This window comes from Sylvia atricapilla, chromosome 9 (genome assembly GCF_009819655.1).
Source record: "Sylvia atricapilla isolate bSylAtr1 chromosome 9, bSylAtr1.pri, whole genome shotgun sequence".
NCBI classification, from domain to species: domain Eukaryota; kingdom Metazoa; phylum Chordata; class Aves; order Passeriformes; family Sylviidae; genus Sylvia; species Sylvia atricapilla.
Genome location: NC_089148.1, coordinates 23,110,353 through 23,179,050, shown reverse-complemented (window position 1 = coordinate 23,179,050; position 68,698 = coordinate 23,110,353). Strand labels below are relative to the sequence as shown.

General features: G+C 38.9%; 1 protein-coding gene across 1 annotated transcript; it reads right to left on the bottom strand.

The window, feature by feature from the left end:
• Positions 1–8,737: 8,737 nt before the first annotated feature.
• Positions 8,738–38,059, bottom strand: PLPPR4 (phospholipid phosphatase related 4). The gene is made up of 7 exons (XM_066324555.1): positions 37,991–38,059; positions 26,717–26,902; positions 22,213–22,342; positions 20,306–20,501; positions 16,976–17,033; positions 15,538–15,711; positions 8,738–13,519 (listed from the first exon to the last, which is right to left on the bottom strand). Exons 1-7 carry the CDS (start codon positions 38,057–38,059, stop codon positions 12,182–12,184), a joined length of 2,151 nt encoding a protein of 716 aa, XP_066180652.1. The 3' UTR covers positions 8,738–12,181.
• Positions 38,060–68,698: the final 30,639 nt, after the last annotated feature.

Below are 68,698 nucleotides of genomic sequence, written 5' to 3'. Positions count from 1 at the left end.
AAATTGTCCAGACAGAAGTAAAAACCTGTGGAGATTGTATCTGTTTCCACTTTTAGGTTCTGTTTAAGGACATGTACTTGTACAGTTACCTGAGTGCCTTGCCTAGAAATTTCTTCAACCTCTGTTAGGAGTGTTAGGCTGACATTCTTGGTTTGGAGTCTCCAGCAGTGATTGCATAATGGGATTTTAGTTGGAGATAGCAGGGGTGTTTTTTTCCCTTTTTCCTCTAGTATTACCTGCTTGTCCTTTTGAAACAAAATGACTCTGACTGAAAGAACAAATGTAGCAGTTGGCAAGAAATTTTGTATATTTGTTTAGGTAACTTTTATTCATTTTAACCCTGAGACATTGGCCAACCACCCTGACAAAAAGCGCTGACTAGGGCTTAGCTGAAGTTAGTGGAAATGAAAATAACCTGTCAAACATTAATTGAGTGAAAAATTATTAAAAACCATACAACCAAACTACAACACCCCCAGTACAATATCAATATATGCATAGAGTTCAGTGATACTACTTCACTGAAAAAGGAAAAATTGTAAAATAAGATTGTAAAGCTGTCAATATTTTCTCAAGGTAGTTTGGATTTAGAGTGTTATTAGCCCATTAACAGATCAAGGACTTTCTGATTATGTGTTTCACTCAAGCTGCATAGGAAAGATGATCTGTCAGAATTTATCAGCAGATGAATAATTATTTATCCTCTTATAGAGGCTCCCATTTATAGTATTTGTCAAGCAAGTTCTCTCCTGGGGATGGATTATAATATGAGCACTCCATGGTGTGATGAAAGCCTTCCCATACCTCAGGCTCTGTAATTTCCTTTTAGCCAAAATAATTGCCATAATGGGACATAAGGTCTAAAAACCTTTAACTGAAGGTCTTGTGCTATTCAGAAGATGCCTTGGTTACAAGCAGATGCTCCTATTTTCTGGCAATCCTGAAATCAGGGCTCTTCTATAAGTGAAAAAGAACCCAAAATTTTCATGGTTGCTAGGAAAAAGGGAAGAGAGAAATAATTCTTCCTTGCAGAAATGACCAATTCACATCATAAAGTATGTCATTCTCAGTATTTTTTAGCTCTATATCTTCATCTGTCCAAACAATCTCGACTTAATCTGATCTAAAATCATCTGACAGGAGATGTTAATTGGGCCAGTAAGATCTCATCACTAGCTCTTGAGAGCCGAAGCAAAACAATGGGAGAGCTGCCAGTCATGGCCTTTGGTCCCTCTCAGCTTCCATACCTAAAAGTCGTGCTAATGGGAGTTGGTACATTCCTTTCTGACAAATTTGCTTGTTTTCTTCACACAGACACGTTTTTTCACATCTTGCAGTGAGCAGGAATGGAAAGGCTTTTAAAAGAAGGAATTGCTGGAGCTTTCATAGCACAAAGGCTCATACAAATTGCTTGTCAGTCAATTGGATTTGATAGGCAGGAAAGACAGATTGGTGAGAAATGGGGTTAGGATATTTGTGAGGTTCTAGCTAGAACATTTCTCATTTCACAGTTTGGAATTTTTACACTGAGGGGAAAGCTGAAATGCTGCTGATTTTGTTTGTTGCTGTGAGTTAATAATTAGCCACTGATTGATTTGATGGTTTTGTTAGTGCTGATTATTTGATCTGTTTTGGAAGACACTCCTATTTTGAAAGCTAAATGTGATGGTACTGCACTTTATTTGCACTTTGCTCCTTTAGAATATTTTTGCTCTTTCTTAGAAGGGGGAGGAGGAATGAAGAACAATAAAAATTGGTACCTTGAAGCAGTATCAGCCTCCTAAAAGTGTGTGTCTGTCAGCTTTTGTTTCTGTAGACAAAGGGGCACAATGCTGCCAGTGATTCATGCTGCCAATACAGTAGGACCCGGGAGTGTCTCCATGGACTGTGGTGCAGCAGTTTGTGTTGGCTGATGCAGTACCTTTGATGGAGTCACCTTTGAACATACATATTTTGGCATCTATACAGCTTACTGTCATCATGTTTCACAATGGCAAACACAGGAGATTGTGCTTCCCAGGACATGCAACCTAAAGAGAAAGGAAAGTAATGTGGCAAAAAGGAAGAAGTGGATAAACACAACCTGTTGTATTGAGCTGTAGTTTTTGTATGGAGAAAACAAGGTAGGGTACTGGGACATGGCATTAGTACTACAGTGAGGAGTAACAGGTGTTATAAAATCTAAAAATACCTGGATTTTCACTTTTCTAAGAGTGTTAAAGGAGAGTAGAAGAAACTGGAGACAGCAAAGATTTCCATAACTCATTGTCTTTCCCCCTTGTTCATATTCTGTCCGTATTCTTGTCCATGCTGTGAATCACTGACCCTGCTGCTATTACTACTCTAGGTTTATCATTTCCCAGGCTCTTACTGCTAACAATTTCCTAAGTCCAAAGCCTCACACAGGCTACTTATGTTGCACTAAGGACAGTCAGGGCTGCATTCTATGCATGAAGTCATGCTAAGGATAGTGCAACAGGTTTCCTCCTGGCAGTTATCAAGTGATTCTGGCAATTTCAAGGGAATATTTCTTTCTAGTTTTTAAAATTGTTTAGAAATTAATTTTATCCCTCCATCAATAATATATATGTCCATGTGTGTTCCATATTTTGACATTATGATTACTTTCCTGGGCAGAGCTGTAAGTTGTAGTAACAGCTAGAAGATTTCCTGCTAGTTTTCAAACATACCAGGTTATTTAATCTTGACAGTATACATTTTCTCAAGACTGATTTAGTTCCAGTGGACTTCAGATGCTGAAAAGACTGAGTGATTATGTTAGCTAACACACAGAGTTCAAGAAAATTTTAACATTCACTATGATAGCTAAAGGATCTTGTTTATTGTAACTGACTCTTCACTGTCCCAAGAACAACCAGGTTTTAGTTTTTTTAAGATGATGTAGATTACAGTTTGAAAAGAAGCAGCATACAATATATAAATCTTCTGTCCTTTTGTCTCCTCTTCTTAATAAGCACTCATTACTCTGATATATACCAAGCACTCTCAAGCAGTAAAAACCAGGCCAATCTGAATGAAAGAGGTATTTTCCTTAAGGCTCCTTTCAGGCACTTGGTAGTAGAAGACATAGATTTGAACTTTGTGTTCAGTGAGGAGACAATATAATCTATTAGATGCTCAGCAAAACATCTAAAAATATGTATTTGGAAAGTATATGCTAAAAACACATAAAGTACTTTCAACACTTTCATGCTGAAGTGAGAAATCTGTGATGTTCATATCCAGAAGATTCTGCTGCATAGGTTGTTCTATGGTATTGGCACCAGAGACATGTAAATATTGCAAATATCTGAACTTCTGGATTCATAGCACCTCAATTCAATTGAATTTCCTCTTCTGGAAAAATGAAGGATCTTTCCATTAATGCAGGAAACAATTATTGCAGTTTACATGAGGTCAATTCATACTTTTTAGTAGAAAGCAGCATTACTGTGCTGCCACCGAGTACCATTATGCAGTGAAAACCATGTAGGAGTGCATTTAAATGGAGTACTTTATTTTTGTCTCACAGAAGAGAGAAAAACGGGATAATTTTTCAACATACAATTTTTTTTTCCTTTTTAAATGATAACATCAGAATTCTACCAGGAACTGGCAGCACTCAGTAAAGATTAATACAGTTGCAGCAGATTATGGCATCTACCAAATGTCATCATTGTGCCCTAAATATAATACACATAACAGATATTACATCTCTGCTAATAATTTATTATATGACTACTTTGTTTTATGTAGTCCAGTCTTTTAAGAAGTGCGAATCAGGTGGACTCAGAATTCAATTTATCAGCTATATATCAGTGCTAAACTCTCCCTGGATAATCCAAAGCTCCATGTTTCCGTAATTTAAAAGCAGAAATACATTTGCACTTTCCTAGAGAATTATGAATAATGCGATAGTGACTACAGAGAAATAAAATTTCAGCCTTGAACTGTTGTCATTATAATTTTTTTCTAAAAGTAATCTCTAAAGTCCTGTTTTTTCAGTTATTTAGACAGTATCTATTTCTATTTGTTAAAATTGTTCCTTGATTCCCCATAAAGGGGTTGCACTGTATGTGAGAGAGACTTGTTAATTCTCTACAAAGCTGGAACAAGACTGGGTGTAATAGAGCATGGAATGGACACCCCTGTAGTGTATGGCTCTGGCAGCTGGATTCCTTATGTACAAGAAAGTATCATCAACTGGAATAGGAGAGATGGATTAGAAATATAGAATTTCAACTTCATTTTCTAGCAAATAGGAACAAACACTGCAAAAGTAAAGCACTCTTCCACTGCTATGGGAGCAATGTCTGGATAAGAAATTAACAATCAGGCACTATAGCTTTTTTCATTTTTCTGAGAATGCAAAGCACTATGAACATCAGATTAAAGCTTCTGAATGACATTTATTCCATAATTTTTTAGTTTTTCATCTCCAGTTTTCCACTGAGTTATTGAGTCCTGGTAGAAAGTATGCTAAGCCTGTGCAGCTACTTTACATTATAATTGAATTTATATTTACATTATAAATAATAACTGATCATCATTTATCTGTTTCAAATTTTAAATTGTGATTGAACAAAAAAAGCTAGATGCAGTGTATGGTATACTGCTGATCCATGGTTTTTCCTCAGTGTAGCAATGATGCAGCACATCTAGCTACTACATCTGTTTCTATGGAAGCAGATCTTTTGCTGTGTCTCTCTACACGCTTTCCTTTGGAACAACAGACTGTACAGTCTGACATGGCTTAGTGGCATACAGCTGACACTGTCCAACTCACCAGTCTTTCTACAAATCCACTCAGTGAGTTTCTCTGGTAATATGTTCCTTCAGAGGTTCTAAAGTATTTTGGTTGTGTTAGCTGTATGTCTAGTGCTAGGTTAGCTACTCTTGTAGTTTTCAAAAATTTTGATCTTGAATATCAAAGCTGCTGTGTAGCTTCTGTATCACTCCACAGATTAAGATATACTCTCACCAGTTCCTTTGGTTCCTCTCCTAACCCTTCTTAATGTCAAGAGCTCAGGGCTTTGCACATTTTGTATCTTAAGTATGGAGGAAATTATTCTATCGCAGTGACCCAGTATTCATTTATTTGATTAATAACTGAAGAGGAATTAAGAAAGCACTGATTGTACTAATTAGCTGCCTACACTGCTTGATAAAAATCACACGTAAATTAAAAATTATGATTTTGTTCTTTCAGTGCTGCTTACTCTTTCATATTCTGTAGCATCTTCAACTTGCTCTGGGCTCACTTTTTTTCTTGGGTGATGTATAAGTTTTGGGGCTTTTGGACCTATATCTGAATTCTTCCACTTGCATCATAAAAGAAGTTGGTGAATGGAGAACTCTTTCATAAATCTCATTAAAAATAGAAGCGTTTAAAGAAACTTCTTGCCACGGTCTGCCTTGGTTTAGCAGGTTAGACAAGTCTGCAATCTGTTAGGCATACAGAGCTCACAGCACATTTGTTTTGTGTTACCAGCCAGAATGTGCTAAATGAAGCTGTCCTGATCATCTAAACTGCATACTTCCCTTCAGTTTTCCTGCTCATCTTTGGTAGTAAACCAAGGCATTAGTTTGTCATCATATCCGTAGCAGTTCTCAGGAAACTAAAGCCTAAAAGTGGCCAAAACCTGCAACTATTCCCTGCCAGGCTGGTTCATAATCAGTGTTGGGAATCACTTCTGTGAAAACTCTCCTCTTTTATAAGAGCAAAAATAATTGTCTCAAATGCTACAGGAAGACAAGAAGTATCAGAGGAGACTGCACAAGTTTTCAGCCCCTGCTGATGCTCTATGAACAAAGTGTACACCTGGACTCTGGTAAGTATCCACGCATCTCCTTGACTAAAGCAAACAAATTTCAGAATGACTGGCCCACAGGATCAGTTATATAGCTCAGCCAAAGACTATCTCATCAATATGCACATGAAAGAACACCGAAAGAGTGCATACTTAAAACTTTGATAAACCTAGCATGTACTAACTGAAAACATTATAGCTAGTTTTAGAGAAAATTCAAATATTGGCTATTCTTTACAAAGTATAGTCACATAGTTTACAGGTGAAAATGAGCAAAGCTCTTGCTCCCAGTTGTGTGATGTTGTTCACACAGCAGAGATAGTCTTCTGGCCTCAGCATGGGGTAGGAACAGACATCATAATCCACAAACTTTGAAGCAGGAGCAGAAACAGGATCACATTGCACTCAGATATGCTCCAGTCTCCTGTGAATGATTTGGTGAGAGAGCAGAGCTTTTCCTTATGCATCATTTAGTAGCTGCAGAGATTTGACAGATCCACAAATCCCCAGGACTCCCATTTCTTGCTGAGCAGCACTGGAAATGTAATAGAGTAAGAAAAAGCTGCATGGCACCTGGCCTTTGAAGGTAGGCAGAGGTTTGGAGGGGGGAATTTTTTTTTCCCTCTTAAGCATGAGAAATGCTTTCTAGGACCGAGCAGACTTGCTTTAGTTATAGGTAGGTTGTTTTCTGTTTTGGGGTTTTTGGGGAGTTTTGTTTGTTTGTTTGTTTGGGGGGGTTTTGTTTTACTTTTTTTTCAGGAGTATGCCAGTAAAGCCATTGAATGTGAAGATTTGTGTTATCCTATATGGCAAAATCACAGATTTTGTATATGGCAGGTATAATTAAATGATGTCTATATGCATATTTGGAATGACTGAAGAGATTACTGCAGGCAAAGCAGAAAAAATTTTAGATAGAGTATTTGTGGCCTTGCCACAATTTGTTCCTTGATTAAAATTGTAGATTTAGCTTTTTCCTTCTAAACCCTGACTTGAACATGTTAACTTTGTGTTGTGAGTTTGTATGCACATGCATGCAGCTGGAGTTCCCTTACTTTCATTTTGAGTGTGGAGTATGGAGACACTTGGAAGTTTTATCTCACGTTTGATACATTCTGTGCTTTAAGGATTGTGAAAAGACTTTATTCATGACTTTATAAAAAAGGGTTCTAATGCCTTTAAAATGTTCCTGCCAAATTAGGTATGCACTGATCTGTCACACAAAAGGTCTGCATAAATCTATACCAAACTGATTCTGGTACAGTCTTGGCTTTTGTGACTTCTTATATCAAGGCCTCTGAAGCTCTTATAAAATCCAGCACAAAATAGATTTAAGTTTCAGTTTAATCAATCATATCTTTGTAAACCCTTTTGCATGAGCACATTTAGTCATCAATCTGGAGCTCTCTTAAATTATTGACACTCTTACTGTAGCCAGAATGGCCTAAGAGAATGTGACAAGGTTTGTCAGTAGAGGTACTTTCTCATCTTAGATGAAATTTTATATTATAATCTCTACATCAAAGATACCCTTGAGAGGGGGACTCTGTTTGTAGCCTAAATTCGTATGTTTAAAATGTGCCCTTTAAAATGTTTGAACTAATTGTTTAGGCCCCTTAGTGATCCATGGAAGGGGATATTCCCAGGGGAGAACTCATCAGATTTGCATTACATGTCAGCTTTCAGCAGTCTTACCCTAGTCTGTTCTTCTCTCTTGCATCCTTCACCAAGTGTCTCACTCAAGGCATATAATGCACTGCCACAGCATCTGCTGCTGGCCAAAGGAGAGGCCTCTCCTGAAACTGGCTACTCATGCCATGGGGGCAGAACATTCTTCAGCCCCAGCCACAAGAAGAAAGCGCCTTCTGTCACCACAGAAGGAACAGTATCACAGCTGTACGCACACCCCTTTCATCGAGACAACATACTGGTCTTAGATTCTGTTTTGCTCGAGGGATCCCATCTTAACTTATAGAAGTCATGGGACAGGGGCTGCCGAGTGAGGCAGATTTGCAGCACAGCTTGTGGCAGTGTCAGCGCACCCCACCTGCCTGATGTGGAGCACGGCACGTGTGGCATCGCACCGTTCAGCCTGGCTGGAGCCAGCAGGGACTGCAGCTGCCCACTGCCCCAGCCACAGCAGGTTACCCACCCTAAGGACACACAAGCACAAAGAGGCAGCCTGCACAAAGGCCCAGGAACACTTGGGAAAGCCTCTGCTACTCCCTGTGGTCCTTATTAGGCCATTAGCAATGGCAGTGCATGCCTCAGCCATAGCTGTCTTCCACCCCAGGCACATGGGCCCTGCTGTTGCCATTTGAGGGAGTTTCGAGACAGACTTGGAGACAGTCTTTGCTGTTTGCTCACCACACTACTTTGTGTGCCTTCTGGTAAGACTGCTTTTCACAGTGTGCTGTTACACATAAGGTTTTTCACTGTTGCCAGCAAAGGATGTACGACACCTGCTGACTCCTGCAGCCTAACTTCTGCCCCTGGGGAGAGCCTGTCCTCTCTGCCCTGTTCTCATTCACAAATCCAAGGCTGGCCTCACCATGTCTGGCAGCTGGAGAGCCTGTCCTCTCTGCCCTGTTCTCATTCACAAATCCAAGGCTGGCCTCACCATGTCTGGCAGCTCTACCCAACATTAGCAAGGTGGCTGAGGGGCATAGCAATGTAGCTGGTGCTGTGGAATGATTGAGCAGACACATCCTCACATGGCTTGAAGTTCCCAATTCACTTGGGGTTTTTTTGTAAAATCTTTTTTGGTTAGAGAAAAGCTTGTTTGGACACTGCTCCTTAGAAATTCCTACCACTGTGCAAGGTCTCGAGGTTTCTCACTGATGACCACTTTTACACACTATGAGATACCTAACACTGAAAAATAATTCTGGGCGGGAATCGATACTGCTTCACCACAGAGATAAACATCAATGAGGAATTTAATCTTTATTTCATGATGTTAGCACAATAAACTCACACAGTAGCATTGATCTGTACTTATTTAACAAAATACATTTATAGCAATTTACAAATTATTTTCCATTTGAAAACATGGCATAACATTTTATTAAACACAATACTTTATATAGAGAATTCTCATTTAAAAACATATTTTATTTTTAAGTATTTTCTCAGTAAAGCACAGCCTAACAAAGAAATTCGTGCCTGTTAGCAAGTAAGAAAATCAGAACACTAAGAAGATGTCACCTGTCAATTTATTTGATTAATTTTAAATTAAGGTACCAGTGGAATGTAAACAAAGAGTAATTTTACAAAAGGCTCCTTATCAAATATACATGCAGAGGTCTGAGTTCCAATGTATATATTATTACATTTCTGCTTTCTAATGTAATATAATTTGATAAGCCATTATTAAAAACAGTAGCCTTTGGCACTTTGAGTAAAAAAGAATATATCAATATTTATGTATAGAACATAATTTCAATGATTACACAAGAGCTTTAAAATCTTTTCTTAAGAAATAGGAAACTTTAGGAAAAATATCACACTGCACTTGAAATAGTGCAGCAAGTTTTAGAGTAATAAAAGCAACATATATGCCAATATATATCTGACTAAAACCAAGGAATAAAGAACAAACACTCCCACCAGGAATCCTGCTGTTTCCAAAACAGCTAAATTGCCAGAGGGAACATTTTCTAATCTTTGCTTTATTGCCATTATTCTCCATTTCAATTTTCCTTTATTTCCAGGTTCATCTACTTATGTTCTTTTCCCCTGCACTTACAAACTAACAAATGATTGCGTCTTATTTCCCTGCATTGATAGGCCAACAGTGTTTGTGTCTTACCCATTCCTTTAAAGCTAATCCTACCTGCTTTATCCTGTACCTAGACTAAACTAAATCCAAAGGGTTTTGTTCATGACACTCCAAGTGTTTGTAATTCCTAGGAATCTTGTACAAAATTTCATATTAAATACCAAGGACTAAAGGTACATCTTTTTGAAAAGAAAAAACAAATCCTGACTTGTAAATACTAGCATCTGAGAACTTATTACTAAAAAAAATAATTTTTTTTCTTTTTCTCCTGGTATCTATGATTATTTTTCCCAGCTGATGTGCCATAAAGTGTGTCTTCAACATACAGTGCCTTTGACAAACACAATATGCTGCAACCCTACTGGGTAGCTTCTTACATGCAACCTGCAAAGTACTTTCTCCCAATCATCCTAAGTATGATGGGATCATCTTGTATCAATAGCAGAAAGAGTGTGGTCATTTCCTCAAGGACTGACTCTCTTCCACAGCACTGGGTGATGGGCAGGTGAGGGAAGCATTGCTTGGCACAGTTGGCTTGACAGTAAGCATTCAGCTAAGCTTGGAGCACCTGTAAAACTGGGAAATACATATAAAGCTTTCCATTGACTCGCAAACACCATCCTCATACTTATGAAATTACTTAGGTTTGGGGTTGGGATTTTGTTTTGGCTTGGAGATCTTTTTTTGGGTTTCTGTTTTGTTGTTTGGTTTGGTTTGTTTTTTTTTTTGTTTGGTTGGTTGGTTGGGTTTTTTTTGGTCTATGTTTTTGTTGTGCTGTTTATCTTCTTGAAAAGGATGATTCTTCTTTCTACCTCTTACTTGGCTGGGGTAGGGTGGGCTTTTGCTTAGAGTTCTGTGGGGTAGGGTCTGTAGACAGGTTCTGACTATAGAGGATATATCTGGTTCTCTGATACCCTAAATAAGGAGAGGACTTCGATCAAAACACTTTTCTCAAAAAGCAGAGAACAGACCTGGTCTGCTACTTATTCAGTGAGAGGACTGCTAAGCCATTCCCTTCCCCTCCTAGCAGGGGAGCTGGTAGGTGTCTGGGAGTGCCTGCCCTTTTTCAGGTAGAAATAGGAGAGAATGAACAGCTGCAGTGAGTGAGCACTGCCCGGGGCTTCAGGGTTTAAGTCAGAGCCAAATGAAATGAGGCATTTCTTCTAGCAGGCCCACTGTAGGACATGCCATGTTTATCCCTTTCAGAGCTTATCCTTCCAGTAATTTTTGGCAATGGAGATTTTTATCAGGCAAGTTTTATCATTATATCCAAAGCTCAGTTTACTAAAATAATTCATGTTCTCTCAGGTGCAGAGACCTTTTATATTCTTAAGTGGCAGTGGTGGGAAAATTATCATGCTTAAGAAGGCTCTGGAGGGTGTCTCAAGGGAGGTGAACTATAGTAGTGGCAAAATGCGACACTTGTTCAGTGATTCTGCAATACCAAGGCATTCAATTCTTTAAAGCGAAGCACAAATCCCCTAAGTGATGGTGATTGGGGTGAAACTTGTGATTGTTCTTCTGGCGTACTAAGCAAGTGAGGTGAATGACTGCTTCTAAGTGTGAGCTATGATATTAATTCCTGTCCTCTTGGAAGCTGGTCAGGAGAGTTGTCTTCTATTTTTATTTATTCATGGCTCACCTTTCACATTTGCACATCCTGCAGTTATTGGTGTCTTGCATTATTTGTTTAAAAACTAATAGAAAAATGGAAGGGTCACTGAAGGACTGAATAAGAAGTTTAAAAATGTAACATCTGAATTATTTGTAGTACTTGATAAGACCCCTAAAAAACTGTAATTTAAAACAATTCTACAAGTTAGCCCAATAAGAAGCAGCCTCTTCATTAGTAACACCTGTTCTTAAACAAAAGTTGAGCAGTAGCAGCAAAACTATTCAAAATAGAGTAATTCCATTCTAATGGAATGTCACCCACACATTTTTTGTTGCAGTAGACATCTTAAAGAACTACACAAAACCTTTGCAATCTCTGAATGTGACAGATCCACTATAACAAAGCTGTAAATATTTCCTACGCTAAATGAATGCAGCCAGCATCATCATAGTATTAGCAATATTACTTGTAAAGTAACTGCACATCAATATGTCATGTTTGCAGAGTCTAATAATTATGCAATTTTTCAAAACATGTAAAGTTATCATCAGCACCATCCTGTATTAAAGATTTGGTGCAAATTCTGCAAAGATGAATATATACCACTGATACAGCCTTTGCTGTGAAAAAGTCAGTCGGTTTTGGACACAAATATAAAATAAAAAGTTGGCACATTCAGGAAATACAGTGTCTGTGTTCAAGACCATTCTTTTAATTGACATCATCACCCTCAGATAAATGTTTTGAATCTGAAGAAACAAGTTGCATGAAAATGTTTCACATTAGTTCTGGCATTGTGCTTTTCCCCCCACCACATGCTGTTCACAGGCTCATGCACATTGCACATCAGCAATGCAGGGCTGCTGGTCAATAATTTGGCACATAAAGGTAAATATGAGCTCAAAACAAAGGGAGCAGAACCTGTGTCAAGATGTGTTTACTTGTGGTGGTATGGACCAGCTGATATGTCTCCTTTCAGTCCTTGTACGCTCGGGTGGGGGATGTGCCTTTATAGAAGATGTTTCTGGTGTTCTCTGGACTGCTCCCTCTCTCAGGGATTAAAATGATGTTACCCTTTCTTCGAAGTGTTGAGTCCCGGCTGGAAGAAATGGACAGAGTCTCTGAGCCAATCTCACTTCCTTCCACTGGCGTGACTCTTATTGTAGTGATTCCATGATGGTGATGCTCAGTGTTATCTATGTTGCTTCTTTTCCTGTCACCGGACCCATAACTGTCTTTTAAGGAGTCACAGCTCTCAGAGTCTCTGTTAAGATCATTTAGCTCATATGTTTGACGAAGAGTGACTTTTTCAGGACCTTTCCATTTCCATGACCCACTTCCTTCACCTTCTGATGGCATTTGAATTACAGGTCTGTTATTTTCTGGATGGGCCTCAACTCTAACAATGCTACTTGGCTCATGGTCTGTCAAGGTTTTGTATCTGATAGCTCCTGTACAGGTCACTGTGCTTCCCTCTGAACTCTTTGGACTGCCCTGAAGCACTCCTTGCTGCTTGGACATGGCTATTACTTGCATGATTCTTGGCTGGCTATTACTCCTGCACGCAACACTCTTCTCAGCAGCTTTCAGCCACTTAGCTCTAGCTGAACTAGTTTTGGGTGATGTGTTCACATTCTCCTGAGTCTCTTCAGGAATGTGTACTAGCTGGGATGAACCAGGACGGGACTGAATAGAGACCCTTGGCCCACCAGTAAGCCCCGAGTTGTTACAACCTGGTACACTGCCAGGCTGGATTTTCAGGTATTGGCTAGTTGGGCCATGATGATCACCATTTACACCCACTCTGGAGGGTTCTGAGCTTGACCTCATTTCGATAGCCCTAGGTGGTGACTGGCCAGATTCAGTCTCTATTACCTGCAGTGACAACTTTCGACTTTCATTCTTGTTCTTCCACTGGGAGAGCAGCTGTTTGGAACGGGCAGAATCCATTGATGCGTGTATTGTTGCATTTCGTCTTGCTGGATCTTCCAAGGATGGTGTGTTGACTCTCGGCAAAGTGTTGCTGAAAGTAACCATGTTTTCCTTTCCCATTGGGCTTCGTGGTGTTATTATTTCAACATCAGCATTTGCTCTCTTGAGATTAGTCAGAGAGCCTGAATCTCTGTGGTTTCTATTCAGGATACTTTCCGTACGGTGAGAGACAATGCCATCGCTGCTGCCACCATTTTTACCTGGCAGGATTCTGTTGGCATCTTGACTGAGGTCTGTCAATGACCTTAGAGGTTCTCTGTGAAAATTTGGGTGAAACATGTTCTCGTCACTTGGTAAGAAGTTCCCCACAGCATACAGGCCCTGATATTTGGACAGAAGCATCAACAATTGGTTAAGAAAGTTTAAAAAGACACCTTGTAAGGTACTTGAATTACATTCTTTTGCTTTTAAGTAGAATTCAGTGACATAATTACTCCAGCTAAACTGATGGGTATGCTTATTTGCATTTCCTCACTAGTATAGCCTTAGTCCAAATTCTGTCCTCATACATACCTCTAGGTATGTATGTATGTGTTATCACTAGGGTAACCAGGGCATATTATTCATGGTAATAAACAGCTGAGGTAAGGATTTAGGCTCCATGACCTTTCCTCTTTTTACCAAGCAACAGATACAGGTAGAGAAATAATATTTTGTTAGAAAAACAGATGTTATGTTTGTCATCTCTTAGGCAAAGCTATTTTACAAATATACTACTGTCTCCCCTGATGTACTGAATCTAGTTACAGCTTGAGCTGTTCTCTGCCATTAGCAGATTCTGCCCTTTCTACTGTACAATAACCATGTAATACAATATCTACATCATAGAAAAATTTACCAACTTTAAATCAATTGCTTTCCAAGCTCTGCAGAACTTTAATAAGATTTAGTTATAAAACATTTTCCTAATCAGTAGACTCACTATAAAATGCTGTCATTTTAAAAAGACTCCACTGAGGGTATTCTGAGAGGGTCAAATATCTGACTCAGTCATTTGAGTTACTCGTTCTTTACACTCCTTTCAGAAATATTTGTAGTTTCACATTATTTCCCCCCCCACATCCTCCCATTGGTGTGTAGTTTTGAGGGCAGATTTACTGAGCACTGGGTATCCAGGACAACATACTCTGCTGTATGATGTCACACAAAAGTATATGAAGACCTAACAAAGCATACTTGTTTGTGTATTTTAAACATGAGGACAACAGCTCCATTTAGGTTAATCTACAACAGAGAATAATTTGAAGTAATATTCTCAATGGAGTTCCTTTCTGCTGATAGTGCAATCACAGAAGCTGATTTTAGTAGCTCATGGGGTTTCTATTATTACCCTGACTACTGTTTCTTCTGCCACTGTGAAAGCAATTTTTCCCTGGTCACCTCTGCAGACCATCTGCAGGTACCTCAGATTTTGTTATCACAGAAAAAAGGGGGTCAGGAAAATGAACTTATTTTAGTATTATACTGAAACTCATCATTGACTTCTTGAGGGTAAAACCATCCCACTGGCTCTTAAGACTCTTCTGTTCCCCTGCCTACACTCAAGCAGTGGTGTCAGCAGAAGCTCTGATTGTTCCCAGGCACCAGGGTTGCTCTCTGAGCAGCCAGGGCAGCGAATTCCTGTTGGAGACATGCTGAGAGCAGCAAGCAAAAGCAAGTGCTTGATGAGCTTCCTACTGACAGATACAATCAGGCCTGACCTACATGCTTCCTTACAGGACCCTTCCAAAAGGTGCTCCATCTCTTTTGACACAATACAAAGAAAAAACACAGTAATAACCCCATTTGACCATCCCTTTCCCCCTGCATGGTTTCCCTAAGAACTCAAAAGAATCACAAGTGTATAATATTGCCTTTTATTTCTTGCAGATTCATTCAGCTGAGATTCATTCAATTCACTCAGCTGAGTTGCTCACACTAATTCAGTAACTTTTTGAGATCATAAAGAGAACACTGTCAGTACCCACTCAGGTCAGCAACAAATACCAACTAATCAAATATTTTTCTTGTGTTACGCTTTTAAGTGTGGATTAGAAAAGATGAGTATTTTTAAGTATTTAATAAAGCACATAAAGTCAGAACTGTTTCTGTATACTGTGCCAGATGATTATATTCCACTTTATGCACTGTTATGGAACTTCACACTGAAATACTTGTTTGCTTTTTCCTGTTTGCTTTTAAAGTCATTATCCCTAATTCATCATCCTCAACACATGTTAACTTTATTTATAGTTATGGCATGTAGACATGATGAAAAGTTTTCATAAAAATAACCAGTACTCTTATTCCAGCCTTATAATTTTAATTTGCTAGAACTTAACCATGAATATTATATTTACCAAATAGAGAGCAATTCCTCCTCCTATGAGAAAGCCACAGTAAACATCAACTGGATGATTCTTATACTGGGTGATACGAGTCAGACCGCATATAATTCCACAGATGATAAAGGCAAAGACCAAAAGGGGTTTAAGAAGTTTTGAGGAGTCTGTTAACGTAGAATTGAAGTACATCTTGAAAAAGAAAGAAATAAAGAGGCAGTTGAAGAAACTTAAGTATACCTAAGAGGATTTTAACTTCTCACATTCAGTCTCTGTTTTATATATATAAATCACTAGTACACATTAATATTACAAGTAATCGATTTAATTTTATTGTACAGCCCTGTTAAAATTTGCTCACTTACTGCAGAAAGATCTTGAATCACAAGGAATGGATTTCCAAAAACATAGGCAGTGTTGCTTATTGACATCAATTAGGAAGAGTATTTTATGCCTAAATACTGTTCCTAATCAGCACCTAAATGTTCTGTAAATGTGACTAAGGAGCCACCGCTTCTGAAATACAGAAGCCAGATGTCATGCCAAATGAATGCAATAACCTGTTCCAACAAAAGCTACCACCAGATGCTTTAGAGAGCCATTTCTCAGCTGAGGGCCATAATATCAGGGAGGTCACAAAAATTAAGTGGAGGTGGTTCACTGGTGTTATTCCAAATTCTGGCCGTTCTCTGGGCAGAATAAATACTGGCAAACCCCCAGTACATGCACAATACTATTACCTAATGTCATTAACTGGTCCTTACTGTTGTTTTCCTCTGATTTTTACAGCATGAGTGATGGAATTTTTAAACTTCAAGTAAGTTGTCTGTAGCACAAACATTGTGGGCCTTGCTTAAGAAATGTTACTGCTCAGAAGGGCAAAATCAGCTGTGACTGCTGCAGCATGTCCCACAATTCTCTGCTAGCAACTGATGAGTTTTATTTACTTGCTTTGCAGTAACACCTTGAAGGCCTCTGGGAGTGATTGTGCCGTTTCATCCATGCTGCAAATCTCTGGAGGTGAAATCAAACTACATCACACAAAGGTCTGGCGCTTAATGCCTCAAGTTTAAATGCAGAAAATCAAGTGAAGACAGCAACAAAGAAAAGCCAGCACATAACAGTTAATTTGACTGGTAAGTTAAAATATCTCTGTGTAAGACAGATAAACACTGCATTTTATATGAGGATAATATGAGGTATCAAATATACTTTAACATAACACTTTTCTTTGCCTCTTAACAAAGGATATGAAGCAGTTGAATCTTTTCCTTATTGACAGCTACAATAAAACCAGCTTTATTAGTAGTTTTATTTTGCTTTCAAATTAGTAGGATAAAAATATCCATCCATCCATCCAAGATATCCAGGCAACACATAATTTTGTAATATACAGCACATTACCTTCTGACTTTTGTCTCTTATAAATGAAACTTAACGGAGTTAAGTTACTCACCGAAATGTACACTGCTGCAAAGGCTGCCAGGGTGGCATGTTGAGAAGGGAATGACTTTCTGCCAAGGAAGGACACTAAAATTATACTTCTCAGTTCAAATGCACAGTGCTAGTGCTCACTGAAAAAAACACTGGGTGGTACAGCTATCTTATACTTCCTAAGCAATATGTGATGCATCAGAAACATTTGTCATCATGTGACATTTTTCTCAGAGACAGGCAAACTACATCTTTATTTGCTATGTCTATAGGTTAAAAAAAAAAAAATCAGCACTTTACATCATGACAGAAGGTAATGGAGCACAACAACATGGGGGAAGTATTTTAAGAATTAATGGGCCGCTTCTTATTAATTACTGGGCCAGAGAAAGAGAATAAAGGAAAACATGTCCAATCACAGAGACAGTAGGCGGTATCAGATCTGCTCTTGAAATTGCTGGGGGCCTTCTGCTCCCATTCTAAACCTGGAGACTTGAATGGTGTGGACTGGGTCTTGACTTACAAATTTCAGATATGAAATTTAAGTGACAGCTTAGTTTCTACTTCTTTGACAAGAAAAGGAGGTTTTGTGCAAGTAGGAGCAACATAAGAACCATCACATGAGGCTTTCTAACATTTTAGTATTATTATTCTTCTAGACCCATTTCAATTCTCTAAAGACAACTAAAGAAAGTGATGTGAATGCGAAAGAGGCTTTTACATAGTAGAGAGAAAAAAAGCTGGGTTTGAATTCAGTAATACCTGTTCTACAGTGGACATTTAGATCACAGAAGCTCTAAAAAAATCTATGACCTGTGAGCTCTGGGAATGAGTCAGATACACTGAGGATTTCTCTGTTTACAGTGGTATAGATATGTAATGTAACATGCTGCATGTCTTGGTGAAGAGTACATCTACCTCACAGTCACAACAGCAACATTCAGCTGAGAAAGCTCAGCTTGGGAAAAATACTTAAACTATAATTTGGCTTCACAGATGGGTCTTGCCACCCTAACTGGGCTTCACATACAGCCAATTTCCTAGCAACACCTGAGTGAGCTAGTTTAAAACAGCTAGTTTAAAACACAGTCCTTTAACTTTAGACAGACATTTGTTCTGCAAAGCAGCAGCGTCTGCTTTCTAACTTTCTTTCCTACTCATTTCACCTTGTCTGTTCTACATAATTAATTGGCAGTTAAAATGTGCATGTAGTTCAGTGTGAATGCCACACTGCTGACCTGAATTTGAGCCTATGGCGCCAGAAGGTTCATGGCTTTGACCAAGATGAAATCTGCATGGTTCCTTTTGCATTTCTAAAGACAGACTTAAATTCTTAATCTTATTTTATTTTTAACCTCCCTGAACAAACCTTTCACAAATAGTATTCCTGCGGAACAAACTCTGGGTTGAAGACAGGGGAATTGAAGACAGGTGAATGTTTATAGTAGTTAATCAGCTCCTTTACTCTGTGCAGGTTTTAATGAAGCATAAATCTACTTAGAGCCTCTGTGGAGCTAATGTGTATATTTGAGTCTATGAACTTTTCTACCACTTAACCTTAATTTGATGGCATTTTTATAGAATGTAAGTTGTGTCACAATGGCAGTCAATTTTCTCTTTATTTTCTATTCACATGCTTTCAGGGCAAACACAGACTAAATTCACTCTCTGTACTCTCTAATGGTGTCACTGCTTTTGTTTCTCTATTTGTTATCTTTTAATCGAAAATGAAAGTAACTCCAGCTAAAAATATGCAGCCTTTTTGTATGGCTCTGTATTGAAAAGGTGAACAAAGGTCTCAAAGAAAACATGTCCTGAACTCCGGTGACCGTGTATAATTCTAAATGCTCATGAATGAGAATGTGTAGGGGGGGAACAACAGTGAGAGAGTCCTACTGAGAGAGAGAATCATACTGAGTCAGAACATCAGAGATGACAGAGGACAGACACCTCACTGGACAGCTGAACAAAAGTGCCTGAAAAGACTCTTTGAAGATAATAGAGGAAACGATGGACAATAAGAACCACTGGATATTTGGGGATGTTGCAGAAAAATTATTTGATGTAATCAGTTGGATAATTATGTGCTCCTCTCTATACTTTTCATACAGGAGTCCAGAGGCAAATTTCTGGAGCCAAGGTTTCTGGGAAGTACAAATAAAAAATGAAGGCCATCAGCAAACTCAGAACAAGTTCCTTCCCAATGGAAATTATTGAAGTCAAATTAACCTCCTGTACTGTAGAAGTTATACCATAGTTTCTAGATAGGGGACTGAAGGAAGTAGCTAGTGCTACTGAAGTTCTGTTTGCTGTGGTAAAGTTGAGACTGGCATAACGAAATAACATAATAAAGGAAAAATGCAATAAAATTGAATTAAGGAGAAATTGTGGATGGTGCCAGAATGTTATAGATTGCCAAATGTATCCTCTGTGATGGGAATAACTTCAAAATATCAGTATATGGTTGTTTTTCTAGGGAAACAGAAACACCCAAAACCTGATTGCTTAGTCTTAATGTGTTACAACTAATTTAACTGTTTTATTAGAGGTGATGGTATTTAAACTTAGGAGTGATTGGTGGTTTTGGAATAGCTACAGGCAGTCAATTCAAAGCAGCAGACATCATATTTGAGGTAATGAAATGAATGAGATGTATTTATGAAATTTTTTCTGCCTGCTCCTGTGTAATCATGTCCTGATTTCCCTGGAACACCATGCAGTTGCAAGACACTGCTTTGCAAGCATCAGGCTTCACTGGCAATATCCCAGTAACAGCAAATGGTTATGGGGAAAGAGACAAAAAAACAGTTAGAAATACCATGCAAGAAGACAGATTTGGGAACACACAGCTTTGTACTATTGTGGTATTTCCTCTAAAAAAGATTTTTTCAATGCTGTTAATATAAAAAAAAATATTTAGAGAAACAGAAAATAAACTTGTCCAACAACTCCCAAACGCCTGAACTGTAATGTACGTTATACAGAGGTCTCAGACCAAGCACTTGGGAGACTTCTTCCCCTGCCTGTTACAGGGAACTTAGCCACAGACCACTTGGAAAAGCAGTAAAGCTCTACACAGTAACAACTGAGTAGGAAATTGCCTCCTTTGAGGGGGCAGAACAGCTGCCAACAACTGTGCTTTGGAACCTGACAAAGTCTTCCAAAGCCCACTGCTAGACTAATATCTCTATAGAGAAAACTGAACATCACTAAAAAGAAATTTATGCATTCACCTTTAACTCATTCAGACTTTAACTAGGAGAAAAAAAAATCTTGAAATTGGTACCGAAAATCAAAAATAACTTGAATACTTCAAATGAAGAATGAAAGAACAATGAAGAATAGAACCAACCTTCCAGCATTGATAATACTGAGATCAGCTCCTGAGCAAATATCTTCCACAACATATGAATTCTCTGAGCAAGATACGTTTAAGGATGTATAGTTAGGCTTGCAAACAGTCAGGAAATATGGTGCCTGATATCCTGTTGATAGCTGTATAATGTCAGTAACAAGAGCAGTTGCACAAAGACCAAACACATGAACACCTAGGAAAGAAATCAATAGAGCTTGTTAATTTTATTATATGCATTAATTAGGCTGATTAATTGTGCAAACTACATTCAACAGAGCTCTGATGGCTTTTGTTATTGGACTTGAGAGAATTTAAATGCAGAATAAGAGAATTTAAATTCAGAACAAAAGCTTATTGCAAAGCTGAATTCTTTAATATAAAAATTAAGATGGTTTATGCTTGTTTTCTTCCTGTTGATACTGAGAATTTTGTTTTAATGGTTTGATGTCCTCCAACATCTTTTCACAAAAGATAGCTACACTGGAGCTGCTTCAGTTTAGAAAGAAGCTTTCTGAATTGGCTGAAGAGTAGCCAACCTTGAGGAGAGCACATGTGCTTATTCAGTCCTTGGAGTTTCCCACCAGAAGACAGGCTTTTAGTAGTGTGGACAACTGCCCATTAGATCACTGGTCTGAAGACCTGTTCTCTTTTTGTCAGCACAGAATCACCAGCTGGTGATAACTTTGGCTACCTTCATACATCTGATGTTTCTTGGGTATTGTGTTCTTGTCACTAATCCAAATATTTAAGTCTATTTCATTAGGGATCAATGGTTCAGACTGATTAATAATGTCAAATTCAAGGCAACTGAAGTAAAGCAATTGCTTTACTGAACATTTCCAACTCCTCTTCTCCTAAGGATTTACCTATAATTCCCAACTTTTATTCATAAATTTGTTTTTGATCCTAAAATTGAAAGAATGTTAAAGCCATTAAAATCTGAAAAACCTTCATATTCAGAGTGGGAATTGGGGATGAAATTCATGTGTCTTTGAGCTTGTGTTTTTGGTGATGGAATACCAAATAGGAGAAGAAGTGGACTCAGGGTACGTTTACAGTCCTCATTGCTAATGGTGTAATCTACGAAGCCTCTTGCTTTCTTCTCACTGCTGCTCTTATGAAGCATTACTGGTCACAGATGGCATAACCCTGCTTGTCACTACCTCCCTGTTTGCCAGACTACCAAAACCCTGGGAATGGTTGTGCTACCAGGTTTTCAGTCTGCTATCCTGCTAGTTGTCTTTGCCTAGGCTGCCTTGTCTAATGAAAGATTTCTGAATCAGAGGAAATTTTTCCTTTAGCCAGTCTTTGGGAGAAGATATTAACTACAAGAATGGGATCATCAAGGTGCAGTTGCCTTTCAAAGTAGAGTTTTTCATAAATGACAAATAAAACAAAGTAAAACGAAAGAATTCAACATGTTCCTCTTGTCACTTAAGTTGCCAGATTCTAGCCCTTTTTGAAAGGCAGATAAACACATTCCAGAAAAAGAATGTCAAACCTACTGAGAGTTTCTGTCAAGTTTTCACTGTCATGCTGAATACTGTGACAGGTGGGTTGAATCCTTATGATGCACTGAAGACAGGCAGGGGAAGCTATACACTGAAATAATTAAAAAGCAGCCAGCTCAAGGTGGGCAGGGAAGGAAAAACAAATGACTCTTTTAGAAATACTGACAGGATTTAGTATGGGAGAGGAAAGGGAAAATGGAGTGTAGATGCTGCATTACTGAGTATGGGGCTGCTCTGTTGCAGTCTGAGTTTCTTCTCACATTTTCTAGAAGCAGATCTATGATAGTGACAGCTCTGCACTGTTCTGAAAGGCTGTTTCAGAGAAGAAAACCTGCATGGTGAAAACTGAATGTATATGGAAAGCTCTTTTTTTAAGTAACAGTTGAAACCCACCAACAAATCTGACAGCTCTTCTAAGAAAAGAATTGAAGTTGCATCCTCCTGCATTAATATTGGCCTCTGTTCCAATCCCATTTCTTCTTTTGGACAGGCAACAGTAGAGAATTCCTTCTCCTATCATTATCTGCAATGACAAAGGAGCCATTAAATTGAATGTAGCACTTACTCAGAAGATCCTGATTGAATTTAAAGGGCTGTAATATAACTGTAACACAACCAATGTCATCCACTGACATGCACTCAACTTTATAAGATCTATATCAATATGTAAACACAAAGTAATGCAACTTAGCCTAAATGAGGGCAGGCAAGAAGATGGCCCAGAAATTAAATGCAAATGGCATACAGTATACAGTGCTCAGTGGTATCCAGGCCTTGATCTACAGCTGAAACTTAATGCTTCTACAATAAAAAACCAGTAATTATAAAATAGTGCCTCTAAAATAATCCAGAGGCACTGCAATATCTTAGTGCTCCTGAAGTGATTTCAACATTCAGTCTTGGCCACAGGCCTAGCAATCCTGAGCAGCTTCTAATTATGTGGCAGCCTGTTCTTCTGTATTTGTTTAATTTGGCTTGGGTTTTAACCAGATCCACAGCAGCAGAAAAAGTTCCGTCCTTATGGTCCCACACAACACAGCAAGCAAAACAGATTATGATGAAAACCCTAGACAAGAGTCTGTAAAAGGAAGAATATAAATAAAAAAATGGTGTCACTTGCTGGAAAATCCAGACACATTTATACATTTGCAGTCTCAGATTTTATTGTTTTCCTTGTTCAATAGTGCAACTATTTGGAATTCTACACATGGTTTGTACAGAGTTCAGAGTAAGGCCTGGATTGAAATATTGCAATTAATGAGGCAGTTCTCACCAGCAAAAGAAGATTCACTTTGCCTATCCACAGGTGCACTGAAAAGTAATCCATGCAATGCACAAAGCTAATAATGCAACAAGATGCCAAAGCATCTGAATTATGCTGAATCTGTAATTACCAGTGGTGTTTGTCTATACTAACACCTCCACCCTAGGAAAAGGGAGGTAAAGTGGAAAAGCTTGGTCTAACTTTTTATTAGCTAAACTTTTAATAAATTGAAATTTCTTGATCTAGAAGACCAAAGTAATGAAGGTTCTCTTATGACATGGAAAAGCCACTGGGAAGGGTTTTTTAAGGAATTCTAATTAGCTGAGAACTGTGGCCACTATTATCTGTCTACGTTTGATCAATTTATTGCTGAAGTTTCCCAGAGAAATCAGTAGTATTCAAAACTTAGAACTCAGAAAAAATCTAACATTTTTTAGCCAAGTTCTAGGGAATGTCTGGTACAGGGAAAACACCAGACAGATGGATTAGCTTGTGTGATAGAGCAAAAAACAACAAAGCCTATGTCAAGGAAAATTCAGAGGCTGGCATTTCCACAGGAAAAAACTCCCAGAGTAGAGCAAGCAGTAGGAATGAAACCGCCAGCAGTGAATTTCTCTTCTTGAGAACTGATTTCCCAAATCACTGTGATCTAATGTCCTAGTGATCTCTGATGGAAAGGACATTGGTGCCTCTAAGCAGGTTTTTAGTAAGACTTTCAACCTTGACAGATATGACTGAGTAACTGGTCCTAACATTTCTGAATGAGTAACTAGAGAGAAATCTATCAGAGGATCAGAGTTCTTTGAAGCAAATCGAAATCATGCTGTAATTCAGGTGTATCTATATTCCAGACATAAAGTATCTATCTTGATAATTTCTTCAAGTCTAGGTGTTCCACACTGAAGTCTACTGAAGTTTTTGAATACATACACAAAATTTGATCTATGCCACAAGCAATAAGACATATGTCAATAATACAGGCAGTTATTTTCTGTAACTCTTCAGGGCTACAGAACAGACCTGGTTAAATGCATTTGCTACTTAACTAATTATGAGAAAAAAAGCCCAAAGAAAAAAACCAAAATGCAAACCCCCAAAGCCAAACAGATCCTTGTGTAATGAAGGCTTGGGAAAATAAGTCATAAAATGTTAGTTTTTTTTTTTTTTTTTTTTTTTTTGTTTTGTTTTGTTTTGTTTTGTCTTGTTTTGTTTTTTTTTTTTTTTTAATAAAAAATACTCTAAAGTGAATAGATTTATATATGCTCCCCAATCTTGGGAAAATTAATATACTAACAAAAATAACATAGAAAAGGATCCTATTCTAATATTTATATAAGGTTTGAAAGAGGGATTGACACTAGAATTTGCTTGTCTTCTTACCCATGCACACTCTTTTTTTTTTCTCTTTACATATACTCTTTGGTAGTATTTAAAATGTGGCTTAATCACACCTGTATTTAATTGAATGATGATGACCTTCTGCCTCATATTGCAGTAAGTCCCTGAAGACTGGACTGAGGCCAGGATACACAACTTTACTGGAGACCCTTAATTCCTCACATAGCTCATGCTTTCTTTTCTATCTTTTACAGGTTTTAATCAAGTGGATTAAAATTTGATTAAGTGGATAATCAATTGAAACATCTATGAAAACTAACTTACAAAATGCTAAACTCTACAAAATAACGATGGCACAATTATAATCTTTTTACACTGAGTTTCAAGGGCCTTTTTTTCCAAAGAAAAAGGGAAGGTTTGGACAAAAATGTCCCCTAGTTCCTTACTTCCACAGTGGTACTAAATAATAATGAGACAATGCCTTCAGCACTTTCACTGAAGGAGGTTGTGTATTTTGCACTGTCACTGCCCAGCCTCAGACTAAAACAGGCATCACATTCATGGTCATACAAATACAAATGAACTACACCTTCCTGAGGCTTGCAGCTTTTAGCCAGCTGTACTTTGAAGCTCTGGGATTTACTTTCTTTATCAAACTTTCTTTTTTATGGACATACTCAAGTATGGGGTTGAGTTCCTCACATAGCATGCTTCTGATTAATTTTCGGTACTACTGATAAAATTATTCAGGCAAGAATAACATTTTCTATTGCAAAATTTCATGCAATGATGAAATAACTGAGTTATAATCAAAGCCCTTAACAAATAGTATATAACAAAAGAAGCATCTTTTATCCTGACTTTAGGTGTTTGATGTTATCTAGGCTTAATATAAACTCTGAAATAAAAGCCAGATTTTACCACCTACCACAGCCCAAGTGGGCCTAAATAGGTTCCTTCTATAGCTGTTTCAAGAAGTCCAGTCTTTTGTCAGCAGAAACACTTAAGAAACCCAGCCAAACCCCAATACTGAAGTCTTGCATTATCACAGTATTTGGTGTTTGCAACAATCATTTGCACCAGGATCACTGAGAATCTTAGCTTAGTTCCTAAATGTATAATTTTTAGCCTGATGCTTGTGCAAAATCCTTCAAAAATGGTTTCTACAGCCACAAAACCCAAATGCAGTAAGAACGGTTCAGTTAAAAAAAAATAAAAAGAGAAATAAAGAAAAAACATTCTGGAAAGCAAAGAGAGAACAGCCCTTGATAATTTTTAAACAAGCATCACATCTTACAGATTTTGTAACTGTAAATTGTATAGTATTATAAAATTAACTGGTTGAAATTAAGGGAATTAAGAGCATCTGGAAGCAGAAGTATATTTGCAGCTAGCCTTCAAGAAGTGCCTAACAGATGTGTAGTCATTGCTGTCAGGGGGAGAAAAGATAATTTCACAAGGTTGATCATGTCTTTTAAGTGCGTAAAATCATCCACTCAACGTGAATTTTTCTCTCCATTTGGCCAGACAAATGGCAAATTTGCCTGGCAAATGAAGAGAGAGTGGTGTGGAAATAACACTCCTATCTGAACTGCTAAAATCAGAAAAAATTAATTCTCTCCTATATCTATATATCTATATATTATATCTGTATATATCAATTTCTACTTTTCTTTTCTGTAAAATAGTGACCCAACTGCTCATTCTGACAGGATATTTCTGTTCTGTTGAAATCATCTACTCCCTTTGGGTGAATGATTAAACCAGCCCACTTTTGCCTTCTCTCAATGACTAACTTGTAATTTAGAGGTGTTTCAGTGCTATTTAGGAAAATGTAATTGAGTTCACTGACAAGACTGATGTACCTTCTCTCCAAATAAAGCTAGTTCTAACAAAAGTGGCAAGTTCATGGCTGTGAAAGACTTGCATTAAAAAAAAAATCTTGCATTTTTGATGTATCTGAGAGTATGGAGGTGCCCTGTCTGTACAAGTTCAAATATTTGTACAGCGTAACAGAATGATTCAAATTATTCTCATCCAACTGTAGATGCTGTTTCTTAACATTAAAGAAAGACACCATCAAGACAGGGAGAGTAGATGAAGTGCTACAGGTAATGTGCTAAGGAGTATTATCTCCTTTTGTTAGAAGGAAGAATGAAATATGAATTTTAAATTCTAAGGAAACCAGCCTGGATGACACTCTAAACCTAACTGAAACCAAAGGAACTGTTCTCTTCATATCAACTGAAACTCTGTTCAAAATATTTATTAAGTGACAGCAGCACTCAAACTTACCGTAATTGATGGTCCAGCAAAAACCAGACTAAGCAACATCAAGAAGGGAACAGACTCTTGTGTAGGCTCAATGTATGGCATACTCAGACTCTTGTCATAGCAATTAAATCCAGAGTGAACTGGCTTGAAGACATCAGTGAGTTCAAGAAAATAAAGGCTAACAACAGAGGATGCCAATATGGGCAACTAGAAGAGAAGAAAGCAACAAATTACTGTTTGGAAATGGAATAGCAATGCTTTTGCAAAGACAACACAGTCTGTTAACAAATCTCTTTGATGTTTGCTGTTTATATCTAACTGCTCCTTGTAATGCCTATTTTACTATCTCTAAATAATGAATTCTCTAGAGATACAGTACTGTTCAGTTGGTATCAATAACCCTGCTGTCTACCAAGCTAGTCAAAACAACCAGTCCAATCTTTAGCACATATAATTTAGCCTTTTTCATCTAGGAATCATTAGAGAAAAAACTTAGATTTTTTTTTTTTTTTTTTTTTTTTGTAAGGAAAATATCAGGACTGCAGTCTCCCATGTGGTGCCTCAGCTCTCTGCTGTTCTCTTCAATCACCCTTTTTGGTCCTTTAGCAACTCTGTCATGTATGACAGTCTTTACATCAAAGCCATTTGGCATTAAGTTTCAAAGTGATTGTTAATGAAAACCAGTATTCAGTCCTTCCGTAGAATCTAAATATGTGATAATGCACATCCATTTTGCAATTCTATCAAAAAAGCAATTAACTTTGGCAAGACTCAGTCTATTTAGAACCTTAGTGACTATGGTTCACAATTCTTTTATCCTCTAGCTATTTAATTATGTAACCCTTTGCAATTACTTCCACTAATTTATTAAGAGCAGAGTTGGCCTTTCTGGGAGCCCAAATGCTCACCACGAACTCCTTAAAGCACAGGATCAACCACTAAATCTCTGTGGAAGGAAGGAATTCAAGAGAAGATACAGCAAAAAGGCATTTTAAAGCTACTGAACAAAGAGAGCAGCCCTGCCCCCAAGATGGGCGTTAGGGCATTCAGAGGTGACCAGCCTCTGGATGTGATTTTTGTCTGCATCCTCATTAGTAAACACTCAGAAACACTTTTTGTTTGTTCTCTTCCAGAGTCCTCCACAAACAACGCAATACTAGAACAACTTTCCTGCTCTGCCACTGAGCTGCAGAGTCCTTCCTGCTGTCTGTACTGCAATGAGGGTACCTATGGTTAACAGAACCTGAGATTATGAGAAACAGTAATTGCCCTAAAATAATTTTGAGCATATTTATATTATTCTTGCAACGCTCAGTTCACATTTACAAAAACAACTGATTGTTTAAAACCAATGTCATTCATCCCATTCTACATTGCAATATAAAAGCACAGGTAAAATAGGATCCATACGTATTTGGGGAAAATAAAGAATGAAATCTACTCTGCATGGCAGAGGAATAATGATTTCTTGCATTAACAGGCAATTTTCTGATTTGTAAGTATTGAGCTTATAAAATTCACGCGTTTTGTGCATCAAATACAATTCTGTATGATTAAAGAAGGAGGGTTCTAGCTACATTTAATCAAAACATCTTTTAATATGACTGTTTGCATAAAAATAACCGCTTATCTTTGATGTGCTGATTTGAAAACAGTGAGTTTTTGTCTTCAAAGTGTCCCAAGCAAAATCTCAAGAGGGTAGTGAATGGAAGAATGTAGCTTGTCTGGTTCTGTCTGTGTTCAAGTTGATTGCATTGTAATGTCACATAGCATAGAGGCTGTGATTGTGTACAAAGGGAGGAAATGTGGATTGGCATCCTTAAGTGCTGTGAGCATTACAGAAGTAAGACCAGGCATCTAGGAAGTTTGCTTCAGTAAACAGTGTGCATATGTGTATCTATATATATGTATAACCCAAACACATCCATATTTGCACTCACATACTACCACACATACATATTATGAACAGCAAATAACATACACAGTATGCAACATGTATTATGTGAATACATTATATATAACTATTATATAATCTGACAGATATATGGATGGATTAATTACATACAATATCACTAAATTAAGCCTTGCCTTTTTGCCCATCACAGGAAGAAGTCCAGTTCTTTAGCAGGATTCATTACATAATACATATTACACACACACACACATATATATAATAAAAAATATAGTATCTATAATCTTCACTTTGTGCTGGATGCAGCCTGATGGACCATAATGCAAACATACATGACTAGTCAAAATGAGCTAGACTGTTTCCAGTCATTACATAGATGTGCAGGATGAAATAAGACTTCCCTGAACTCTTCATACTGTGGGAATAATTCAGATTGTTGTGGAACTGGTGCCCTTCTGTCAACACTTGCCTGCACAGAGACCCTGCTGATTGGGGTAAGGGACCTCTGGACCCAAAGGCTGCCACAGTGCACCCTGTCCTGGTGTGCAGGGAGCTCGCAGTGTCTCTGTGGTGCTCTTGCTAGGACATCAAAATTCTGCACAGCATTTGAGCTCTCAACTTCCATTCTGCTCTACATTTAACTCTTGAAACATTTGCAATGTCTTTTATTATTAACTATTTGAAAGTCATACTTAATATCTTAGTAAGGATTCATGTCCCACTGGGCAAAGCACCTCACAACAGGACACAAATGTATTCCAAAATCTATTATTAATGTAATTCTATTCTAGTAATTTTTAATAGTTATATATTAATGGTTAATATATATATTAACCATGTATACATTTATATATGGTTAATATATATACTATTAATCAAGGAATTTGGAAATTGCATTTACTGTCTTATGACTTCAGTAGAGGACTCCCATGTTATTTCTGACTGTAATTATCCATTCTGCTAAAGAAAAGATAAAATTCTAAAGGATTATGAATCTCTGACATAACTGCTAACAATACTAATGAACAGGTCTGTAGTCAATTTGCTATATACAGTATGTCAGATCCCAAAGGAACATTTTTATTCCCATCTTTTAAAAAATACAAATATAAAATGTCACTTCTAGAAGTCTAACATTTCTAAAAAGGAAAAGGCAAATGTTTCTGAAGTCTTCTAAACAGTGTAACTGGGTATTTAATATATGAATATTTATGGAGTGCTCTGCTTAAGGCAGCAGCATTACTGTAATTATAGACTTTGGCGCCCAACACCTTGAAAATGTCAAATATAATTAGGTGGTAGAATGTGTATTGTTTTAATTACAAAAAGGAATAGGAATTTTCCTGTGCCTAATTAGAATAATAAAATCCCCAACGTCAATTCTTGACTAATCCTGACTAATAAGTCTTTATACTCTTACTATGGATAATGGGAGAAAGATGCCTGTTTAGCTTTTAATTTAGACCTGTAAATTTAAAGTTTGACCCAAATGGTCAAACCCTGTTTGGCTTAGACTCTTAAAGTCAGGTTAATCAGCATAGATACTGAAAAAGTTTGATTTGTAGTCTATTTATTTTTTAAAAAGAGATTTTTTTTGTCTTTTCCCTCCTTGCTATTTTCTTAAACTGTTAAAAGCCTCCATTAAGCCACAGAACTTTGCTATTAATAATAATTAACATTATTAATACTTTAAAAGCTTTTGCTGTATTAAATGAGGAATAGTCCAAGCATCAGAAAAGATGTTCTCTGTTCCCAGGAGTTTAACAAGGATGCAAATATCCAGAGATGTTTTAAGGAGAAAACTTCCTGTGTTACACAGCCAAACCAAAGAACAACAGTACCATAGAACAAACCAGAGCAGCATTCAGCAGCACAACAACAACTTCTCTGAACTGATGAGGCATGTAAAAAATCTTTCATCTGGCCAAGAGCTGCAGGACAGCTATCACAATGACAGATGACACAGGACTGAAAGAAGAGATGGCTGAGAGAGGAGTTCAGAGGTGGGGGATAACAGTTCTTCAGGTTTTTCATATCTCTTCTGTGGGACATGCTCTGGGGATCATTTTGGGATGCTTCTGGTTTACTTGTGAGGATTAAGATTGTCCAGGATGCACAGTGCAAGCACAATTTGCTCCAGGTCATATGATACAGCCCCTGCATGGAAGCTGTGCTGGTGCTGCCCAAAACTCAGAAGTTGGTTACTGCTTAACCTCTGGGCCCAAAATTGCTGCGGCACCCCCAAGTACGTGGAAATGCTTCTGTTAAAACTTGCCTAAGATTAGTTTTCCATTACTTTGAAACCAAAGAACCTGTAGAGCTGTCGCCCACTAAATACAGTATCATCACCCCTACTAACAAGTTACAGGTTTTGCATTGAGTTTACAAGGATTCAGGCTCATCCAACAGGCTTTGTTCTTAAATCTTAGAAATCAGGCTAGGGATAATTTGTTTTACTTTCATATCTTTCTATGGTACATCTCTGCATGATTTTTGTATTTATATCTAGCAATAATAAGTAGTTATTTTGTATAAAATGAGCTGTAGTGTAGAGCATCCCAAATCCTTTCTCAGGAGCACTGTAATGTTGAAGGGGATTCTTCCTCACTTTAGGAACTACTTTGGTTCATTTTTATGTTTGCTAATGCACTTTTACACCTTCCTCTCTCTTGGTCTGTCTTTTCACATTACATCCCAATTTACTATATGTGGCATGGTTCACATATGTTGGATTCTTGGGTTTGACCTGTTACCCCTCTGTTTTGCCAGCTGCAGTTCTGCATTTCTTTATCTGACCATTGGGTCAGTTGTTTGTAACTTTGAGGTCCCCAGGACCAATACATGCCCCATCTCCTATCCTACACCTGCAACTCCACCACTGCATTGTCTGTAATGCAGGAATACAGGCCTGGTGTGGCAGCAGCAGTCCTGCAAATAGGTCAGTAGAAGGTCAAGGCCTAGTAGGGAAGTCTTCTCCCTTCTCCCACTCCTGAAGAGTGGACAGAACCTGGGAATCTCTGTCTTCTATAAATTCTCTAAAATTGTAGACTGCTAGTTTTATATTTTAATCTCATATTCATAAGCACTTAAGCAGAAAGTCCTTATTTATCTTCAGGAAAATAACGTCTTAAAATTCATGGGCTTTGTGAGCATTCAGCCACAGAATGTCACATACTCAGATGTCTGAACTTGTTTTGTAGGTTGCAGTTATGTGACTTTTCCTTTGCTGAATTGCATTGTCTGGGTGTCCTCTCTTACCATGAACTCGTACCCAAATCCTGTGGTGATGCTGCCTGTATTAAAGGTGGGCAGAAAAGAGAGAAGCAGCATGGATGTAGCTTTCAGAGAAAGCCAAGACATGATTTGCCATCTGAAGATGGTATGACTAACCCAGCTGTCAAAAGAAAGGGTTATGGGATGCCTGATACAGTGTCTGGATATTTTTATATTTGGTAAATAATTTTTAGACTTGGATGGCCAAGAACTTCTCAGATTCTTGGGTTGTTCTGCAACCCTTCCACAGCAAGGAAGGAGTTCCTGAGTATAGAAGCTGCCTCCTGATGTTTCTCTTGTTTTCTGAGAATTGGGAATCTTTGTAAGCAATCAAGTAAATAAACAGGATTGCCTCAAAGAGATAGTAAATGAGTGCCATTGGTTTCCCAGCAAGAAAAAAATATCAGCCAAATCCTTGAGAGACGGATGGTCTAATTAATAACTATGTTTAGTTCCCATGACAAGGCTGTGGCATTGTGGAAGATTTTATTAAATTTATCATAAATGTGGATCCTTGTGCCAAGGAATTCATGGTCTAAATGACAAGGCACACCAGATGGATGAGACAAGAAAGATGCCTGTTGTGGGTTGGAGGAGACAAGGTGTTCCTTAGCCAACTACTGACAGTGACTACAGCTTTCAACCACCCTGGCTGTTGTCCTGTTGCACTTTGCTGTGAGATTCACAATGGATAGGAGAAAATGGAAAGAGCATAGGTTTCTCTTATCCTGACAGGGTGAATACTGAGCTCATTACTGAGGTCCTTACTCATTGAGCACCTTCCAGAATAGGTCAGTATTAAGAAATGGCATCAGCCAAATTCTGCCATTTTCTCACTTTTGAGAACGCACGACTCTGAAGACTGTACTAAGCAGGGGATGCCTTATAGAGCAGGAGACTGACTTGACAGAAAAGTGAAATTTTTAGATTTATTTTTATGTTCTAAACTTAATTCTTAAATGTCTCAGGCTTATAAAAGCAGGCATTCAGTCTTTTCAGAAATTTAAGGCTTCCATCTGTATAAAGGCTTTTTGCTTTTCTGCCTGAATTTGAGTTTCTGCTGTTCCTTGTCCCTTTTCTGGATGCAGGTTTCATCTGGCCTGAAGCTATAAGGAGTTAGCCTCACCATTGTCTAACTTTTTGTGGAAATTATGTACAGATACATGATATAACAGTCTTTCTTCTCCTAGACTTAATGCTATTTGATTTAGTTTCAATTGAAAGCTAAATTTCAAATCCCAGATGTCTTTGAAACCTATTAAAATTACCATTTTGGAAAATTAAGTTATCTATATTTCCAGCATTGGTTTTAGAATTTAACTTAATTGTTTTGTGACTGCCAATTACAGTCTAGCTTTGGAAATACAACAGCCATCTTCATGAAAATCTTCAAACTCTTAGCTTTTACCAGATCTTAATAGAAAGTCTCAGTATGTGTAAGATCAAAACCACAGCTGATATATCAGTGATACAATTCCTGTTTCTTTCAGAAATCTCCGTCATGCTGAATGCACAGTAACCCTGAAAGTGCCTTATTATTTTTCTTTTTTATACATATATGTGAAGCAGCAATTACGCAGGGAGAAACTAACAAAATAAAAATTGTTTAACAAAAATATTTGGGGGAGGAATAATCTAAAAGTACTTTAGAAAATTTCTATATTATATATTTAATATATATTATAGATGCTTAAAGTAAATAATATAATATAGATGTATATTATACATCTATAATAATATAGATAATAGATCTATAATAATATAGATAATAGATCTATAATAATATAGATAATATAATATATAGATAATATATAATATAATATAGATGCTTAAAGTAAATTCTCAGGCAGAAATTTAAAACACAAAACCACCAGTAATGCATTTCTTTTCAGTGTGACTTCAAACATAATTGACAACTCCTTATCTTAATTATTACTGTTTGATTACATCAATTATAATTACAATCAATTAATAATTGATTGTTATAATCAATTAATAACTACATACAATTGGATTTAGTATATTACATGTACTCTTGATTTCATAATTTATTTTATGCTCCTGCTGCAATATTGTGGTAAATCAAGAACAGCAGCACTTCAACAAAAGGCAGTTGTTTTCAGGTCAGTGTCACCAAATTTTAGCTTCTTCAAAAACTCCACCTCTAAGAGACAGAGCTGCCAGTCTCACACAATGGTACCATTTATTGCACTGTCTAAAGCATGCTGATTTCCATATATACAAAAAAAAATTAATCCTGTAGGTGCCAGCCCTTCTCCAGTGGCTTTCTCCCATGCTGTTTAGCCACTTCTGAATTCCCTACAAACTGCATTTTTAAGTGACAGGACCATCAGACCAGATCAGATGTTTGTAATAGCTCAGTTCCTGTGCATGTTCAGGTTCCACAATGTACTGGCTTTTATTAACTTTGGCTCCAAAGTAATAGATTTTTAACAACTATAAAAGAAGATCACAGATGGTAGGATTATAAATTTTTGGAAGAGGTAGCAATTTGGAAAAATGTATCTCCATTAATTTCTGACATATTCAGGCGTTCTTTTACTGCTGGAATTATTAGGTCAAGAGGATGTTGCTGTACTGAAAAGGATGCACAGCCTTCTTTCACTGAGAACTGCTCAAACTCCACCCTTGCCAAGCAGATAGCCAAAACCAGAAGGGACATTTAGCTTGTGGCATTTGCATTTGTTTTCCAAAGACAGCCTTGGCCCAGGTGTGACACCTCCCTTTTCACTCGCCTTTTACAGTCATCTGCTGAAAGCTGGTACTCTTTAGGCTGTACAGCTCTTCCATAAGCACAGAAGTGACAGGGAGGGTGCAACACTGACGACTTGGCCAATGAATTATACAGCTTCTCTGAATGCACAGCAGCCTCCTCAGGTCTCACCCCCTAACATTTTGGGGATACTGGTCTGTAATGCAGCTTTATAAACACATCTGACATCTTTACATCGTTCATCTGAGAGTCAGTCACATGAGCAGGTCAGCTTAATGAGCAGAGAGCTCAGTGTATTTCTCCTTCTCCTCTCACAAGTGGTTGACCCTTTTGAAAGAAAAAGACATATTTGGAAAATACTGTGCTACTTCAACAGTAGAAAGGGATAATTTTTGCCATTGGGGAATCTCTGTTGGGTGCAGCCCCCAGTTAATTTAAGTATAACAGAAAGTCAATCTATATTATGACTACATAGAGAAACATGACTACACTGTGCCTCCAAGGCACAGCATTACGATTTAATTCTTACATTAAATCCAAACATCCTGTTCTTAGGAAAAAAATATATTCTTACAGCCTATTCTCTGTCTCATTCTAATCACTGCATTCCCCTGTTGTTTTTTGTTGTTGTTGTTGTTTGCTTGTTTGTTTTCTTTTGCAGTCACACCTATACATGACTTGCAAGTCATTGTAATTTAAATATTATGGGTCATGAATGGCTGGACAGCTGAAAAGCATTCCAGATGTGAAGTGCTACTGAGTATCAAGCAATGTTTCAAGCCCAACTCTCTCAGTGTATGTTAGAAACAAAAGGAAGTAAAGCATCTGTAACTGAGACACAGTGCCCCTTCTCTGCATGCACTTATTTCAGTGGGGTCTCATGACCTCCTGAGTTCTGCAGCCTGGAGTTCTACAATGATAACAGATTTTTGTGCTTCTGGTGAGAATTCCAACTGCTTTGGGGAACAAGGAAAATAAGTGGTCTTCTCCTCCTGGAAGAGCTGTTTCCAAACTGGTTGAGGCCTGGCTGACCTCTGGAAAATGTAGAAAAAGCAGCATATCCTTATGCATTTCTATGCACTCCTATGCATACACAGAGTCTAAAAGACAACATAAGGAAGAACATTTAACTGTGCAAGGGACAGTGTCTAAAATACGTTCAGTTTTAATCCCTGGAAGTTACACGACCAGCAGATGAAGGCTGCACTACAGCAACACAATTTAGCTGGAGAATAAATGCATTGATTCATGCAGATTGACAACACCTTGACCTTTTGCATTCCCACATGAGGCACTGGATGAAGCAGTAATGCCACTGAAGTCAAAGGCAAAATTTATGCAACTTCCATGAGAGCAGGATTTAAACTGGGAGTTTTTGAAATGGGAGAGCATGAGTAAAGGCAATCTATTTCCTTCACCGATAGAAATCTGTCTGTTCTGACTCCAAAGTGTGACAACTCTGCCAGGAATGGAAACTACATAACTCTGGAAGTTTTCCAGATCGATATTAAAATTCAAGACGTCAATATTTCTTCTCTAAGTGAATATAATAATGATATACTCCAAATATGCTGAAAATTAAGTCAGGTAACAAAACGCAAAACTTATTCCAGGAATCCTCATTTTGAAGATCTCCTAGAGGTATGTAGACTTTCTACCGTGAAAACTAATTCCCACTAGGCCAGAGGGACTGTGAATTTTCATGAAAAGCTTTGTCTTTCTCAGCTATACAAATGAAATTCAGATAACCCAGTCAGTCTACAGAACCCTAAAATGCCGTAAGCATAATTAGGAATAAAAGAGGCCTAACTGCCTGATGGTGATGATTACCATGTCCTTCAGGTAACTGTGCACAAGGCAGTCTAAAATTATTCCACTCTCAGGAGTGTGTGCTAATCACAGGTTCTGCTAAGCAGAACTATTGCAAATCCTTCAAAATAACCTTCAAAACATTTATATGAGACACAGGATAAGTCATCAAGTTATGTTATTTCATGAATCATGAAACTTGAAAACATGTAATTGAAAATGTGTTGAGATTTACTTTATGTTTATTTGCCTCTAATGCTTTTAGAGAATGACCCATTCACATTTTTCAGAAGCTGTCTCTTTATTTTCTTTCCATTTTCCTGTCTTTCAAAGCTGTAGCCTGATTCTCCTTTTGCTTTTCCTGTGTAAATGAAGAATAGCTCTAATGATCTTAAGAGGAGCATGTTAGTTTTAGGTTTTAACTCTTTTGTTGGAAACACCTGCCGGTTTGAATTATCCATCAGTTCATAGAATATGTCCTGAGTTGGAAGGGACCCACAAAGACCACTGAAGACCAACGCCTGGCCCTGCACAGGACTACCCGCAAGAGTCACACCCTGTGCCTGACTCCGTTGTCCAATCACTCTTGAACTCTGTCAGGCTGGTGCTGTGACCACTGCCCTGGAGAGCCTGTTCCAGTGCCCAAACATTCTCTGGGTGAAGAATCTTTGCATAATATCCAACCTAAACTTCCTCTGACACCATTTTCTGCCATTCCCTTGGGTCCTGTCACTTGTCACCAGAGAGCAGAGATTGGTACCTGCCCCTCATCTGTAGACAGCTATGAGGTCTCACCTCAGCCTCCTTTTCCCCAGGGCAGTTGGCCTGCCTACATTCTATGTAAACATATTTCTAGCTAAACCTGAAAGTCACTGCCACTAATCACATTTATTTACTGGAGTTAATCTCATTCATAACACATTCTTTCAACTAAAGAGTTGAAACCCCTTAGTGTCAGAACTGTATTTGTGTGTTGCTGTTTCTAAGGTTCTGCATGCTTGCATTATATTGGTTGTTACATGTATTATTTCACTCATTTGACTCTTTAAAAAAACATATTTCATTTGTATAACATGAATACTTCCCTTTCCTACCATGTTGAAAAAAATTTAACTTTCAACTCAACATCTTTTTTTCCAAGTCTATGCTTTTGTCTAGCATTCAAGAGGAAAAAAACAAGCACACTTTTAGAAATGTATTTTCTAAACAATGTGCTTTTCCTTGAGCCTAGACCTTCTAAACAGGTCTTGCTGGAAAGTGGATGTCAGCAAGCCCTACTTTTCTTGTTTGAAGGTAGAAACTTAATGGGCTATGGGGGATTTTTGTTGCAATTCAGAGTGGGATGACACAGTCTGCTATGAACAAGAGAGAGAAAATAAAAGTGGATGAGTGCCAAAAGAAAAAAACCATAGAAGAATTGACAGGATTCAAAGGCAAGAGGTTGAAAGCCTGTTTCTTACCATCCATTTATGAAAGTAAAAGCTTTAAAATTCCGAAAGCCTTATTTAAAGTTGGCAAGTTTTGGGTTTAAGTAGTTGGCTGTTGTTAGATTGCATTAGGACCTTACCTCCTTGCTTACAAAGGAAATCCTTGCTACATGGTAATGCCCATCAACCATACTGGGTGACTCCTCCATCCTTTACATCTGCAAACTTCTCATTGCAATTAAATTATCTCTGAATAAATCCCTCTTTATGGCGTACAACTTAATCTGGTTCTGTGTGAGCCAATCACAGCAGAAGATTTTAAGTCATTGTGTCCTTTCCCTGATGCTGCTGAGGTGCTGGCATTTGCTGTGCTCCAAAGCTTTAGAGAGGCATTCTCATTAGGATTAGTGCTCATGTGTGCCAGCACCGAGTGGGCGTCCACAGGGAGCATAAGCTACATGCTCCTTTCAAGTATCACATGAACTGTTGTTGCCCTTTCATCCAAGTGATTAGAGTGCTCACTTGAAAAGTGGGAAATGGTTTCAAGTCCTCCTGCTATCTAATGGGACAGGGCTGATAAGTCACCAAGAGGTTTTCTAATCAACATTTAGGTTCAGGTGTATTGCAGTCAGTTTTTTATCTTGATGTTGCTTTTCCTTTTCAGTTCATGAGGGGCTGTAAGTCTGCAGTTCAATAATTAGGAATTACTTTTGATGGAGAAGGGCTCACACAGGATCGTGACTGCTCCTGTGACTGAGTAACATAGAAGTCTTAGAAGTTCATTAGGGGACCTTTCTGTTATTTGAGGACTTTGACTCCCTCAGAGGAACCGGGTGTTGAAAAGATCTCCATCTGCTTTTACATGAAGCTTGAAATGACTTGCTGAGAACCTAACAGTCCAGACCTGAGTGGAGAACTCGCTGTCTCATGTGGGAACTGTAACCAGAGCTCAGTGTAGGTTCTTCACTGCTCACAGAATCCTTTACCTTATTCCTTGTAACAGCTGCAGGAAGCTTCTAGTCAAAGTACATATATGCAAATCAGTATCACATTCAGCAGCTCTTGAGAGCAGCAGGCACACGCTTTGTGCTGTTGCTCTGCGTTTCATCCCATCTTGCTGCAGGCCAAAGCACAGCTCCCCTAACAGCACAAGTTCTGTTGTGTCTTGCAGGACCTCTACATCATTTCCAGCATTAGAGCTCAGGCTGAGGTACAGCATCCTCCCTTTCTGTCTGGATTCCCAAAGTAGCAAAGAGGGCACAGAGAGCAAAGAAGCCCCGTACCTTTTCTTAGGGACCTCTCCAAGCTTGACCTCTCCCTCCTATGCAAAGCTAATATAAGATACATGGCACAAACAAGTGCCTTCCATCAAAGGGCTTTTCTTGAGCAGGCCTAATCACATTGATAGGATGAGCTTGATGCTTCCATATAACCAGTCTCTGTTAAGCTTTCCAGTTGGTGCAGCTTAGTGTTAGCTGCTGACTATATCCAGGTGCTTACAGAACAGAAACACCTCACTATTACCTAAAATTCCTTCTGAACCCCACCCCCTTCCACCTTCTGGAGAGCCTCCAAAGGCCTTCAAGAGCATCTGAGAGAAAATATATTTTGTTTTATATTTCACCCTATGTTTATATTTTCATATTTTTATCTATTAAGTGTTATATATATATGTAATGCTTTTGAGTGCCAGGTATAGTTAACTTACACCGTATCTTACCATTAAGGTCTTCACGTTATTTTCACAATCGGTTTCCGACCTAAGTTAGGTACCCCAAAGTGCCTCAGGCTCTGTTCCCTGTGAGTAGGATCACATGAAACACTTCACCCATAAAACATTTTCACCTTCCTCTTTCTGCTGTGCTATTAAACACAACAAAATCCACATCACAATGGTTTCTTTGAGCTTAAACTGTGACTACTCATGATCTTCCAGAAGTAGCTAAGTGCCTCCAAGTGACACACCAGGCAGCCAGCGTCTCTGCAACTCCACCTGCTACCAGCTGAGCAGCCATAGCAGGTTTTGCCCTAGAAGATGTGCCGAGAACCTCATTCTGTTTTCCAAACAGGCATTTTTAGCTCTGGTAGAGGAAACACATACTTCAGGGGTCAGCAAAAATATATCGGTGATAACCTATTTGAGAACATTTCTATTTTTGTAAGTATTCCCTTATGAAGGTGATTTTTATTCTAGCAAAGCAATGCGAGCGCCGTTTGCCTGGAAGCCAGTCCTTGAAACATGTCTTCCTCCCGAGAGGTTCCTGTGCACATAGCCCGATTTAGTTGAGCAACCGATTTCGTTCACGTTCTGAGTAATTCTTAGAAATAATTCCTGCTTCAAAAGGCTCGAGAGATGAGGTTAGTTTATGCCTGCTCCTTATCGGGAGCTTCGATGCTGATTTCGGCGACACAAAGCATCACGTAAGGGTCCGCATCGGATGGTGCGGACAGAGCACCGAGGCGAGCTCTCCCTCCGCGGGCGCCCCGCGTTTCATCCCCGCGGCCGCCGCCAGCCCCCGGCAGCTCGGCGCAGCGCCCACTCACCTCCACGAAGTAGAAGCAGGGCAGCAGGGTGACGCTGTCCTTGGTCACTTTGCCCTTTGGACGCTCCTTGGCGGACATGCTGGCGGGCGCTGCGGGCGGCGGCCCCGCGGCCAAGCGCTGCCCCGGCCGCTCGCAGCCGCCCGCCCGCCGCGGGTCCCCTCCGCCCGCCGCCGCCGCGCCGAGCGCTGCGCCGTGCGCGGGGCTGACGTCAGGGCCGCTCGGCGGGCGGGGGTCCCGGCACGATTAACTCCTTCATGCCGCGCCCGGCACCGAGCGCGGGGCACGGCAGCCCCCGGAGGGGCACGGCAGCCCCCGAGGGGCACGGCAGCCCCCGGAGGGGCACGGCAGCCCCCGGAGGGGCACGGCAGCCCCCGAGGGGCACGGCAGCCCCCGGAGGGGCACGGCAGCCCCCGGAGGGCCGCGCACTCGCGGGGATGCTCCGGCCGCAGCCCGAGAGTTGTACGCGCACGTACAGGTTTGAGAGACGTGCGCAGGGACCCTGCGGGCGTCAGGGTGTTCGGGATGCTCCTTGAGGAGTCTGCTGCGTTTATCTTGTTCCTGGGAAGTATTTTTTTCTGAAACAGAGTAGTAGAACGTTCCAGGGAATAGCATTCCTATACCACCAATGTTCTCTTCTTGCAGGTGTGTAGTCTTTTTGAAATCAAGATGCTAATGACAGCTCACCTCAGTCTTAGTGCCAGTCAGAGGGAGTAGTGTGACTGGGACTGAGCCAAACTGAGCTCTCCAACGCCATGTGCAATACTGAGGATGGGATTTCTCTGATCTATGAAGTATCTGGTGCAGTTCCTGCTACAGTCTTGTAAGAGAACAGAATTAACCTGAGCAATTGTTTCCATGGTGAAATGTGCTAAGATCCTATTTATGGATCAAAGTTTGCAGCCTTTTCTCAGCCAAGCTCCTGTTGATGTCAATGAGAGGTACCCTGGATAAGGCCTGCAGGAATTCTCTGTGAAAAATAGCATTTTCTTTCTTTGTAACACGTTAATAAGGTCTGCAAAAGTTGTCTTGTCCCCATAAGCTTATTGTAATGTTCAGCTTTAACGTAGAAGGAGAGAAGTGTGACTCAAGCAGTCATTGTTTATTTCCTCTCTTTCTCCTTTTGAGGGAAAATGGGAAATTACCTGCTGTTCTTGTTCAGATGGTTGCTAGCATTTTAGTTGCTGTGGCAGTGGAGGTGAAGATTATCATCAGCCCCTTTTCTTTTCTAGCTGTTCTCTTTTCATTTATCCAGAGTGGATATGCCAATCCATGTTCTGCACTGAGTAGACAAGCTTCATGAGAGGATAGAATCAAAAATGTGCTTCATGCCTGCAGGCAGGTGTGGAAGGCAAATCTGCAGTCTGACTCCAAATCATTGAAAAAGACTTTTCAAAGCTGCAACACACGTTGCCATACCAACACATATTCTTGTCTTAACCCTGTTAGGAAAGATTTACAGGGTTTCTGCTGGCTCAGGAATCAGGGCAATTGTTGGCAGCCTTGTAAAAAGCATGTCAGGGGGCTCCAGGTAGTGGAGGAAATCAGAAGGGTTGCTCAGAACGGAGGAGCTGTGAGCGGAGGAGGTTTGTGCCTGTCTATCAGCACTGAATTCCAGGAAATTACTCTGAGTGATGTGAGGATGTCCAGTGGTTCATACCCATCAGTGCAAGTCTAGCCTTTCAATAAAAGAAGTCTTTTTTTGTTAACTTTGCTGATGGGTTATCCCAAGTTAAACAGCAAAATTTGAGAAGCTGTTGTAAGATTTTGTTCTTGCCAAATATGTAACTATTATTGGAGAGAGTGGGTAATGAATGATAATACTTAAATTGCATTTACTGTAGCAGCCTTGATTGTTGCAAAATCATGAATCTGGCTTGAAAGTAATCAGGACACTAATAAAAATTATTCAAGAGTACTTTTTCTGCCTGTTTCACACCCAGTTGCTCAATTTTGGGAGAATCAAGGGGATCAGGTGCTTCTCTGGTAAAATGAGCAAAAAACTCACATTGTGATGTAACTTTAGAAATTGGAAGAATTCCTCCCATATTTTATCACTGGACTGCCTAAGGGTCCATTAAGAGTGTATTTATGATAAGTACAGTGAAACAAAAGGTAGTTGCCAGCCTCTATTCTACAAACTCACTATAAAGATGTGTCTGGTGGGAAGGATACCATGCAAGCTGTGTGACTGCTGTAAGGGCAGGAAGAGTTGTGGTTATTCTCTGTGTTTGTTTCTGATAGAGCTAGCAGAGGGGTTATATATGAATTAGCTGAAGTGAACTAGTTACTTTCTGTCAATGACAGACCTTGCCACAGAACATGTCGAGTTGAAAGGGATCCACAAGTATCACCAAGACCAAGTCCTGGCCCTGTAAAGCACCATCTCCAAGAGTCACACCATGTGCTCGAGGGCATTGTCCAAATGAACTCTTTCGGTCCTGGGGCTGTGACCACTTTCATGGACCAGTCAAATTCCTGAGAAGGAAGGTGAGCCTTCCTCCTGGTATGCACAGGGACCCAGTTCCAGCCTTCATCTTTAACAGACCCTTGACTAACAGTCCTTTGACTAATTATCCTGTAGAGTTCTGAGTCCACCTGCTTCTCCACTCCACTGGAGGTCCAAGACTCCAATTCTTCCTGTAGTTCCTTCACCTGGTGACACAGCTCCTCACCCTCAGCACACCTCCTGGAAAAGAACTGTTCATCATCCCCAGCCTCACCAAGAGGCGTCAGGCACTCCTGGAAATCTGTGACCTGGACTATGTATCTACTGTCAGCATGCTCTGGCACGGCTCTGTGACTCTCGCAGCTACACGTGATTCCAGACAAACAGAGGAGGAAAATGATCATCAGTGCCTGTGTCCCAGGTCTGTCTGGCACTAATCTAAAGGTGACCTTGATGGGCAAGTATAGACATATCTAGGCTGCATTTCCCACCCTTCTCCTGGGCTTTCACTTAGGTCCTCGCTAGACACTCAGCTAGAACAACCACTTTCTCAGGAATAAGGTACAGATAAAGTGCTATTTCACCATTTCTTCCTTGGTATGCTGCCAGCAATGAATTCCTAGCTGCTAACAGGGTTGGCAATACATTTACTAATAATTGATACTAAATTAAAATAATTTCCCCAAGTCTAGTCTGTTTTGCCCAAGACAGTAACTAGTGAGTGATATCTCCCTGTTCCTGTCTTGATCTGTGAGCATTTTGTTGTATTTTCTGTCCCCTCTCAAGCTGAGGAGGGGAGTGATAGAGAGGCTTTGGTACACACCTGGTGTTTGTCTAGGGGTAGTCCACCACAATGAGTGTCTCATCCACACAGTCTCCTAAAGGAAGATGTGTTGGTGGTGACTAATTCAGAAACACCTCCTGTCCATTTCAATCATGCAAGTCTTACAAGAAAGTGTGGTGATGTGTGACTTAGGAATGCATCTATGTGTTGGATAGTCATGTGTACAGGATCTGCACTGCTCCTGACAGCTTTTCTACCCGCCTTCAAGCAAACTCAGAGATGTGTCATGGAAAATTTAGCATAAAGCATTAAATTGTTTGTTTATGCTTTGCTTCAGCAAAACCGATCAAGTTCATAAGAAACATTTAAAGGAGTTGGGGAACTAAAAGATTTAATTCATAGATGTGGACTATAGGCCTCTTCTGACTCATGTAGAATGAGTTTTTAGGAGTGATTTATTATTCCATCAACAAAAAGAAAACTTGGCAATCACTAGATACCCCGGGTGACTGCAAGCTGATTTTTTAGAGCTCAGTTTGATCCAAGACTTTGGCCCCCTAAAGAAGCATTATTGGTGAAACTTCTTTAGGCGAAGAAAGCACCTTTCTTTGTACTTGTCAGGCAGGCAGTAGCTGCCACCATTATTAGAAACATGATCTGAAATTCTTTTCCAGTGCAATCTAGTGTTTTGGCAGAATTGCACTGCATTAAATGTGACTGCAGGTCATTGTCTTTTTGTCCAGGTGCTCTCTTCCCTCTGCAGCAAAGTCTGCCTTTGCTCCCAGGCTTTGGTAAGTGCTGGACACAGGCAGTGGCTGTGGTTTCACTGCTTCCATGGCAACAGAAAGACTACTGCAGAAGCAGAGACCAGTGTTATATCACTGAATAAACCCACTTGCAAAAGCAATATGAAATAATATGGCAAAGATTTGGAGGAGCTGTTGAGTCTATGGCTGTGCAGATTACCTGGTCAGAAAGTGGCTCGGGGGGTTTGGAGCAAGCAGAAGTTTGGCCAGAGGCTGCAGCAGCAGCTGCAGTTACCATTGCTTAGTAGCCTAAGGAAACCTGCTTTCTTCTGGTCACCACACAATTTCCCTGCGGAAAGGCCACTTCTAGGGCTGTGTGCATGGATCAGGGTTAAATCAAATTGTATAGACAGATTTTTTTTTTGTTTGTTTGGTTGGTTTGCCCACTGAATGCAGAATAGATGATGTGAACTCGGCATATTAAAACAGTAATCCTCTCTTGAGAAAGGGTGGCATATGGGAGCTGGGCTTTGCTGTATGGAACTGACAGATGTTTTTTGTTCTGCTTTGCTTGCCATATCAAAATTCAAAAATACAGCAGTGTGTGTTTGTATATATGTACTCATCTTTCCCCCAACCCAGCCTACACCCTCACTCCGTCAGGAAAATCCATTTGGAGGAATTTCCTGTATGTATTGAATTCACATCTTACTCCATAGATAAATCTGCCCTGAGCAAGTGAGGGGATGTTGCTTGTTTTAGTCATTCATTTGAAAGATTGTTCTGGTCATAAGACAGATTAATTTTAATGAATGTTTTATGAACAGGCTTTCTATCTTTGGAGCAACTACCTCAGTATAGTCTGTTATTTTGAGGAAAAAAGCTGCTGGCTCCCAGGACAAATCTCATGTCAGACAACATGGCAGTATCTTTTCCAGCATCTAAACAAGGTACCTTACATATGAACCTGATAAATGTTGTGAAAGGGAAAAATTACAGGATATAGGAAAAATGGATAACTGAATGGTATCAAGGGCATCCCCTTAATTATCAACATTTTCATTAGCTTTCTTCAAGTGCAGGATTTTTTTTTCCTTGCTTTTTCATGTTAGGGCAAAATTTTCCTCTTTGACCCATCTGTTGTTCCCATGTTGGCAGCACATAGTATTCTAGGATAGATGGCATGGGACAGCACTGGGAGATTCATAGTGAAACAAGTTCAAAACATACAAAAGAGATGTACAGTGCAGATGGGAGAGTTAATTTCTGCTTTGAAGTTGTAATTGCAACAAGCAATTGTTTCTCTGCTATGCCTAATAATCTCCTGTTGTTGTAAAGCTCTGTCTTCTAATGTCTTTTCCTTGGCTGCTAGATATAGGTCACAGCTTTAAAGTAGCAGATGACTCTGAATGATTCCTGGCTTTCCTGCTGCCATTTACACAGCAGTGTTTGGTTTGAAAAATGAATTTTGCATATTTTGCATGAGTCATGTTAGGATCATTTTTCTGAATCTGTGGCTTTAAATACTATTTGCGAACACGTGTAAATAGCATTTTATTTATACGTCAGACTTACATGTATTTACACAGTCAGACTTACATGACTGTGCTTTCTGGCCTTAGGCAAGTTGTGGGTTGCTAGCTATGTGGCTGCAGTAGCTTAATGCTGGACTGTGGTTTGTATGAACTGCTTCCCCTTAAGTCACATTTAGCAACAGGCTGAGTGGTTATGTGGCTTTTTAGAGAAGCTGCCTTGTGGCTGGCTAATGTTGAGTCTGTGTTCACTATGGACTGTGCCCTGTGTGTGTCTGTTCCTATGCTGATAATGGGAGATTCTTGGTTACCTGCACATAATAATGGGAGATTCTTGATTACCTGTGTTTAAGATCTTAAACAGGCACGAAGGTGTGAAAATGTCAGAATGTGAAAATCCCAGCCCATTTCTGGAATATCAATGCCTCTTTAAAGCAACTTCGTGTGGATATCAATAAAAATCAAATCTGGATTATTGTGCAATGACCTGTCACAAATATTTTGCTTGAATCTGGGCAAGTTATCGCCAGCTAATTAGATATCAGCCATTTGGTGCATGAGCTCAGCCATAGAGAGTTAACGTAGTTAACAGTGGAACCTATTTGTCTAAATAGAAATGCTGGAGTCCCAGCAGAAATTCTCTTTGCCCTGCAGTCTGTATGAAATACCATGTCGACAAGAACTGGTATACTTGGCTGATATTTTCAGGACTACAATAGCCTGTTGGTATTTATTAGTCCATCCCTTTCTAACCACTGCACATATTTGCTTCTCAACATAGTTTTGTCATATCCAAGACTCTGATGTCGTGGTTTTTTCAACTTATATAAACACTTCTCAAAATAGAGAATTTTTATGAAAAATGAATGTTTCAAATTCTTTGAGAAAGGCAAACTGCATGCACGACTTTGAGATGGAAATTTAGCAAGTGAATTGTAACAACACAAGATAGTCATTCACAGGAGGTAGCAGAAAAATATCTAAAGTGCTAAAGCATGTATTTTTCAGAGTGTTCTTAGATGTTCCAAATTCAAAAGAGAAAAAAATCTTTTATTTTTACAATACTGAAGTCCAATATTAACTTCCATGTAAGCACATCAATTATTTTGGAGGTCTATAATCATAGAGATGTTTGTTGTCAAGGACACAAATGAGGTAGACTCACAACTAAGGAAAAACTCCTGTCCCACACTATTAAATATTAATTTTCACTGTTAGTAAAACTGAGGCAGAAAAACCTACATATGCACATAAATATGGGGGTTTGTATTTATGAGGTCTTAAAGCAATGTGACAATTGAGTGAAATCATGTCAGCTAAAAATGACTGAATTCCACAATAACACTCAATGTATATCAGGATTAATATTTATAGTATATAGCACCAGAAAACTCTGACTGAACTAACAAAAAGAAGAAAACCATGAAATACTTATTTTATTATTTGTATAACATTTTCCTTGAAAAAATCAACATCATCAGGCAGCAGAAAAACTCATTTTCAGTAAATGTTGAATAAATGCAGAAATAGCACAGTGCTAGAATCAATCTATCATCTTATTTAAATAAAAACCTGATCTATGAATAAGTTGAGTAGAAATACCTGGATTATAAAAAGAAGTTGAATATTCCCAGAGACAGTGTTCTTTATAAAATTAGCACTTGGGCAAAAATATAAGAGGTTATACAATAATTTTGTGCTTTGGTTCTGTAATGTGAGAGTGAAGAGCTATCAGGTGGCTCTCAGCCCCTTTGTGATCATGCTTAGAAAGTTGTTAAATCAACCATTGCTGAATTAAATGTGGAAAAGTCTGATAAGAATGGAATGTAGATGTGAACAGTCAACAGGTATTCAGCACAGAAATATCTTGCTGAAGTTCAGAGTGCAAAGCCTAAGCAGAGTTGTAATGGCAACGGTAATAATAATATCTATCAAGTTAAGGACATGATTCTCCTGGTGCAGTTCTTCATCTCTCCTGACTGGAATATCTTAAACACCTTCAAGCCATTATGAGTTCTCACTGAGTTTTAGGGATTGTAACTATTAGGTCCAACTTGCAGAAAAAAAGTGAAGGTATGTGGAAGATATAGGATGATTTTGCAACCATGCAAGCAGAAGTGGAGACTGTGTATACTTGGGCTGTGTGCAGGTCATGGCACAGTGTGGCAGTAAGCTCTTGTTTTGTGTAGCTGCTCCAGTAAACACAAACAGTGGGATAAAAAGGAATGGGGAAAAACAGGGAACTAGACATATCTGATGGCTTAATGAGTGCTTTAACTTGAAGTCCTTCCATTCAGCACCTGGCTTTCCCTGGGGGCTGCTCCTGATTTTGACACATTCTAGGAAAAAAATGGTATAGAATCCTGAGAAATTAGGGCTCAAAGTGTTACCTAAGATAAACCAAAGTAGCTCAAGTGTACTTCGACTTTGTTGCCTGAACAACAGCCTGTGGAAGCATTCAGGAGCACCAAATATTATAATAAACATTACACCTGCAGTCCTCTGCCTTGTAGACTGGCTGGTCGAGAATACTTCTGCTGGCCTTATATTTCTGCAGCATGTGCAGTATGTGCAGCATCTCAACATAGTGAAATGCCTCTAAAGGGAGATCTGACATTTTTATGGCTTTTCTAATATCAGTGTAAGAAACCCCCAAATGAAGGACTAAAGCTTTGTTCATATAACTTATGAGGAATTAGTTTTTATCATTGATTTTGTGGATGTATAGAGGGGAGAAGCTGTGTAGCCCAAATTCAGCTGCCATTTGCAAGGAGTTCCACCCTGAGGGGATGCTTTATGAATTAGATGGTGAGATCTACAAAAGGGGAGAAGTTCCTTTTGAATGCTGTGGGATAAATGGTTTTTATGGACAGACAAACAGCTGTCAGTTAACTGAGGAGCAAGGAGCTGTGCATTGCCTGAGGCAACAGATAGGTTAAGGGAGCCCTTAGTGATTTGCTTTGGTAAAAAACTGTATTGAGCTAAAACAGTAACTTCATCCAAACACTTGCAAATCCATGAAAAATAAGGCATTCCTTCTTGGATCTATTACTTTAAAAGGCCCACAGCATTTTACGGACTAGGATTTTAAATTGCAGCTTAATTAGAGGCCAGAAATTCATTAAAATCTGTTTTCCTGTTGTGGACAAAGGGATGTCACTCTGCCGAGTTTTCAGCAGTACTCCTGAATTGCCCTGAAATATAATTATTGATAGCTTTAATCTAACTTAAATTACAAAGAAAACTGTTCAATTTTCAAAGAAGCAAAACCTTACAAAATATTATTAATTCCAAATTAACTGAAACACACAGTTATGTAGTTTTATTTATCTTTCCCAGGAGTTAATTTATGTTGATTGCAGGATTTATTTGTTTGAGTTTAAATGTCTTTGATAACAGATTATCAATGTAAGTACTTATTTCATAGAATGTAATTTTCATGTGTTTTTCATTACTATTATTTGCCTTCCTGCTCTGGTAGAATGCTTTCTGGATACGAATTCTAGTGATAAATAGGGAACTGTGACCAATGACAAATTACATGTCTAAACCCAAGGAAAATAAATGAAGGAGGTATTATTTTCATAACTGCTTAATACTTGATTTTACTGTTCTTTGAATGGGCTCATCTGTCTCTCTAAAGGCAATAATTTATTTCAACTATTTTTTTCTACATTTTTCCTCCTTTGGTAACAGAAAAGTTTACCATTTTGATGTAAAATTCTACATTTAATTGATAATAATTAAATAAGGGTGTGGGAATAGTTCCCTTCATTCACGCTGGAATTTAGTTCAGGGAACCTGATCTGCTGTTAAAAGATCCTAATGTTATAAATTTCACTATAGCAGAAGAAGTAGGGCAAGTAATCAGCAAAACTTTGTTGTTTATGTGCATGCAGCTTGATGAATATGCAGATAAACCCTGTCACCATCTTTGGTACCAGAGGAAAATTGTTTATGACTCCTGGATATCATCAGCTAGTTTATTTATAGCACAAAAGCAAAATTAAGAGAACTGAATGCCCCTATGATCTAAATTAAACAGGTTAAAATGCTACATTTTAAAACTCTCTGATGTCAAGATTGTGATCATTGGTAATAGGATGGAAAGTATTGACATTTTCCCAGGACTTAAAGTGTATCCATTCATCTGTTAGTGGATTGGTGGCTGGAATAATAAGTATTGATTTGTCTTGTGATGTGAGGTTTGGAGATTTGGTGTGAAGTTTCAGAAGCAGGTATTACTGCCTATAATATGGATAACATACTTCAGTAACTCAGCTCTTGGACACATTTTTGTATGTTCTTGTTTTATTTTATGCTCTCTAGATGCTTGTGCATCTCTTGTTCATATCTCTTTCACATATTTTCCCCATTTTCCTTGCCATTTCACCATCCCAGTTCTATCACTCAATTTTCTATAAACCTTTCCTTTTCTTCTACCTCAATGTCTTGTTTGCTCCCTCCTCTACAGTTTCTTACTTTTCTTGCCTCCTCCCCATCCTCCCTTCCTTATAGTTTTCTGTCATCCAGCTCTTCCATGTTAATGTTTTCACCCTCTTCTGTTTACCTTTGGCATATCTGTTCCCAAACTCCCCGCACCTTTCTCCAGAGTGCTCCGATTCTTTGTTTTTCCCTATCGTGCTGTCTCCTGTGTACTGCCAGACAACCAGCTCTGCTTAGGGCAGCAGTTATTTGAGACAGAAAGAAGAAACCAAGAGAATGAGCCTGAAAGTGAAGAGCAACATGACACCCTTCTCTTGACTTGGGCCCATGCCCTGTGCTTACCATACCGCTCGAAATATTACCTGTACCCAGGTCACTGCTCCCAGTGGCACGGTCCCCTGTTCACAGGCAGAAGGGATGCTGAGGAGCTGTCCAAGGTATGGCTGGCAGTCCCATCTCTCTCGACCCATCCTGGTTTTTCCTGTCCTCCTATCTCTTTGTCCTTCAGCATTTTAGCACGGAGCTTTTCAAGAAAGTAACTGAAGATGTAGCCAGGAAGCCTCTCTTTTTCTCCTCCTAGTAACTCCACTGCTGTCTGTGGGGCAGTATCTGTTATCTGTGACCAGCTAATAGAATCCAGGATAGCAATCTCAAGGTGCTGGAGTCGGTAGGATGTTGCAGGGCAGGCAGCTCAAACACCACTTTAGCTGGTAACGTAAGGAACACAGTGGAAAGCTGTATCTCTTATTGCAAAGTTTGGCAGAAGAAACATGCAGTTTATGCATGGAGATGGAATGCCAAACAGATCACCAGTGTCCTGCTTCCTTAATCCCTTGCCTAAGTTAGATTTCTCAGATATGCAGATATGTTGTTCTACACCAAATTCATACCATCCAATTTGACTGTTTTTAAGTGCTGGAAAATTCGTTTAAAATGTACTTCTCTGCATTGCTATCAATATTGTGAACTGTCACCTAAGGACAGTTTTCCAGTCTGCTGACTGAACCTTTCATTTAGAATATATGTAATGGATATCTGGTGTATCAAAGATGTGGTGAGAGATATTGACAGGTACAGGGGATCAACCTTCACCTCTCCTTGTTCAAAACAATTATTTGTTATCAGGGACATTCTCAATTAGGTAATTTTAATTCTTGCCTGGAATATTTTCATCATCTGTTTGATGAACTAAGATCTCTACACAGAGCATTAGGGAAAGTTTGTCTGGTTTTCAGTTTGCTTAATTTGTACATTTGTGTTTAGTTTGTTCCTCAAGAGGTTCAGCTTTCCACTTGTTTATGTGACTCCAGGAGTGATATTCCCAAAACCTAGAAAAATAAGATTATAAACTCACCTTCTAAAAAGCAGAAAGGTAGCATTGGCACAGACTAGAAAAACGTTATTGTTTCTTGGTGGGGTTTTTTTGGTTTTTTTGGTTTTTTGTGGGTTTTTTGGATTTTTTTTTGTCTTTTATAAGCTCTCTGTGCTGAAGTTTACACCTTTGTGAAATGGAGATAATGTCCTTTGCAGTGTTAGGAGAGGTTATGAGTGCTATGTAAACCATAATTAATTCAGTATTATGGGGCCAATAGAAGAAAGTCTGTTGTTGTTATTGTGACTTACTGTAACTCTAAAGATACTCAGGTACAATTTCTAACAACACAGACTGAGTCTCTTTTCTAGAGGAGCTATGGGACTCCTCTACTGTCCCTAGAATTTTTAGGGTCAGGTGTGGTCACAAGAGGTTCAGCCCCTCCTCTGTCTTATCTCTTCCAGTCACAGTGTCAATGAATGACAACACAGCAATTCTTAGCTCTTTCTGTGTCTCCAGAAGAACTTCCAAATAATATATAAAATTCTTCGAGAAAACAGTGGTTGTGACTTCCAGTGGGTGTTTTCCATGGCTGGTGTATTTTTTAATGCAATGACACATTTTTAATGACACAATGAGATGCTTTTTCATGTAGAAATTTCATGAAACAAGAAATAGGAGTTGTTATTCTTAGCACTGTTCTATGAACTATCTCACAGATTTTCCCTTTAAATGTAACCTATAAGATTATCATATGTATGTAATTATTTATCATCTTTTACTATACTTAAATTCTCAAGTTCTTTTTTCCCTCAATATATTCCGAATCTCTAAGGAGTCTTTTAAAATGTGAAATAGGAAAGGGAAGAAATAAGGATTGGCAAAGTAATGCTGAGATTTTTTTTATATGCATCAGCTATTTTTCCAATTTTTTCCTGTTATGAAAATATGGTGAACCAGCAGTGTTAGCACTGTAACGATCAAATGTCTTGGATATCAGTTCTGAGAAAGATCATCTTTTTATTTTGCAAAACTGTTGAATATGGGAGAAATGGAAGCTGCTTCTTAAGTAGTGGTATAAAAAATGATTATAGTCAATTGTGATTTATAGAAACTATTCCTAAAATCATACCTCTGGCATGTGAGAATAGAAGTTTGCCAGGTTAAGTGTAGTATTCCTCTGTGGGTTTTTACTTCAGGAGTTGTATGGACTCTAGGGATAGGAGAGAGGACAATCCCCACATGGCTCTGTAGATGAAAGTTGCATTGATTTAAAGCTCACCTCTGCTACCATAAGATCTCTAGTGAACAGGTTACTTCATAATAAAAAGGAGAAGAGGGAGCATTTTTCTGAGTTATTTGCTACTAGTTAGTTCACCCCAAGAAAGAAGAATTTTAATAAGATACAGAGCAGAGAGGTGCAGATTACACCTGCTATAATGGGACATGCATTAATATTGCATTAAATGCAAAAATTAAAGGGAAGATTTCATAACTGTTTCTCACCTTTGACCATTTCTACCTCCTCAACCTACTCAGCCCTGGGAGTGAAATGCTACTTTAAGTGCTATTTTTATCTGGAATGGATTTTACAGTAATCAGTATGTCAGGACAACATCATTTCCCTCAAGAGTTTCTCTGTAAAAATTGTTGAAAACCACCAGCAGTCATTGGCCCTCACTTCCAGTCTCGAGTGCTTAACCTTGGATGGAAGAATCCTGCTGAGTTCTTTGCTCCAGTGAATCCTCACCTGCAATTAAATGCTGCAGATGGCATTAGTTACTCACTTACACTTGATAATATCAGTGCCTTCAAAGGATATTGACCTGCCCCCTGTGTTGTGCTGTTTGCCTTCTGCTGGTGTGTGAGAGAGCTGTTGATGAGAATTGGGCCTCAGCAACTTTTGTTCTGTACATGTGCAGCCAGGGTTTGTGTGGAAATTTTGGTTATTGCTCAGTTCAGATGATTGAAATTTCACTGGAATGCTCAAGGGAAACCTTTATATCTTCAGTTAGTATTTCTGCCCTCAAAATTTTCAGGCAATTATGCTCTTTTTAGTGCCTGGGACACTAATGGTATTTAGTAAAACAGCCACAATCACTTCAAAATGTGGTGCTTAATAAAGGATGGTGCTGAGCAAGAACAAATAAACAAAAATGTGTGTTTGGTTCCTTCATGTTTTCTTAGGAGATGCAAAGAAATAAAAGAAATAATTTTGTGACTATAGTTAATGTAAAGTACCCATATTTCAGTACAGGTACTCCACCATGTAAAACCTGCCTATTTTAACATGACCACTTTTTAGATTAGTACTGTGTTACACTTAAAAGGAAAAAATCTGGGCCCAATTGAAGGTAAAGTGTTCAGTCAAACTGTATTTTAAAGTATTTCATGAGAAACTGCACTCCTTTGTCTTTCTAAAGGAACAGCTTTCTGAAATGAATCCATGGTCCCTTTCTAGGCTGAAAAAAAGGGTAAATGGGAGAAAGAAAGTTAAATAATACATCCATAAAGCTCACATTTATTTGATATACATACAGGGCAGTTTGGTCTAGAATTGCATGAGATTTTTTTAAAGCTATCTTTTGACTGTTCCTTTCTGAAATTTGGATTCAGCTTTCAAAGCATTTAACTTTGCTACAATGATATTGATATTTCCTCCCCCACTGGTATTGCTTACATCACTTCAGTATCGTATCATGTTGGATCATTACTATAAAACATAACTTTTTAAGAAGGGAGAGAGGGAGGGAGGGAGGAAGAGGAAGGAAAGGAGGAAGGAAGGACTCAAGAAGGCATAGCCAGGAGAAAATAATTGTCTCACTTCTTGAATGAAGGGAAATGTCATCACAGATCAGACTACACATGCATAAATGTATTTTTTCCTCCTATTTTCTCTCAATCATGTTCTAATTATGAGGGGAAACTAACAAAATAATGGACAACTGGAAATTGCTAGACTATCTTGGTTTAGAATGCTTTGATTATTATTAAATTATTTAGTTATGTAATTGGGGGAGAACAGCTGCATTCTGGACCAGAAAATAGCCTGATTCTCCTTAAATTTTTATTTTAGGCCAGTGAAAATAGAACCTTTCAAAATATCTTTCTGGCAGGAACTACTCAAAATATTGTGAGCAAAACCCACTAGAACCAAATATTGCTTCAGTGTTTCAGAGCAGTGCCTTTCATTTCCAGTAAGATTTGGGGACATAGTCTAGTGCTTTGTTTTTCTGTCTCTTCAGACCATATATTACAGAGAGAAAAGGCTACCAGTTCAGCAAATTTGTAGAGCTCCACTGAGTAAAGGAGCTGACTTAGTATGGTTATTATACAGAGGAACATTTGGAACAGTTTATAAGAACAAAATACTCATTTCCTTACAATGCATGTTATAGACACTTCTTTACTGTACATTTTAGGTCGTATGAATTTTAAAATTTGAAATGGACAAAGGACCTTATAAGGTCATATTTCTCTGAACGTGCTTGCCTCAAACATGAGATCTGGGAAAACTGGGACAGTTGATCTGAAGATGCAGCATCAAAGGGAATACTTACTTTGAAATATATAAAGTTGTCTTCATCTTCCTCTGTCAGGGTTTTCCCCCTCCTACTTGAAAAAGCGAAACTAGCTTGGCACCTGCAATGCAAAATTCTCAGGGATATGTACTGTGATGAATCTACACTTGGAGAATAATGGCATTTTATTAATTATATAAAGCCTAATAGTGCTGGAAAGAAAAGTAGTCATTATGGAGTGCTTGATAGCCTTTTTTAATGTTATCAGCCCAGCAGTGCAAATGATCTGTGTTTAATGAAAGTAGCTGTGTAAGGAAAAAGGGACTCATAGTAAAGCTGTATTAAACATCTTTCACAGAAGAAAAGAGGGGTAATTTTGCTATCTCCCCAGTGAAATGGGTACTGCTAAGCTCTTGGATGTCTCATGAGCACTGTTCTGTTCTCCTATTTTTTTTCCAACACTACTCTACTCTGCCTTAGTGCTGTATTCTTCCATGCCACAGGGAGGCTACAGATATCTGGGCCAGATATTTGGGCACAGATTAATTCTGCCCAGGTTTAGGTACTCAGTGCTTGTAGGAGAAGGTGAGCTCCTCCTTGATAAGTGTCAGCATTGTTAATTACCCGATACAGCCTCACCCCTGATGAGTCATAGATACAGTCAATAAAGATAAGTGTGATAAAAGGGGTTAGCTAGTGAGGGGGGAAAATGTTATCATGGAGGATCCTGGAGAAGAAGGATCCTGGGGAGAGAGAATTATTGCTGTGAGGTCAATCTGGGTCTGCAGCCACAGTCTAGCCAGGTAAAAGCCTGCAGTCGGAGTCTGCAAACCAATGCAGGCAGTCAGAGGCTGCAAGGGAAACCTACAGTAGGAGCTTGCTGCAGCCAGAGTCAGTGAATAGTTGGAATCAGGATTGCTGAGCTGTAAAGAGGAATAAACCAGGACCTTTTTCATGCTGTGATAAACAAGAAGTCTGTGTCTTGGCTTGTTTCTACCCTCTAACAAGAGGGGTGCTGCAACAAGTGCTTGTTTTCCGTATAGTCAGTGGAAAGAGTGGGTGTGTTCTGTGAGACAGAGGCATCTCTAGAAATCAGTTCAGGTTTTAGGAGGACCTAATGTTGTTCCCTGAGTTCTGTTGACTTTTGAAGTGAACAAGTTATAGTTGGAAGCCCTCAGTGGAGGTACTTCAGTTAAATAACTAAATTTGGACAAACCCAGGCCTTGGTATGCATTTTATCCCCCAGGTTATGCCAGGGAAAATCTGTCTCTTAGAGTGTCAGAATTAATTTGAAAAGATTGCATCCCACATATATAGCACTGAACTAAGATCCACTGAGAGTTGCAGTCCTAAGAATGTATCTTCAATTAATGTCATGTCAAATTATGTTTGTGGTGGAAACACACACACATATGGCATTTCACAGGAAATATGAAATCACAAGCTTGTATTTCACTGAATAGTGTCCTTGTTATAGCAGCTTGTGTTTGTTTAGAGGTTTACCTGCACTGCAATTGTGAAAGGACACCAGGCAGCACCGATTTCATGGCTCTTTGCCCCACCATGGTAACTGCTGCATTCAGCTCAGTGCAGAGACCTTCTTCTTCCTTGATCCAAAATGGACCCTTTTGTTGCCCACAGATTTTGCAGGGGTAAAACGTGATAAATCTGTGAGGGTTAAACTTCTTGACCTTTCTCAGTAAGAGCTGGTAATTTTAACTGCACTCTTAACATTAAACTCCCAGGTACCGACTGCATTGTATGATGCAGTTCCAGTGCAGAGTTACATTTGCTCTGAAATATCTAATAAACTGTTACCTGTCTTTCCCTTTAATAGGACAATGAACCCCTTAAAAATTACTGGCTTGATCCTAATAGTTTTCTATTTAAAAAGGAGAAAAAAAATTTGACTCCCATTACCACAGAAACAAAGCTAACCAAAGAGGAAAATCTGTATGATATGGCACAGTGTGTTTTTAGCACCTCTCATCCTTAGCTTGAAAATGAACCCTAAAGTGCTAATTTTTGATTTCAAATTGCTGGTGGTGTAATTAAAATAGTCATTTTTACTGAGATTACATACTCCTCCTTTTTATAGTGCTATGATATTTTAATATATAATAGTCTTAAGACCTGAATGTACTAATGCACTATCTTGTGAAAAGCTGTTATGGATGAATTCACTCAGTCTCATTTGTGTATGCATATATAAATGTATATACTGTTTCTATGGCCTATTCAGATATTTCTATCAACAAAAAAAACAGTCAGAGAAGAATAGGGAGACATTTTAAGAATGGTGTGTTTCAAATCTTCCTGCTTTAAATAGATTTCTTGAAATAAATTGAACTTTCAGGCCAAACAATGAAGAACCTCTTTTTATACTAGGTTAGAAATATGCAAAAATTCCAACATTCCCTTGAATTCACTTCTGCACCAATGCTACATTTACTTCTTTCTAATCTTTCAAATTCAGCTGAAAAATAAATATACAAATCTCTCCTCTGTGTAGTCCAAAGAGAAGGGATTGTCACCATCCCAGGCATTGCATGGATACCTTCCATGGATGCTGCCTTGGGAAGATCTGCTGTTTGTAGCCTGCTCAGAATTGTGTGCCTGCAGTTACAGTTGTGACATTGGGGCAATCAAATTGGCTCTTCACAGCACCAGCAGGACTCTGCCCCGATGGCCTGTCGTATTACAGGGGCCATTAGAGCAATTCTCTTTCCCTTTGGATTTTTTACCTTCTGAACAAATGATTTGCCACACGTGTTGCTGAGCATCACGAGGAGTAAAATCTCCCTACTTTGGACAATATCTCTGCTAGAGAAAACCTCTGTCTTCAGGGTATGAGTCATAAATTGAGAGTTTCTCAGTGTGATTTCAGCCTTGTCTATTGAAGGCTGGAGGCTTGCTTTCTACAATAAATACTGAAGAAGGAAAGTATTATGAATATAAGCTATCCCATATGCAAAATTCTCTAAATTTGGATAAAACTCAAAATGTTTATTTTTCAAGTGGGCAATCTCATTGAAAATAGCATTAAGATCTTAAAGAAATGCAAAAATATGTGAAATCCAGTAAGAATATCATTGCTATTCTGTAGTAAATACTACAAAATTGTACAAAATGTGTTAGCATACACTAAATTCAATGACATTTTCTCATGGGGGATCAATATATCATCACAGTCCTTGGGGTGTTCTTTACAGTTACAGCTACAGACAGCTTTCAGTTCAGATAAAGTGATGTCAGCCTCTGTAACTGCTGCATCTCTGTTGTGCATGCTGCATGTGAAGGCTGCCCACGTGTGTACTTCACACTCCTTTGTAACTTTGCCCAGTTTCCTGTATCTCAATCCGTATTCATATTCATATTGCACTTGCAATTAGTCTGCTTGTTGGAGCCCTGAGCATAAAAATATTAGTGTATAAGGGGAAGTGAGGGAAAGGATGAACATTTGTCCTCTATTGTACAGTTAGCCTCTACTGTACAATTAAAGACCCGAAAACAATCAATGGGTGTATCACTAACTGGATAAACAGACAGCACTCAGCACAAAGAAACCATGCTTTTTTAAAATGTCCAACAATGACTGTAATAAAAAAGAAATAACAGTTGTTTATATTACCCTCTAGAGAATGTATATTGCAAGGTAAAATATAAAGGGTGGGACATAGGCTGGATATGCTTGTGAAGAGGGTTTAATTTAGAATTCAGCTGATCTACTTGCAGTAGCACACTTCAGAAGCAACTGTACTGCAGTGAAGGAAGTAATCCCAGCACACACTCAAAATCAGGCCACTCAGATTGCTTCTGTATTTCATGTTAGGCTCTATTAAGTAGCTGTTTCAAATGTTTTGAGATGGTATTTTCAACAACTGCAAAGATAATATGGCTCTTCAGTACTAAGGCTTATTTTTGTTTGCATTTGGCTCCTTCACTCTTTTTCTGTAGCCTACAAAGCACTCAGTAAAGGAAAAGATGGAAGCAGAGGCTGACATCCAGGCATGATTTTAAGAGCATCTTTAATAGGCGAGAGAACAAGTATTTCAGTCTGTTCACTCAAGCAGAGCCAGTTACGATATGTCACTGATGCAGAGTGCACGGGCACATGAACCCAAGCATGCCTCCTGCTCTGCAGCCTGCTTTTATCCGTGTGGTGGAGATCGCACAGAAACAAAAAGAACATGAGCCATTTTATTTCAGTCCCTGCAGCTCCTCAGTGCAGGAGCACCGCAGAGCGTTTTTTTTCCTGCTAGGAAAAAGATGATCTCCATACGATTGTGTGACGAGAAAGCAGGCGGGTTATTTATTCTTTCAGGTACACAAACGGCGTGCCCCCGATGTGCGGGCAGGTTTGTGCTCGCTGTGCGGCCGCGGCGCGCTGCGGGTTGTGTCCGGCGCTGGGCTCTCCGCCCTGCCGGCCCCTGCCGCTGCCCTCCTCCCGCCTTTTCGTGGTGCAACAACTCCACGGCCAGGAGTGGGTTTATCCCTGTTGGTCAGGGGGACCCGTGCGCAGTGCGGAGTGAGGGCCAGGGTGAGCAAAGGGAGCCCGCACAGCGCTGCCCGCATCGCGGCGGGCCCCGGCCGGGGCTGCGGGACGAGCAGGGGCGGCCGTGGCACTGCCTGCGACACAGTGAGGGTGACACCGAGGCCCACGTCCACCTCGAGCCCTGGAGTCCTGGCTCTCAAACAAGAATTCTGCTGTGGGAGGTAGAGGTCTGCTGTCTTTTGAGCATAATTGATTTATAAAAATCAATCAACAGTGATTTGCATTGCTCCTTACTTAGCTGTGAGGCACTGTCAGTCATGTGTGCATAATCCTGTTTCAGCTAGCACCAACAATTCCTGGTGGGATTTTCCACTGCATTGACATAGTGCATTCGGAAGACTATGCATCAAACTTCCACAGTCAAAAAAAGCCTCAAATATTTAGTCGGGGTTTTTTTTTTTAATTTTCTCAGTAAGTTCATGTAATGTAGAAGTAGTCACGTGCTATTAGAGCTTTTCACGTTTATCCCATTATTCCTATTACTCCTGGCAGCAGCTGTGTGCAGGCAGACAGCCACAGGGAGCAGCCTCTCGCCGTGTTGCCCATCGTCCCAAATCTCCCCAGGCCAGTGCTCTGCCATGCCCTGCCTTTTCCTCTCATTGCCTTTTGAAAATACTTCGGGCGCCTTACTGTCCTTCAACACAAGCATTTAATTTCATTAAAAGTGTGTGAGGTAGTTTGTTTACATAAATGCCTAATGTATATGGATACCTCCTAAAGACTCTTGTTACTTTGTACCTGGTTCTATTAATGTTGATGTCACAGGCATAACGAGTAACTGATGTTGCTAAGGATGGCAATAATTTTTAATATTTTTAATTACCTAAAATTATCTATCCTCTGGAATAAATGAACCAGAGATTGCAGTGAAATGTGTTTTAATGCATTGGGGAATTGAATATATTATAAGAACTCATATAGATGAAATGCTGATTAGTATTTAAGAAGACTAATTATAGCTCAAGATTGCTCTGCAGAGCAGAGGTTGATATGCAGCCTTGCTGTGTCTCCAGAAATCTTAGCGTGCAGGACATACAACAGACTTCACCATTTTTGAAGTCTGGTTCATGTGTATTTGTACAGCTTACAAAATGCTTTTTGTATGCAGCAAGTGATCGATTGGTATGTAAATAAGGAGCCAAAGCATCACACAGCTGTAGCAAAACTGGATACAACTTCCCTGGAAAAATGGAGTCTGATTTCTAAGGGTGTTCATCTAACGGGATGAAACTGCAAAGCTTGCAGGACGTAAACAGGAACAGTTTTTGATGATTTCAAGGGCTTTTTGAGCGAGGAATAAAGTGTACTGGAAGTGCACTGATATATGAGGTGGTTTTGGTTTTTTTAATCTATATTTGTATTTTTCTTTTCAAGTAGGTTTTTCTACTGATACTCAGTTGCCAACTCACAAATGATTTATGGATTTTGAGAGAAGATATTTTCTGCAGTAGAGCTGTTCAATTCTATATATGATGATTTTTCATACTGAACTTTACATATATTTGCATGCACTGTAGCACCAAGAATGTTTAAGCCTTGGAGCATAAAATTATCAGCTACTCAGAATAGGAAGAATTTCATCCTTCCAGCAAACAATACATTATTTGAGTTAAACTGGAGTTTTCTAGAGCAACAGAGGTTGTACAGAACAGATATAAAGCTAGATCGGTCTTTAGTAGTTTCTTACGTAGTGCTTCCAGTGTTTCTAAATTCCTATTGACAGCTAAAATTGAAGGAAATGTCGCAAATGTTGATCCAACATGTTGTTCCTTTACACAAAATGTTGCACTTGAAGGCAGTTGGGTAATCTCTGAAGTATTAGGGTTTGGTTCAGAATATTAGTTTTCTAAAGAATGTAGCATACTAAATAAGTGTTCAGTTCATATTTATCAATAAAAAATGGTAAAGCATATTTCATTTTTTAGCCACCAAAAATTTCCCTTTCATAAAGCCTTTTTCTCTTGAAAATAGAAAAGGAAACAGCAAATCCAGTAAATGCCTCAGTGGCCAAAGCATTTCTGCTGAAGTCCCTGATTTATACTGATATAGTGCTCAATGGCTAAAATGCCCTTCTGCCTAACACAGTCCCTCGCTCCAAGCTAGACACCCAGAATGGAATCCAATATGACAGTTTAAAAAGGAAGACCTTAAAGTGCTTACTGAAGTATTTTTTCCTTAACTAAAATAAAAGTCAATAAAGTCAAAAATAGGCTAAATGGACATACTCCTTCTAGTCAGGATATTATTTTTGTATAGTGAGTAGGATAACCAAACCAGATATATCATTTCCATAGTTCTAAAATATAATGTGTCCCTGATTGCAGCAGGTGAAGTGAGAAGTTTTTTTCGTGTCTCAGATGAATGTTAAAACAACTACTTTCCTAGCTATTATTAAAATTTTTATTAGAAACCAGATCGAGGTTCTATGGGGGACTTCCTCTAAATAGCTGTATTGCATATCACCTTTTCCCTAATCTGCAGAGGCACACAGTACCATTCCTGTCCCACAGAGCAGTTGTCTGCCCACTACTCACCCTGCCTCCTGTCCTGCTCAAACAAGCTTTATGGATTTTGTACCAGGTTCATCCTCTATAATCATGGTCAGGGTGTTCTTCCTTTGGGATGGGACCAAATTAGGGAAACATGCATCTTGGTTTTGGCATGGGTCTATGGGCTGTGGCACATCATCCCAATGAGTTCTTAATGGAAAATTAGCATGTGGTCTTTGGGCTACGATGGAAGAATAAAGCAGTTTGTATGCCCAGAGCTGAGACCTCTGAGAAACAATTGTACCTTTGTCATGGTCCAGGTACAGAAAGAAACAAAAGATATTTGGAACATGAGGAGATGCTGGTATAGCTAACAGGATGGAAATACAAAGGACACGAGTTCTAGCTTCTTTTTCAAATTTACACTTACAGCTACATACACTATAGTCAAAAGATCTTGATCTTCTGTATGAAGTCTTTCTTGAGCCACATCCCTTAGCTTTAGTTTCTTGGGAAAAGACTTTCAATAATGAAGCTGAGGGATGCTAAGTATGTGTGAAATACAGGAATATGGGGCTCTAAAACAAGAGTCATTCCTTGAAGTAAAGCCTATTGGAAAAGTATGGCTGTAAAGTTTTACAGAATTTGTTTTCAACTCCCTCTCGCCCAGCACCTCCCCCAGGATACTTCTACAATACCACAGTCTAACATGTTGGAAAGGAAATAACCTTGACAACATATTTTATTATTCAGTAATGACAATGCATTTTTTTTTCTACTAGAGATATTTCCTAATGCATGTCACTGGTTGAATACCATTCATAGAATCCAAACACAAATGAGTCTTATAGGAATTATAACCTTCAGTTTCCTACTAGCTTTCTACTACCTACCTACCTTGAGGTTTCTTTTATGTACATTAGAAATACTTAGAAAAACTCATTATTCTTGGAAATCATCAATTCCATGTTTGTGTATCTTCAGATAATTTAAATAAAGCAATTATTCCAGCTGAAATAGAGACACATCTTGATAAGATATTGGCTTGTGAGGAAGTTGTGAGAAACCAGCCAGAGATGGACTCACCTGGTGGACCTGTGGTGTCAGCATCTCTTTTAATCCATCATGCCCCCTCGTAACTGCAGAGTATTCTGCAAAATTTTTCTGATGCAGCTATTTGAAGTGCCAGGAGATCAATCCATTGTCACTTAAAATCTCATTTTGAACAACTTGGAAATCTGTTTTAAAATTCACTATAATAACAAGCAGGTTTTCAAGGCAGTTGAAGCTAGCACTTCACTAACTAGTAAGTCTGGATGGACACCAATGGAAACAATTCCAAAGACCATTTTTAAAATGTATGAATTAGATCTCAAGAAACTGTATCACCAATTATTTGACCTTATGTACAAAAGTATGCAAAGTGATCTCCCCAAAGTAAAGCCAAAAACTTGTTCAGAAAATAGCAATATCTTGAGATCTGTCTTTCTATGCATTAAGGCCAAAAGTTTCATTTCAACAGCAAAAGCAAAGTCATTAGTCCTTTCTTTCTAAGAATGACAAAAAGAAATTTAAAAATGCCCTTATCAAGAACCATTAAGTTCTCTTCCAGCATCTTTCAAATGTCACAATTCAAGTTGTCCTTCAAACGTCAGTGTCAGATTTCAGTGTGATGTAGTCACCACCTGTTCTATTATTACTAATACTGCCCACCTTCATAAAAGTCTATTCATAATTCACTGTTTTTAAAGATATGCAGCAAGATGTTACTTTGTTTTTCCATCTATCTCTCGTACTGTTTTTATTGCAGTAGCATCTGGACGTCAGGAACAGACTCTATATTAATGCTAGTTAAAACAAAACCAGAAAAAATTAGTGATTGTCTTGGACAGTGAGGTGCATTTACACTCCAAACCTTGTGGTGTTTAGCGTTTATTCATTTTGTTTAGGGAAGTTAGCTAGAAGCCAAGTAGAAATATAACTCATAGCTGTATCTAAACTGAAGATGGATCATGGCTACATCCATAGTCAAAAGCTCTTTAAAAGGCCAGTTTTCAACACAGCGTTCAGTTATGAGCTGTATGCTTAATTGTGTAGAAGTCGTTTTAGGCTGCGTCCCTCTTTGCCCACACAGTTGTTCTCCCAGAGTATGCTAAAGCTTTCAGTGGCTCATTCAAATGAGTAGATGTCACTGCACATTTTCAAGTACTGCCATTGTCCCAGTAGTCTTTGTTAGCTGCCTACAAGCCTTGTATTTTCTAGTAAGTGCCTTGAGGTAAGAACACTTACATGGACATTTTCTGATCTCACAACAAAGACCCAACAGGAAGCTGTGGTGATCACATGATTTTGACACTACTCACTAGAACTGCTTTTACACGCCGATTTGTCCCACCTAGACTCTGCTTCATCCACAGTAGCCCTTCTTATTTCTTTAGAATCTGTCACATCTTTAACTATGAAAATGTCATTTTACTTTGTTTATGCTTATATCCCTTTTCTGGCAACCAAGTTATTTTTGATGCCGGTATCCTCATCACAACTGCCATTTCAACAAGCTTTCCTCTAGTGGTTCTTTTCCTTTGTGCAAATAATTTTCTGGTCTTGCCTACTGTTGGGGTTTTTTAAGCTACTTTATCTTAAAGGTCAGATTTTTAGCAGCTGTGTCGCTGACTCACTTGCTGATATGACTTAATATTGTCTTCTTCAAGTGCTTACAGTCCCTTCCTTTAAAATGTCTTTCATCAGAAAAAAGTCCTCTATTGAGTGGCCAAGCAACCTAAACCCTGCCTTCTAAGATTAGACATTGAGTCACCCTGAAGTTTATTTAATGCTATATTTCATATATGTTCCTTCTCCTGGGTCTGGAAGAACTCCATTAAAGAATAGGGAAGGCAGTGTTTCCCAGCTGGCTTTGATCCCATTCTTGATGAAACTTTGCAGTGACATTTATCAGCATAAAGTAGGATTAATGAATGCTTATTTTCTCCCATGATAACTTTTTGTAGCTCAGGATGAGTATTCTTGCTCCTGCCACACCATTTTGCTTTCCTCTAGGTCAGCTTTGATGACTTGCTCATCGACTCTTTAATGAAGATCCTTGATCATTCATACATACTTGGTTTTTGTGTTGTAAATCTGCTTCTCCCCTCATCTTCTATCTGCTATTTCTTTATGCCTTATTTTTTGTCCTTTTCTTGTCTCTTTTATCATTTTCTGTATAATGCAATTGACTGCCCTCACGATCCTGCTTATTTTCATTGCCATTTCCTCTTCATATGGAGCTAGCTGCTCTTCTTTGCCTCCTGGTGTGCCTGCCAATTCCTGCTTTTTTATTTCTCCACCTTGACAGCACAGTGAGCTGTCTTTTCTCTTACCTTGTGTTCATCGCATGAATGGCTACTTTTCTTTTCTGTGTCTCTGTGTTTCAGGTCATCATTTTCTTCAGTCATCTACAGTTCTTGAATCTTCCATGATGTGTTGTCATGTCTTCTCCTTCACGTCCTTAAATCCCCTTTAAATACTTGATTCTATGTACCCATGGCAACAGCCACTTCAGATTCTGTGACCAAAGCAAGCACTGAATTCTGCAGTGCTTTTCTTGTTTACCATATCACATAAAAATGGAAGAGCTGATTTTTCTTATCTGATGACTCATAACTCTCCAGTAGAACTGATGTCTAAGCCCTTTTCTTTGGAGCTGACTGAACGACTCCCAAGGAACAAGTAATTCGATGAAAGCGACCTTTATTTTTTTCCTAGTTACCATGAAACAGAATCTGTTGGATTTTTACAAAGACTAAATATTGAATGGTTGTTTAGGGTGTGCTGAGCTTTGGAATATTCTTCCACAAACCTTTAGAGAAGAAAGTCAGTGATGGGCACCACATACCTGTTATGGTGAGGGAGGAAATAGGATAGACCAGCTTGGTTAGCAGCCATCTGTCACTCCCACACACACTCTTCTGTGAATGAGTGACTGAAAACATGTGAAACAATGCAGTAGGTTCAGTCTGAGAGGATGGCTTTGCAAATCCTTGGCAAATGCTAGTAGGAAGCTGCAAGCGCCCCTCAGTCAATAAGGACAGCTGCTGATAAGCTCATCACAACACACTGAATGATAGAGAGCACCAACTTAATGTGTTAAAAGAACTGTACAGCTGTTACATACATAATGTGCACGTTATCAATGAGAAGATTAGCAGTGAAAGCAGAAGGGGCTATGATACATAGAAGGATGCTAATTAAGCAGGGCTATAGGTGTATACAGAGCTGATTGAACTTGTGAGATAAAGTTCTGGTGTGGTTTCTCAGGGCAATAATACTGGAAAGAACCTGCTTATCTGATTATCTAGACTGTGAGGACTAGTTCTTTTAGCAGAAGACTCTCCTGCAAATAAGATTCATCTTGACCATCTGTTGCTAGATGGAAGTGTTCTACTTCTGAATCACTGGCTGCAATGACATATTTAGACAATGAATCTTTCATGGTTAGATCCAAAGCACAAACACATATTGAGGTTATATTTTCTGTTTACATGGTCTAAAGTTATAGTATGGGTATATACTCTAGATAGTAGACAGAAAATCCAGCATTTCACACCCATCCTTAGTGATGTATCTCAGTTGCTTGAATAAAAAATACATAATTTATCACCAAAAAATGTGAAGACATTTTTATAGAGGTCCTATTTCACTTTTGTTTTGAAATCTGTAAAATTTTTTGAGGAGTCTGAATGGTTCAGCATATGTGTTGGCCAGTGTAGGCAGTGTTTTGGTATTCAGGCAGGCCCAGAATACAGGTCATCAGCTCATATACCTTCACTTACAGGTGTATACTTAAACCTCCCAGGGGGAAAAAAAACCTGCATTCTTTCCTTTTTTTTTTTCTGTTACTTATTTTCTGTGATTTGGTGGTTTTTTGTGGTTGGCTTTCTTTTATTTTCTTTTTTTTTTTTAATGAACAGAGAGTAGGAGGAAATAAATACATAAGCTAACTGGGAGGTTTATGATTATGCAATGAAATTTTAAATTATTGCTGTTTTAATGAAGTATAAAGACAATTATCATGGTTAAATTCTTTGACGTTTAATTCTGACTTTTTGCACACATTATCATGCACAAATTAGGTTTTATGCAGAAGTTGAGAACTGTCAGCGAATTTTATTTCAGCAGAAAAATGTCCAGTTTTAGTCTTAGATTAGCTGAGTCAATTTGGCCCAAAGGAAATAGAACGAAAAAGTGGAATCTGAAGGAATAGCATATAGAGATTTATACATGCCAGCCTCCATTAAGTTTTTCTAACTGGGAAATAATTGATAAATTATTACACAGCAGTGTCACAGAGACTCTCATCCTGCTGACATTGTGCACCACTTCGATCTTGAAAAAGAATGATGATAGCTGCTCCCATCTGCAGTTGTATCACATCTTGTTGGCAATACAGAATTTGCTTAGGTAGTCACATGAGGAAAGTACTTCATGTATTTTAGGATACAGTTGAAAGAAGAACAGCAGCTAAAGGCTGGGAAGAAAACAATTACAGTGTATTCAGCCCATCTCCCCAAAAACCACCATCAGAAATTCTGCAGATCAGCAGTTCAAGACAACTGGAGATGCAGCTATTCTTAAATACAAATTAGTTTTGATATGCATGTGGTTGTGGTAACTCTATGCTTCTTCTTTGCACTTTTGGTGAACACTAGTGAAATTGACTTTTTCTGCAAAAAATATTTGGAAATAGTAAGTTTCACAGCCTGACATGTGAGCTAACTTTTAATTAATACAAGGTGGAACTGATCCTTGCAACAAAAACAATGATGTGTGATATTTATGTCTACTCATAACTAATCAACATGACTCAAAATTTGAATATTTGGTAATTAAGAGAATTAAAATATCAGGACAGAAATGTCAGTACTGAATAAATTTAGGGAAACCACAGTATAGCCTCACTGTGCTATAGTTTTGTTCTATTAATACTGTTGATGAGACACAGAAAAAGTGCATTAATCAACTGGGTAAGTTTTATCAACAGCTGCCTGACATCTGATTCCAGATGATGACAGGCAGGTCAATGTCCATCACTAACAGTGGGCCAGCTCAGCATCCACTGTTGGATAGTGCCTGTGACTCATCACTCCCAGAGCTGAGATAAGGAATGCCCAAACTGGGAAGAACAGAGAAAGTGCGGCTGGTCCGAAGTGGCTCAGTGGCTCTAAACACTCAGCTGGACACTGGGGCAATGAACTGTGGGACAAAAGATGCTTATCATATGTAGGATGTATCAATCAAGCTTGGCTCACCCACTGCTTCCACAGCACTCCAGCTGTGGCTGTGAGGAGCTCTTGGCAGCAGTAATTCTAGTGTCACCCGTGTGTAATTTAAACAAATCCCTTTAAATTTGCATATTTTATTTGTGAATTATTTGTTCAGGGCTTTTAGGATTGAAGACTTGGTTCCATTGGGTTTAA

What these genes read in the sequence shown, in the direction of transcription:
- PLPPR4 (XM_066324555.1), bottom strand. Translation starts at nt 38,059, where the DNA reads ATGGAGGAGTCACCCAGTATGGTTGATGGGCATTACCATGTAGCAAGG. An exon ending in AGTATTATCAATGCTGGAAG is followed by an intron (nt 17,034 to 20,305) that starts GTTGGTTCTATT and finishes CTTCCTTGGCAG; the next exon opens with AAAGTCATTCCCTTCTCAAC. An exon ending in GAGGAATTGCTCTCTATTTG is followed by an intron (nt 13,520 to 15,537) that starts GTAAATATAATA and finishes TCCAAATATCAG; the next exon opens with GGCCTGTATGCTGTGGGGAA.